This window comes from Molossus molossus, unplaced genomic scaffold, assembly GCF_014108415.1.
Source record: "Molossus molossus isolate mMolMol1 unplaced genomic scaffold, mMolMol1.p scaffold_m16_p_1, whole genome shotgun sequence".
Classification (NCBI taxonomy): domain Eukaryota; kingdom Metazoa; phylum Chordata; class Mammalia; order Chiroptera; family Molossidae; genus Molossus; species Molossus molossus.
The window spans coordinates 120,730,206-120,799,854 of record NW_023425344.1 but is presented as its reverse complement, the minus strand read 5'-3'; the positions used below and the strand labels follow the sequence as shown (position 1 = coordinate 120,799,854).

Genomic DNA, 69,649 nt, shown 5'->3' with positions numbered 1-69,649 from the left:
ATCCTCCTGGCTGCCTGAACAACCAATGAGTTATTTTGCTCTTTGCAGACAGACTCATACCCTGGAAAGCAGCCAGGAGCCTGGAGCAGGGTCAGCATTCATAAGCTTGAGCTCCATCACTCACTGGCTATATGATCTTAGCCAAGTCCCTTAATCTATCTGAGTCTCACTTTCCTTATTTGTAGATGTGGATGATGGCTACCTGGCTGGGGTTAGGTAGAGGTGTGAAGGTTAAGTGCCTGGCACACAGAGGGTGCTGCTTTCTCTCCCCCACTCCTCCTCCCCAGGTGTTCAGAAGCCCCAAGGGCCTTCACCCCCACAGCAAAATCTATTGCCTTCCAACTCTTTTTCTGCCTGGGCCTGACTTGTATTGGATGAGCGTGGGTCGGAGGACAAAAGGGGCCTGGACTGGCTCCAGAAACACAAACCTACCAGTCTCCGGAAAACTGGGCTATCCCTCCTCACCAAGCCCTAGTCCTAGGCAGGCTCCAGTTAATTGTGAAAGAATGAATGAACAAATGGTCTAACCAAGCTCTCCATGAGTCTTAGGAGCTGAGAGTCATGGCTCCCGAAGTGAGGCAAAGGAGTCCAGAGCCTGGGGCCCAGGGACCCAGATGTGCCTTGAAGCCCCATCTCCTAAACTTACCTTGGGCAGCTGGTATTTGTCACGGAAGTGGCTCCGCAGCGTGGCCCGCTCTGCCTTCCTCTGTGTGAATTGTGCGTCCCGCTCCATCCTGCGGGGGCACCAGGGTGGAGTCATTGCTCATAGTACTAAGGGGCTGGGCACCTGTGGGCCTGTGTGTTAGGAGGGAGCTTGGACCTGGCAGCTGCTGTTGGTCTTTGCGGCCTGTCCCCCCCATCACAGTGCCCTTTCTAGTCTCCACACCTGCCTCTGGACTGAGCTATGGGGCAGGGGGTGTCACTCTGGCTCCCTAATATATGTCCCTCTAGGTTTCCAACTCAGTCTGTCTTTTCCCTCCCTGACAGGTTGTTTCGAGTGGGGGAAAGTATCTGAAATAGACTTGGGTTTGTGTACAGCTCCATTACCACTTTTGGTATGTTTTTGGGTAAGTCATTTACTTTCCTCTTTTGTAAATGGGGATAAGATTTTGCAATTCATAAAACTGTTATCAGGGTTAAGTGGAATAATTATAGCTAACATTTAATGATTTATCATGTGCTAGGTAGGTGCTGTGCTAAGCAGTTTACTTGCATTAAGTAATTTAATCCTCATAAATATATAAGGCATATTTTATAATTACCATTCCCATTTTACAGAAAAGGAAACCAAGGCACTGAAAGGTTAAGTAACTTGCCTAAAATCACCTAGCTAAAAAGAAGCAAAGCAGGATCTGACCCAAGCAGCTCTGGAGTCCAGCCTCTAACTCTACTCTAGCTGTCTTAGCATTGTCTGCACACCAGTGGATTTAATATCTATGAATGCCCCCATTTCAGGATCTGTCGCCTTGACTGAGCTCCTCTCAACTGCATCGCTGTTCTCAGAGCCTCAGGCTCAGAGGAGTTCCACTTGGAAGTCACAGATGCTGGAACTAGATCGGATTAAAGGATTACTTGTTTGGTCTGAAATGCACGTGCCCCACCTGGTCCCAGATCCCTACCGCTCCTGCCCCCACTTCCTCTGGGTTGAATGCGAAGCTGGGGCAGGGTCCTGGGTTTGAAATGTGACTGGGGGTGGCAGAGAGCAGCCTAGAGGTGCACATCCCAGCTTCTTACCAGTCTAGAAAAGTAGGGAAGGGGATTGGGGTCTGAGACTGCCCTAGGGCTTGGCCTGGCAGCTGGAAGGTGGAGTGTGGGAGAGGGTATTTGGAGCTGGGAAGGGATCCCACTCACTTTTCTTCTACCAGTTGCTTCTGATACTCCTCATACTCCTCTCGGCTCATACCCTGAGTTTCGGTCGCCGACTTGTCCCTGTCCCCCTTGTCTTCGCCACTCCCCAGGCTCCCGGTGAGGTTCTTCAGCTGGCCGCCCACCATGGTCTTCACCATGAACGCCATGGTCTTCGCTGACTCCGGTCCCGGGCGCGTCCGCACCTGCTTCAGCACTAGGACTTGCGGACAGCTCTCGCTGCAGGCCACCACCCAACTCTCTGAGCCGCCCGCTGCTGGCTCTCCAGCCCCGGCCCCACCCCCATCTCGCAAACCCCTCCTCACCAGGGGCGGGGGGTGGGGCATGCACGGGGCTGAGGCGGCTAGACCACGTGCCCGCTCTGCACTCCCTCCTCTCCCATGTGCCTCCTTCAACGCCAAGCTCTGCCGGGCACTGCTGACAACGGATTAAGGCCTTCTGGGGTGGGGTCGTTCCCGAGGGGGATGGGCTATGCTGACCCTGCTCCCTAATCCCCAGAGAGTTGCAGCCAGGGGCAAAAATCCAGCCCTGGGCCCTACCCCATGCTTCTCCCAACCTGCTGCCCCAGCAGCTGCTTAGAAAGCTTCACACTGAAAAAGGCAGAGAGACCAGAGAGCAGGGAATCCCAATTATGGCTCCATGGATTGCCTCATTGAGTTCTCCATCAGGCTCCTGCCTTTCTGACCCCTGGAGCTGAAGGGAGTTGGGAGAGAGAGTTGTTCATGGTGATGCTAGCTGGGTTGATACAGGAAGGGCACCTGAAAACACTTCTCCTCGTTCTGGTGAATCTGGGGAAAGAATTATACACAGTTGTGACTTCCTTTCCCTCCTAGGGCTCAAGGTCTGTGGGGTATACAGTCTTTTGGTGGTCATGCCAGACCTTGGCCTCCTTGCCTGCTTGAAGCCCACTCCCAGCTACCTCTCCAAAGGAGGTAGAAAAGCCTTCAGAGAGATAAAGGCAAACCTGGAAGGTAAATGAGCATATCAAAGCATGGGGAGGGTCACTTTTAATAAGGTTGGAGCTCCCCAAAAGATAAGGTGTGCGCAGGAACTGGGCACCCAGAGGGAAGATACTGGCCTAGACCTCTGCCCCCCAGGCACCATTCACTTTCCAGTGAAAAGAACTGGATACTCCTTCAGGGCTTTGAGGGAGGTCACCCATGCATGCTAGGGGAGAGGGCCTGCCTCCTCAGAGCCCCTAGAGCCCTAAGAATGCATGGTGCAGGACTCAGGGGAAGGCTGCAGACAGTCCTGAAGGCTCTCATCCAGCTCCTGCTTACTGCCAGGGCGAGAAGGTGACTTGGGCCTCTCCCTTCCAGACTTTTGAGAGCAGGCTCCTTATACTTTATTACACTTACTTTACCACAGCCTCCCCTGATCTGGAACCTTCTGTGGCTCCTTTGGCCTGCCCTATTAAGGACCACACTGTCCCCCTGATATTCAGGGTCTATCCGGGTGGCTCATTGTACTCCTATGTAATACATAGCCTGTCATCATTCTACCTCATACTTTTGCTGTTCTCCTCACCTGGAGGTTGTCCCCTCTGCAACTCCGCTTTTAAAGCTCAGCACACTTCACTGCTCCTCCAGGGCCACTCTGGCCTACACTGATTCTTCTTGTCTTGAAATTCCAACAACAAAAACGGTCAATCGCATTTCTGAGTTCTTTAGCACACCCTACATTTCTAAATGTTTCATTCATTCAACAAACGTCCACCAAGCAGAAAGAGTAACCTGCCCCCAACATTTGTGATTCTTTTTTTTATTGTTTTTTTATCCTCACCCGAGGATATTTTTGCATTTATCTTCAGATAAAACAGAGGGAGAGAGGGAGGAAGAGAGAGAGAAACATCGGTGTGAGAGAAACACATCGATTGGCTGCCACCCACACAACCCCAACCAGGCTGGGGACAAACTGCAACTGAGGTACATGCCCTTAGTGGGAACCGAACCCAGGTCTCTCTGGACCGATGCTCTAACCACTGAGCAAAATTGGCCAGGGCCCTTTGTGATTCTTTATGCCCATTTTCACAAACTGGTCCCAACCTTTGCTCTGGCAGTACTGAACTTGCCACTTTTTCTTCACAATATTGTGTTTCCTTTATGCTTCCATGCCTTTTCTTTTTAAAAAAAATTTTTTTTTTTATCCTCACCGAGGACATTTTTCCATTTTTGTTCAGCTAGAGTGGGAGAGGGAGAGAGAGAGAAACATCAACGTGAAAGGGACACATTGAGTGGCTGCCACCCACACAACCCAACCAGGGCCGGGGACAAAGTGCAACCGAGGTACATGCCCTTAGCGGGAACCGAACCCGGGTCTCTCTGGACCACAGGCCGATGCTCTAACCGCTGAGCCAAACCTGCCAGGGCTTCCATGCCTTTTCTCATGCTGTTTCCTCTGTATTGATGACTTTACTTATCAGGTTGGAAAACTAGTTGCCTTGATGACCCATATCAAATATCCCTTCTTGGCTGATTCCCTGATCTCCCCAAACTGAGTCAGATGCTTTTTCTTGTACTGTTATAGCCCCCAAGCTTCCTGCCATCATGGCACTGACCACATAGGGTGTGACTATCAGGTACTTGTTGGTTTCACACAGTAGAGAGTAATTATTGTGAGGGCAGGATCTAGATGAGATCAGTGGCTGAACATGTGATTAGTATAGTGCCTCTTGAAAGAATAGGCACTGTTCATTGCCAGCTGGTAGACCAGGCAGGTGGACCTGGACCTTAATGCTCTCTCTCTCAAAGCAAATGACTGTGCCCCAGACCCAAGCCAGGTAGTATGGAAGGTCCTGCCTATAGGTTGGCCCACCTGAGTGCAGGTAGAAGGAGAAAACTACAGTTTGAATAAGGAGGAAGAACAGGAAGGTGCTGGGCTGCAGGCATGAGGATGCCCCTGGGGGCTGGTCATGTAGGCAGGGGTCCTTGCCTCCTGCTTTCTGAAAGGGGAAGTTCTAAGGTCCCGGATCAGTTTTTTACCCAGGAGGGGAGGGGTCCTGGAATTTGGGCCATTGTGGCCTCTGTTTCTCTCTCAGGCTTGGGTGCTCTGGTTTTTACCCAGGGCACTGGAGAGGGGCCAGAATGCAAAGCTGCCTCCTCCTCCCCAGTTGCCATTTGTGGGAACAGCTGGGAAGGCCTGGAGCCTGGGATCATCAGGGGACCAAAGGTTCTTGAGAGAGAGAAATACCAAAAGACAGGGTGATAGCAAAGACGAGGGAAAGAGCAAGATGGGGCAGGGGTATGGGGAAGAGCATGCTTCTCTGAGTGATCATGGGCACAGCCCACTCCCATTTCTCTTCTAGTCACTGAGGGAGTTGGACCAAGTGGTCTCCAGGGCCTTGCTAGCACTAAGAGTCTGTGGGACTCTCCAGAGAGCAGAGAGGGCACAGAGAAGATGAGCTATGTTCCTTGTGTGCACGTGTACATGTACACACACATACAGACACAGGTTTGCCTTCCAGGGGACCCAGGAGGGGAGAGCTAAGACAAGAGGGCCTGGGGCTACAGAAGTATTGGAAGAAGGGGCTGAGCCCAGATTTCAGGGATAGAACCCCCATTATTCCCCTTCCTTCCCCCTCACTGCTGGGCCCAAAGGTCCTTCTGTAGGAGGCTCAGGATCTGGGCCCACTCTGAGAAATGATGCTTGATGCCCACAGGCAGGTAGAAGACCTGGGCTCTTGAAGCCATGTGAGTTGCTGTGTCCTGGTGGGGAGTGGACACCAAGAAGAGGACTCATTATCCCTTCTGGTCACACATTTCTTATAATTCCCAGAGGCAGCATCTAGGTGGGAAACAGGCACCATCTATAGGGCCCCTTCTTGGGGACTGTTCTTACCCCAAACCTCCTTCCTGGATCCTGAGACAGCTTTAGCTCAGCGAAGGATCTCCCTAAAGTTATCTGTCTCAACTGCAGGCTTCTTGAGCCTCTACCTTTCATCCCCAGTCCCCAGGGGATGTAGTTCTTCTCCCTTGTCCCATCTTCCCACTCCCAGTCTAGATGGGGGGACAGGGGTTGGGCTGTAGCCACAGTATCCAGCCTGAAACCCAGCATCAAAATGACCCCCTGTCCCCCAAGCTGTATGGATATCTCCAGAAACCTGTCTTAGAGTGGGATGCTGGAAGATTGGAAGGGGCAAAAGAAAGTCAGGGACCTACCACCACTAGGCCTTATCTTGGTTGTGCTCCCTCCAAGAATCCCATCAAAATGCCTTCCAGGAGGCATTTTCAGATTTACTATAACTCCCTGGGGTGGGAATGTTGGGTGGGAAGTTGGTAGAATGGGGTTTCTCTTCCCTCTACCCTCATGATCCCTTCTACTCCTATGCCTTTACTTAATCTCTTACAGGTCCTGGAGCAGAGTCCACTGTCCACTGAGCAGGGTGCTGACCTTGGCAGAGTCCTGTAGGAAAGCAAGCCTTTTTGTTGTTGTTGTTGTTAATCTTTACCCAGGAATATTTCCCCATTAATGTTTAGATAGAGTGGAAGGGAAGGAGGGGAAGAGTGAGAGAGAGAGAAATCGAGATGAGAGAGACACATCAATTGGTTGCCTCCTGCATGACCCTAAACAGGGCCAGGGATTGAACCTGCAATGCAGGTACGTGCCCTTAAGTGGGAATCGAACCTGAAACCCTTTGGTCCGTGACGTTCTAACCACTGAGCAAAACAGCCAGGGCACAGCCCCTCTGTTCTCAGAGTCTACCTTCCCTAGGGCACTGAAGTCCTTTTTCTTCTAGAGGCTGCACTTGATTACCTGGCTCTCCTTATGGACACTTTGAGTTCATATGACCCCTGTTCATCTTGGCTTCTGGATTATGCCTCCTCTCAAACTCCTTTCCCTGAGGGTGGTCCTTCCCTCCTCCCCCAGACAGTGGCCACTCCTGGGGTTTCTCAGAATCCCTCCACTTTCCAGAAGTGGTTCTACCCCTGAATGAGGCAGAAGCCCCATTCAGGCCTCTCCTCCCCACGTCCCCTGGGGTACAGTCCAAGCTGTGGCCAGTGCCAGTCAAATCCTAATGCTTGAGCCCCTGTCTTGCTGAGTGACCTAGAGAAGTGGCCTCTCTGGGGTGAGTAGAATCTAGTAGGAAGGATCTTGGGCCTGGAAGTAGGATGAGAGAGGCCTAGCCTTGGAGGGTGGTGCCCCTCCTCTCTTCCCCACTCCAGCAGCCCAGCCACAGATGCTTTGGCCTGAGGACACAAGATTGAAACCTCAAGCTACTGGAGCCCAGCAAAACCCACAGGAGTCGCTGGTCTCTTCTGCCCAGCATCTAACATCTTGGCTGGTTTAATTCTCAGGCCCTAGGCTGGGCCTGCCATGGGGCATGACTCCCTAGGGAGAAGCCAGGATAGCAGTGGAGATGAACAGACTCCGGTGCATCTGAGCATTAAGTGAGCCATATGTCAATCAAGTCACATGTGGAGCTACATGCAAATTGAAGCCAGTCTATTTTTATCACTTGTCTACAGACCCATGTCCAAATACCTGGCTTCTCCTCTCTCCAGCCCCAGCTGTGTGGCTTCTTAGGCATTTGCTTATACAGAGCTACCTTCCTGCACAATCCCCTAGTAGGTCCACTCTATCAACCTTGCCCTCCTTTCCCTCCAGACCTTGGGGGATAGTAGTTCCCAAGTATAGTGCTTGCTCCTCTTTTTGGACACAAGGAGCCCACTGGTGCCATGGGATCCAGTGCCTAGGGAGCTCAGCTTCTCCAGGCCTGGATGAATGTTCTGGGGGCTACTCACCCAGGTTCCCTCAGGCCTGGCCTGACCTGGGGACCCCAGCTGCTGCTTCCATTGCCTCTCAGCCTGGGCCAAGTGCTCAGAGAGATTCTGCAGGATCTGCTTGTGTCTGTTCAATGTCTCCTCCAGGTCAAAAATTATTTCCCCTGGGGATTGGTGCAGAGCTGGGACAGCCAGCCAGCTGGGGTGGGGCAACATATCCTACCTACTGGGGGCTTCTTGGAAAAGGGAACAGAAAGTCATGGCTTCTGCCTCCAAGACTCTTCCCCTGGAAAAATGTGTCTGGGTGGTGGGGCGGGGGTAGGAGAGAACACCTAGGCCCCAGGGACTGCTTAAATATAACCTCCATTTCCCCACTGGTTAAAGGACTCCTGATTTGAAGAGAAGGGGATCCTATGATACTCAAATGGGCCCCTTCCCCACCTGCCTGCTCCCTGGGCTCCTACCCTCTTCCTAGTCTTTGGAATCATGTCTTCCCTGGTGCCCAGAGCCAGCCTTGCCCATAGCCCTTCTAGCTGCATCCCAGGTGGAGCTGCTCTACCTCCACGAAGAGCCTGGAGGAGGAAGACAAAGTCTTGGGCCTGAAACCTATGGGAGATCTGGGGACGAGGGGAGCCTTCCCACAGGGTTTCCCACAAGCCCAGTCTCTCTCTCTGACCATACATTCACCTCAGCCAGGGAAGTGCCCTTGCTCCTCAGCTCAGCCTCTAGGCCCTGCAGTTTCTGGGCCTCTGAGCCTTACAGTTCTCGCAGGCCTCAGGCCTTTGTCTATGCCACTCCACTCAGTTAACTGCTCCTTCAAGCACATATCTTTTAGGTAGCCTTTCCTGCTCCCCTGGCTGGTTAGGATTCCTCCTCTGTGCTCCCACAGCCTGGGAAGTCCCTGAGGACAAGCCCTGGCTCTGGGTCACCTCTGTCACCAGCACTGCCCAGCACAGGCCTGACCTGAGCAAGGCTCAGAAAGCAGGTCGAGATAATGATTGGAATGGCAGGTCTGATAGCATGCAGAAGCAGCTGCAAAGAGAAGGGATCCTTGAGCTGCCTCTTCCTCAGTCCTCCCCCCAAGGCCTCTGGACTTGGTTCACTCAGACTGGAGGTCAGAAAGGACAAGACATCATAGTCGCCCTGGCTGGTTTTGCTCAGCAATTAGAGCATCAGCCTGTGGTCCAGAAAGACCCGGGTTTGGTTCCCACTAAGGGCACGTTCCTCGGTTGCAGTTTTTCCCCGGCCTTGGTTGGGGTGGTGTGGGTGGCAACCAGTTGATGTGTCTCTGTCACATCGATGTTTCTCTCTCTCTCTCTTCCTCCCTCTCTCCCTCCCGCTCTATCTGAAGATAAATGCAAAAATGTCCTTGGGTGAGGATTAAAAAAAAAAAAGACATCATGGTCATCTGGATAGGGGGATAGAGAAGGAGAGGGAAGATCTCTCACTCCCAGTAGCCCACTCACTCAGTTCTCACACCTCAGGCTCCATTATATTTCAGGCAGGCAAAAGATCTGTTGACTTTAATCCTCACCCAAGGACATTTTAAATTTTTTGTTCACATAGAGCTGGAGGGAGAGGAAGAGAGAGAGAGAGAGAAACATCGACGCGAAAGGGACAAATCGAGAGGCTGCCACACGCACGACCAACCAGGGCCGGGGACAAACTGCAACCGAGGTACATGCCCTTAGCGGGAACCGAACCCGGGTCTCTCTGGGCCGCAGGCCGACGCTCTAACCGCTGAGCCAAACCGGCCAAAGCAGATCTGTTGGCTTTAGACAGCAGTGACCCTTGTCTTGCTTACTTCATAAAAAAGGTATTAGGGTCAGACAAGCAGATGGGTGGGCTGTGAGGGTTGATTTCCCCCCCAGAGGTGGGCCCCCACTGAGTAGGAAAGTTGGACAGTCCTGGGCTAGAGCCATGGAAGCAGACTGAGTGACACCCTAAGGCCCCCAGGATGCTTCTGACAAAAGCAACCACGTGGTGGCCACCTCCTCAACATGGCTCTGACCATGTCACTCTCCTCAGAAACCTTCCATGACTCACCAGTGCCCAGAGTCTAAAGACTGAAAATCTTGGCATTCACAAATTTCCACTGTCTAATTGCACCAACTGTAGGTCCCTCTATGGACTCTCCATTACATCTTTTGCTCCATTGCCCTGGCCGGTTTGGCTCAGCAGTTAGAGCATCGGCCTGCGGTCCAGAGAGACTCGGGTTCAGTTCCCGCTAAGGGCACGTACTTCGGTTGCAGTCTGTCCCCGGCCCTGGTTGGATGTGCGGGTGGCAGCCACTCGATGTGTCCCTTTCACGTCGATGTTTCTCTCTCTTTCTCTCTCTTCCTCTCTCTCCCTCCTATCTGAACAAAAAAATGGAAAAATGTCCTCGGATGAGGATAAAAAAAAATAAAAATTTAAGTACATTCTTTGCTCCATTTCCCTAAATGTCCCTCATGGCTGTCCCTCTTCCACTCGCCCCACAGCTCCCAGCTAGGGGCACTTATGAGGCCAACACTGGAATAAAAGCTTCTCGTGTTTTATCCAATTTGAGACTTTACAACTCTGCAAGGCAGACAGGAGAGGACTCAGGACTTGCCCAGGTCACACAGTGAGGAAGCGGCTGGTCCCACACCCAGTGTTCCGTAGAATGTGTTTCCAGGATGATTCATTAGGCACTGTTCCTCTGCTCTTACCTTCCAGGGTTCTGATGGCTGCTGAGACTCCAAAGAAACTTCCCAGGGTCTAAAGCAGGGATCCCACATCAAAGCAGACCAAATCCAGGTATCTGGAAGTGTTCAAGAACACCTGAGGGGCACAGAGGGAGTGAGCACCCTGTGGGTGGGACCCTCCCTCTCCCCTGCCCCAAGCGGGTGAAATTATCCCCAACTCTGAGTCTCTGGCTCCCCTAGCCCTAAAGGGGGACAGGTCACCACAGGGTTTGGTGCCAGATTGTCATGGAGAGGTTTGCACACCTGGTCTCATGTTGTTAGCCCCCACAGGTATGTGCTTTGAGCCAGTTTGGATTCTGTGTAGGAAGGAGGATCCTGTGTATGTGTTGCCCTATGTTCCAGTGACCCTGTGTGGTGTCATAGGCACTAGTTTGTTGGGGCCATGGACGACAGATCACACAGCATCTTTGTAGCTCTGAGCCCTGTAGTGTACACAACCTGCTCGATCATAGAACCTGAAAAAGCAAATCAGGCTGTGCATGTGTAGGACCTGCTTATGGGAAGACCTTGTTCCCAGTATGTGAGCTGTGCCCCGGAGGGCTATGGCCAGTTCCAGAAGTTGTGGTAACAAAGGCTGACTACATCTTTGTGGGTACTTAGAGTAGAGCAGGGCCACACAGGACCTACGTCCTGGACAGTGGGGGTGGTCCCAGAGGCCATTCTTCCCAGGCCTGCAGTGTCACGTCCCCCCAACTGGATGACCTGCTGGGACGTGCTCCCTTAGCAGAAGAGAGAGGGGCAAGAGAGCAAGCCCTTCCTGGCAGAATACAGGGACTTAGAGTTCACAGAAGAGGTCAAAGGTCTTTCTGTGACTCTTCCCTTGGGAGACAGAGGCTGGACTCTATGTGGAATTCCAACCTCAATCCCCCAGACCCACCACCTCCTCCCACTGTCCTTCCCTCTTTCCCCTTTCCTTAAACTCCAAGCCCCTACCCCGTGCCTCTGGGTAGGGCTTCTCTTTCCTGTCCCTCTGCCAATCTTGGACTGGAGCAGGACAGACAACACAAGATGTGTCCTAGTGGACAAGGACAATACGACCAGCCCGCCTGTCCTGCAGGGCTGTGCAGCAGGCTCTGGGGAGAAAGGAGAGAAGGGTGTTGAGCCTGAGAAGTCCTGAGTTTCTCTGGGCACACAGACACAGGCACAGCTCACATGTCATTGCACCTTCAGACCAGAAGGGGAGGCACAGAGTAGGGAGAAGCCAGATCTGAGCAGCCACCTGTGTTCGCTTCCTTGCTGTGACCTTGGGCAAGTTACCTTTCCAAGCTCCCACTTCCCCATCTTTTTTGTTGTTGTTGTTGTTGTTAATCCTCACCCAAGGATATTTTTTTCCATTGATTTTTAGACAGAGTGGAAGGTAGGGAGGGGAATATTGGGGGGACAGAGATAGATAGAGAGAGACAGGGACATATTGATTAGTTGCCTTCTGCACAACCCCAGGCCAGGGCTGGGGATCAAACCCGCATGCCTCGGCCAGATCAACTCCAGAGCCAAACAGGCCAAACTGGTCAGGGCCCACGTCCCCATCTTTAAATTGAGGATAATAATTGAAACTACCTCATAACAATGTGAAGTGCTTGGCGCTGTGCCTGGCACACAGTAAACTCCGCTCCAATAAATGTCAGCAATTATTCTAATTGTAATGAGCTAAGGGATGTTTGCTGAGAGACACTGATGAACTGGCCCAGCTACTGAGGAGGCTGTGAACTGGGGAGGGAGTGGAAACCACATCATCCGGAGAAAGGGAAGGGCGCTGACAGGCAGCTGGCATTAGGGTGGGTAGGGGGCACAGACCCTCCACAGGCAAGTCTGGCCTCAAAGCTCAGGTCGGTACACAGCTGTGTAACCTCGGGCAAATCACCTCACCTTTCTGGGCCTCAATATCTTCACCTGTAGTTGGGACTAACGATCCCCACTTCTCAAGAATGTTGTGCATCAGATGAGATGATATGAGAGAAAACGCTCAGCACAGGACTCACCTGCATCATTTCACTATCCCCACTGATCTGGAGCTGTTGGATTGCATGAATGGAGGACCCCCTGGGGTGGTTCCCAGGAAGAGCAAGCAAACTCTGCTCCTGGGCCTAGAGGAGGCACAGCTGGGACTGAGTGGGAGGGAGTCCCAGGGAGGCACTAGCTGAGCTATCAACTCAGATGAGCAAGGAGGGCACATCCCTAGGAGGGCTTGGCTCCTTGTCAGAGGTTGGGGCAGGGGCACGAGTGGGCAGTGTGGATACAGCCCAGGAATTGGGGCAGGAGTCAGTCAGACAGGCCTTTACTGAAGCAGCTTGTAGGGGATGTGCTGTTCACTGGCCAGCACATGGATGGCAGGGCTGTCCTAAATGAGAGGTGACAGGCAGCCTGAGCTGTGGGCACAAGGAGGAGGGTGTGGGTGTGGGCAGGGGGCAGGCAGAAGACCACTACTCACCTGGGTATCCTGAGCTGAGGAGTCAAAGAGGATCCTGATGCCATCCCTCAAGGCAGGCTCCACCAGGAAAGAGCTGACTCAGCCCCGCTCTGGGTGTATCACACAGCCTGTGGGTCCCCAGCTGCTCAGTTCCCCCGTGGGACACTGGAACCCTTGGCTCAGCACCCACCTCCCTGACTTACATCCTCTGCCAGGCCTTGATGGGGGCCACTCACCATGCCCTAGGTTCCCTGGTGCCCTGGTCCAGTCACCCTCATCTGCATGTCCACCTGCCAACCAGAGAAGAGGACAGGGGCCCCACTCTACACTGTACCACTTTAGTTCTGCATGGGTGTGGCCAGCTGCACTTTCTCCAGGCCCAGATGGTGTCTGTGGACCAGGGCAATTCAGGGCCTGAGTTCCACCTTCCCTTTCTTCCCCATTATTTTCTCTTATCCTCTCATTCTGGGAGAAGGAAGCACTAGGCCTGCCATTAAACACCAGGCTGGCTGGCCAGACACAAGAATCCACTGAAGAAGTAGGCGTCGGAGCCTGGCACCAGAGAGGGTGACGGATGCCAGGCCCATGCCGAGCACTGCCTGCCTTCTCACTGGAGCCTCACCACAAGTCTGTTTTTATCGGACCCCATTTCACAGTTGAGAAAACTAAGGCTAGGAAAAGTTAAGGAACTAAGCAGATTGGAACTCAGCTCCATCTAACTGCAAAGTACAAGCGTCTTCCACCAGGAGAGAGCTTTGTATCTAACCCTTTCTGTTTCTCAGATGAGGAAACTGAGGCCCTATGAGGGGAAAGGACATGGCGAGACCATAGAGCACAGGAGAGTACTTTGAGAGGACTCTAGTGTGCCCAAATGAGGCTGGAGTGGGGGGGGGGTGCTTTCTGGTGGAGAAATTTTATTTATTTTTTAAAATCCTCACCTGAGGATATTTTTCTATTTATCTTCAGATAGAGTGGGAGGGAGGGAGGAAGGGAGACACAGAGAGAGAGAGAAACACGAGAGGGACACATTGACTGGTTGCCTCCTGCACGACCCCGACCAGGGCCTGGGACGAACCGCAACTGAGGTACATGCCCTTGACTGGAATCAAACCTGCGACTCATTGGTCCATGGGCCTGATCTAACTGCTGAGCCAAACTGGTCAGTGCTGGTGGGGAAATTTTAGAAAGAGCAATTGAAGGTGAAGAAAGCATGAAAACAAAAGTGGAATTAGCCTTCGGGACTGAAGAAAGGGTGAGGGATGGAGTATGTGTGTGTGAGAATTACCACTAGTGGAGGTGAGGGGGACAAAGGAGCCCTATTTTGTAGGAGGGAGGAAAGTGGAGAGAAATTGAGGCAGGATTGGCAGAAACCAGGAAAAGGGAGATCAGAGATCCCACCCTAGTTGGCTCCCTACCCTGGCTGGCTCCTCACCCCTCCATCCTGCCAGACTGGAACCTGGTCCAGGGTTCAGTCCCCGCCAGGACTTTCTAGAGACTACTATTCCAGCCTGTTTTTTTTCCTCCTCACTCAAGAACATTTTTCTATTTTTTATTCAGATAGAGCGGGAGGGAGAGAGAGAAAGAGAGAGAGAAACATTGACATGAAAGGGACACATTGAGTGGCTGCCACCCGCACGGCCCAACCAGAACCAGTGGCAAACTGTAATCGAAGTACATGCCCTTAGCGGGAACCGAACCTGGGTCTCTCTGGACCGCAGGCCAACGCTCTAACCGCTGAGCCAAACCAGCCATGGCCAGCCTGTTTTCTTAGTCTAGGGCTGGGGGTAAGGAGGCTCAGAGGCTGCAAGGCCAGAAGTCCTGGAGACCCTTGGAAGCCATCACTGCCTCTGAAGTGACTTGTAGGAGGCAAGGATTGCCCACTGACTACTACACTTATGCCTTGAGATTTATGTGGATTGTTCATGGGACTGTGAGCTCCTTGAGCCTGATGCAGCCCTTTATCTTGGAGCTGGACACAGAGAGACATGGGGGAGGGAGTCCGATAAAAGGATCAATGAATGAATGAATGGACAATGGGCATACACTGGGTGGTTTACTCCTCCACATGGTCTGTGACACCCCAGGCTTGGCAAGCCCCACAGCAGTGAATGTGGCACAGGCCCTGTCAGCCTGGCCCTGAGGCAGAGCCTGGCTTGGTGCTGTGAGAAACAGCGCCTCCTTTGTTTACTTCCTTGTGCCTCTGTGAACAGGATTGGGCCAAGACCCCAAGTCAGGGCCTGTCATCTTAAAGGGATATTTGTTCTGGTCTCAGTCGGGAATAGTGCCATTTTTAAGAACTTACATCTCATAGACACAGAAATATACAATGGATCTGCTTCTCTTTGCTTTACCAGGTAGGAGGCTCTGAACCAGATCCATGGCCCAACTCAGAAGGCTTGGCATGACCTGGACAGGCCTATGTTTTGGCAACAAGCCAAGTTCCTGGACTCATTTTATGCCTCAACCCCAACCCTAAGCTTCATTCTTCTTGCTCACTCCTAATTTAAGCTCCTTTCTATTGCATAGGTCCTTGTAAATTCTCAAAAATCTTTTTGAACAAGATTTAAGTAGAAGACAGAGTCTGTATAGGTTAGGGTTTGGAAGGCCCTGAACGCAGACCTGTGGACTAAGATGCTCTCATGACTGCTCCCACCCAGCACACATACAGGGCAGAGTTGGTGTCGCTCTGGCAAAACAGCCGGCCATGAGGTGCCCCCTTCCAGGCAGCCCCCCAGTTCTCATGGACTGCCATAGGCTCAACAGCATGGAGCCAGGAGAGTAGAGGTTTGTGCTGGTCCAAGTTGCCTTGTGTCTGTGTGTCTGGGACTCAGCATGTGAACATGTGTGTGTGTGTGTGTTCATGGGTCCAAGAGGCAGGGGCGATGGGAGGGACCTCCAAGAGGAGGCAGAAGTAGAAGAGAGAAACCCTAGGGCAGAGAAGGAAAGAGGCAGAGAGGAGGAACTGAGGCCGGTGGATAGGAGTGTGATGTAGTGGGTGGAACAGGAGACAAGCCTGGGAGCGGTCCTGGGGCCCTGGCACGGCCTGCCCTAGGCCTGGACCTATCTGGGCCAGAGGCTGGTATTGGCAGGCACACCCTTCACCAAATCACAGCCACCTCGAGTGGTCAGCCGCTCTGGCACTCTAAGGAACCCTGAGCATGACTGGTCCCCACTCCACTCCTCACCTTCATGATGGCTCGAGAATGATGTTCCAGGCCCAGGCTTGGTCCCTTGAAACTGAGCTTGTACTCAAACTTTTACTGAGGAGGATGGCCCCCCTCAGTGGCTTCTGGCTGTGGGAGGCCAGGAGCAGGAGGAGGAGAAGGCAGAGCAAGGGATCAGGGCCACTGACCACAGGTATTGTAAAAAGATCTGGTGTCTGGGCCCAGGGTGGATCCCTAGCAGGGAGGCCAGGGAGGGGCTCCGGAAGGAGCTGGGTACTGGCTTTTGGCACTGCACTCTCCCTCCCTCCTGACACAGACATCCTGCTCCTTCTGGGCCTGCCCTCAGGCCCTGCCCCTCCCCCACTGGGCCAGCCTGAGCTCTGCTCCTGCACCTCGGTTCAGACCATCTTTCCATCTTCCCTCAGCTCCCCCACCTGAGGGACCTCAGGGATCACATGGATAAGCCCACCTGTCAGTAGCTCTGGTCTCTCCTGTTGGCTCAGGAAGGGCCTCCACATGCTGCCGGCTGCCTCTGTCCTGCAGGTGGATGTCCTGACTGTGCCCAGCATCCACCCCATCCGTCCCTGTCCTGCTCTCTCTACTGTCATGCTCAGCTCTCTACCAATGGCTCATGCCTCCAAGCAGCCTGGTTTCTTCAACAAATAAACTACATGAAAAACAGAGCAAACAAATGCAGTGTGTGAACCTTGTTTGAAGCCTAATTTTAACCAACTAGAGGGAAAAATGAGACAATTGGGGAAATTTGAACAATGGATATTTGATTAAATTAAGGAATTGTTAAGATTTTTTGGAGTAATGACAATATTGTGGTTATATTTTTACAAAGTCTTTTGGAGAAATGTATTACAGCTTTCTGGAGGAATCAATATGGTGTCTAGGATCTGCTTCCAAATATCCCAGAGCTTGGCGGGTGTGGATGGCACAGCATTTGGCCTTGAATTTATTTATTTATTTATTTATTATTTTTATCCTCACCCGAGGACATTTTTCCATTTTTTGTACAGATAGAGTGGGAGGGAGAGAGAGGAAGGGAGAGAGAGAGAGAAACATCGACGTGAAGGGACACATCGAGTGGCTGCCACCCGCATGACCAACCAGGGCCAGGGACAAAACTGCAGCCGAAGTACGTGCCCTTAGCAGGAACCGAACCCGGGTCTCTCCGGACCGCAGGCCGACGCTCTAACCGCTGAGCCAAACTGGCCAGGGCTGGCCTTGAATTTAACTTTTCAGGTTGGATGGTGGGTTCATTATATTCTTCTCTCCACTTTTATATGTTTGATAATTTCCATAATAAGCATATTTTTAAAAAGTTAGCAATCCTGGCCCTGGCCGGTTTGGCTCAGCGGTTAGAGCATCGGCCTGAGGTCCAGAGAGACCCGGGTTCGGTTCCCACTAAGGGCACGTACCTCGGTTGCAGTCTGTCCCTGGCCCTGGTTGGTCGTGCAGGTGGCAACCACTCGATGTGTCCCTTTCATGTCGATGTTTCTCTCTCTCTCTCTCTCTCTCTTCCTCTCCCTCCCTCCCACTCTGTCTAAACAAAAAATGGAAAAATGTCCTTGGGTGAGGATTAAAAAAAAAAAAAAGTAAGTAATCCTGTACTTCAAGTATTTTTATCTGAATAAATGTTGGTTTTCTAGTGTCTCGTTAGCCAAGAATTCTGGATAGCTGAAGTTTACTGTACTTTGTAAGTTCCCAGTAGGATTCAATTACTGAAGCTCTGCAAATTAATTAGAAAAAAGCCTGTAGCCCTGGCCAGTTTGGCTCAGCGGTTAGAGCGTTGGACCAATGAGTCGCGGGTTCGACCTCAGTTGCGATTCATCCTGGCCCTGGTTGGGTTTTGCGGGAGGCAACCAGTTGATGTATCTCTCTCACATCGATATTTCTTTCTTTCTCTCCCTCTCCTTCTGTCCCTCTCACTCTATCTGATGATAAACAGAAAAATATCCTCAGGTGAGGATTTTAAAAAATAATAAAACAAGCCTGTAAATGGAAAATTTTACGACATACTAAAGAAAAACTTCATTTTTCAACACTGAACTTTCAGCCACCTTTACCCACTTTCTCCTGCACCTTTACAGCCACGCTGTGGAAAGGTGGGCCCCGCCCCGGCCCTACTTCTTCACCTCCCACTGATCTCTCCAGCTCCTGCCTCTGCCACCCACTGAGTGAAAACTGCTCCAGCAAGGCCTGGCGGTGGCCCCCGTTCTCTGTGCCTAGTGGACACTTCTTTAACCCAGTCTCTACCATGTGAAATGTTATGGATATCAATTCCCCACGCCCAGCCCTGCCCCGTGTTCTGAAAACCCCCTAAGGCCCTGCCTCTCCCCAGCTTCCTGGCTGCCCTGGAGCCCCTTGGCCACTGCTCTGCCTCCCCAGCCCTTCCTCTGGGGCCTCTCTCCTCACTCACCACATGCTCCCTGGCCAAGCTGGCCCATGCCCATGGCTTCAAGCACTGCCGCTGTGCCATGATCCTCAATTCTCTACTTTCAGCTCTTCTCCCTGGAGCCTCAGGCCCAAATAAATATCCAACTCTGCAGGGGACAACTCAGCTTGATGTCACATAGGCCCCCAGATGACATGTCAAAACCAAACTCCTCTTCTCCAACCCTCAGCCCACCCTCTTCCATGGCTGGGGTCTCATGGGTGACTCATAGGGAGCCAGAGACTGGAGCTCCCAGATCCATCTGCTTTCTCCTGTCATCAGCCAGCAGCAAGTTCTTCAGTCTGCTCTTGCCCTCTCCCACCGTCGTCCCTGAGTCTCTCCAAGCCTCAGTTCCTTGCTTGTAAAATGTGCATATCTAGTGTATATCTCCAAGAGTTGTTTGGAGGGTTGCATGAGGTAATATGCCTACTGATTGTGCTTAGAACAGGGCCTGGCAGACAGAGTGCTCAGGTCAGTAAAACATCAGCTGTGTTCATCTTCCTCTCCACCTCCTACTGGCTTCCCCAGCCCAGGACACAATCAATCACCTGCCTGGCTGACCGCAACCTCCCTACCGTCTCCACTTCGTACACAGCCCCTGCTCAAAAGGCTAGATTGTAGTCAGAAGGATCTTACTAAAACACAGACCTGACCATGTCTTCCTCTGTCCTAAACCCTTTAATTGCTCCTGGTCATCTCTGCATAAACCTAAACTCCCTGTGGGACCTGCAAATCCAGGTTTGTGTGACCTGTGCCTTCTCTTCAACCTTACTTGCTCCCAAAACACACCCCAGGCACCTTTGGCCCAGCCACACTTCAGCGCCTCCCCACCTTTGCTTAGGCAGTGCCTGTTCTTTGTTCTGTTCCTGCTTGTTCTCCAAGTGTCTGAGAAGCTGCCCCACACCTCCCACCTACTCTGTCTCATGAGCTTCTCATGGGCTGTAAGAAACTCCCACCAGATTCTGGGCACTAAGCCGAGTCTTGAGCAGGGTCCCCACCAGTCCATGAGCTCCTGGAAGGTAAGAATTATGTCTTGCTCATCTACAATGAGCCAGTGGCCAGCCCAGATCAGAGAGAAGGATGAGAGAAAAGAAAAGGGAAAACAAAAACACTATAAACCAAGTGACAGAAAGGGGGGAGTAATGCAGCTCACATGCCGGCAGGTGGGAAGAATAGGCACACCCAGGCTATCTGGGCCTGCATTCCCGCAAGAGCCCCATCAGCTGGATCCTGTCCCTCACACCCGATTGTCACACCTGGTCCCACTGTATTATGGTGCTGGCCTTCCCCCTCATGACCCATGGCCACTGGCACCATTGCCTGTTTCTGACCTAAGCTGGGTTGGACCAGCTAGTGAGAGCCAATTGTCAAAGTCCCCACGGTATCAACTATAGATCAGAGCTCCCTGCCTACTACTGCCCCAGCTGCTGCCCCAGCTGCGTGACTCCCTCTGCAGGACAGTCTCTCTCCCCTCGAAGGTCCATTCCCTGTTCACCCCTTGCTCTAAGCTCAACCTTCCATCACTATCATCCCCCCTATTTTTTGCCTGCCTCTCAGTATGCAGACTTAAAGGTAAATACCCTTCCCTTTGTGGACCGCAGGCCGATGCTCTAACTGCTGAGCCAAACTGGCCAGGGCCTATTTTTTTTTATCCTCACCTGGGGACATTTTTCCATTTTTTTGTTCAGACAGAGTGGGAGGGAGAGAGAGGAAGAGGGAGAGAAACATGTATGTGAAAGGGACACATCGAATGGCTGCCACCCACGACCAACCAGGGCCGAATACCCTTCCCTTTGGCAGTCAGATTTACTCAAGCCTCTGCCATCTTAAAAATCCTCTACCTCCCACCCTCTCCACTATGAGCTAAATTTCTCAGGATTGTCGACTTTCTCCCATGGCCGGCACCCTCCACCAGCCATTGTAATCTAGAATCTGCCCCCACCAAACTCAGGTCTAGCTGAAGTGAGGAGTGACCTCCAAGAGGCACTGTCTCCTTCTGTGTCTTCTGGGAAGTGGGGAACAAGCTGGCTCCTCCTCGTGGACTCTTCCCTTGGCCCCTATGACAGGGCACTCCCGTCTCCTCTACACCTGCCTGGTGGGCCTTCTCTTCTGCATGTCCTCCTAAAGGGATCTTCTGCACACCTTCCGGTTTGAGCCATATGCCAACAACTCACATCTCCCTATCCAGCCTCTGAATCCCAACTTACTCAATACCTCTTGGTTGTTTCAAAGGCACACTCAAAACTCAACATGCCCTTCACAGAACTTAAGATGTTCCCTCACACAGAGGGTGCCCTTGCCCCTGCCTCCCACGGCCACGCTGCTGGGACCAGGCACTGCCATGGCTCCGCTCTTCACCTTCATGCCGAGCCCATGACCGAGTTTGGGCAGTTCTCTCTCACATCCCTCTGGAATCGGCCCACTCCCACTGTCCTCTCCCACAGGCCAGTCCACACCGTGCTTCCTGCAGACCTCCACCGGCAGCCCGGGCGGTTGCTTCAAACACATCACCATCCTGCTCAGAGCCTGCTGCTGACTTCCCATGGCTCTAGGTGTGGTGAAAGCCAAGCCCTCACTGCTCCAGCCCACTTCACACCTTTCAGGCTTGTTGTACACTTTCACCCACCTTCTCAGAGACCCTGGAGCAAGCTGCCCAGTCTCAGCATCTCTCCCTGCAATGCGTCCTGCCCTCTGTACCTCCTGTTCATCCGTGTGTTCACATGCTGTCTTCCTGGAAGCACTCTCCAATCTACAGACAAGATCTGATCCCCGTGATGTATGTTTCTTTCATAGCACATGTGTCTGTCTTTGTTTAGTAATAACTGTCTTTGTGATTGGCTTCCTGTGAACTCCACAGGGTCTACTTTGCTTACTACTGAATCCCAGTCCTAGCACACAGCAGGTTTTCAAATATTTGTTGTTGAATGGTCTCGTTTTAGAAAAATGAGTCTGGCAAGTGTGCAGAGAGGACAGATTGGCGGGAAGGGGGGGAGGTTAGGAAGCTGCTGTGCTGGACCACGGCTGGGGTGGGAGATGATGTGGGCTAAACGACAGTGCACAAGGCACACTGCAGCCAGACTGCCTGGAGCCCTGGCGGGCGTGGCTCGGTTGACTGGAGCATAGTCCCATGCACCAGAAGGTGGTGGGTTTGATCCCTTATTGGGCCTGTATGGGAGGCAGCCAATCAATGTTTCCCTCTCACACTGATCTTTCTCTCTCTGTTCCTCTCTCTAAAACCAATTAAAAAAACAAAAACAAACTGCCTGGATTTCAGGCCCTGCTGACTGGTCCAGGAAGGGTCAGAGCCCCAACTAGACAAGGGGACCCCGAGCTGCCTGTCTCAGTGAATGAAATGAGCCTCCTCCCGACCCTCAGAGGTTCTGCACTGACTATTGCCCTGGGAACCCGCGGGGAGAAAATGCCATGGCTGGTCCTCATTCTCCATCTCTACCCCCCAGAAGCCCCTCACATGTTCATACTCAGGCACAGGCCTGGGAAGTGCTCCTGTATCTCAGGTGAACTGTGAGAATCACCAGCAGCCCAGAGCCTCCCTTCCCTTTCCCTCCAGGGTCAACATCTCTGAGATATTTATTTTGTGCCTCCTACCAGGGAGACCCCATCTCCATCTGGTCAGGCCTGGCTCCTTACCTCCCCCGCCCAATGCTTGGCTCCAGCCCTCCCTGTGCTGATGGCTTGAACAACACAGCAGGAGAGGCAGCCAGGACCCCAGAGCCCAGACAGTCCCAGGGCTAAGCCTGGGCTACAGCAATGTGGTGGGGGAGGGCAGGTGGTGACAGCTCCCATGGCAGACACAGGACACTCGCGGGTGCGCTGACACAAAGCGGTGGCCACCTCCGCCAGCCGTGCTCCCCACCCGCTCCCTTCACAGGGCAAGCACAGCCCCACTCACAGAGACAGGGGGATGGACAAGATGACACAGGGATAGGGGATGGGGGCAGGCAGGCTCCACGAAGTGAGCGCCAAGGCTGGGCAGCGGTGTCCTCATGGAGTGGTTTATTAGGGTTCCAGGTGGCAGCAGCACCCACGAGCTCCAAGCCCCTGACAGCTGTCTGCCTCGGGCGCATGCAAACAGTGCAACATGGTCAAGCGCAAACACAGGGCGACCGAGGCAACACAGAACATGGAACACAGAATGGGGACAAGGCTGGGGCAATGGATCTCTGCAGAGGGGCCTGGTTTCCCCAACCCTGATGGGCAGGACAGGAAAAATAAGATTCGTACTTCTTGTAAAATGCCCATTTGCTGGGTACTTTCTTTCTCCTTATCTTGAAAAACAATAAAAAATAAGCACATGGAAAAGAACCTCAAAAAAGGAAAGAAATAAAACTCTAGGAAGGTGAGATGGGAGGCCAGGGAAAGCTGACCATGCCAGGGCATCTGCCTCCTGCTCCTCAGCCTCCTCCCTTCTTGGCCTTCAGTGGGGCACTCCGAACCCCACAGATGCGTCCATGAGAGAAGGTGCCAGGCCTAGGTAGGGTCCCTGGGGTGGCCGAAGGGGGCAAAGGCTGGGACAGAGAAAAAAGGTCCACTGGGCTCAGTTCAGGCTTGGGCCCAGCGAGTGGGGGCACAAGGTCCAGTATTTCTAGGTTCAGTCCCCAGAGGCCCATGACCTGGGCAAGCCCGGATGTCACAGGCGCAGCTCGTGGGTTCTGATGTGCTCAAGCTGCTCTCGGAGCTGCAGGAAGGAGGGCCGCGCGGTGGTGTCCAGCTGCCAGCAGTTCTTCATCACCTCATAGACTGCAGGCGGGCAGCCGTCAGGGGCATCCATCTTGTAGCCCTTCTCCACCCGAGGGACAACGTCCTTCAGGGGCTGGAGGCAGATGAGTGGTATGAGTCTGTGCAGAGCTGCTCAACATCCCTCTTTAGGGGTCCCCTTCAACTCCGCCTCACACACAGGCCCAAGAAGTGGCCTGGAAGGTCCTGAGGGTGAAGCTGCAGCTTCTAGTCCTCAGACAAGGGAGGCAGGGCCCAGGGAGGCCCCACCCCTCCCATAGCCCAGCCACGTCCCATGCCAGCGCCCACACTCACAATTCTTGGATAAGGCACTCGCCCGAAGGAATAGATTTCCCAGAGGAGGATTCCAAAGCTCCACACGTCAGACTTGGTAGAGAATTTCTGCCATGTGGATGGAAAAAACTGTATCAGATCCTGGGAACTTGGGGGTAGGATGACCCAGGACCCCTGTCCACCACTGCTCAGGACCTGGGGGAGGCCCACTAACCTTCTCTCTCAGGGCCTCGGGGGCTGTCCACTTGACTGGCAGCTTGCCTGTGTCCTGGGTGCTGGAGGCCTCCTTGGTAAGGCCAAAGTCGCTGACCTTGGCTACGTTGTCCTCAGACACCAACACATTTCGGGCAGCCAGGTCCCGGTGCACAAAGTTGTTGCCCTCTAGGTATTCCATAGCCTCACAGACGTCTCTGGGAGTGAGTCAGCCCCATGTCCCCTCAGATAGGCCTCCCATACCAGGGTGGGCCCCACCCTCCCCTAGGGGCTGCTTCACTCACAGTGAGAACTTGAGGAGACAGTCTCCACCCAGCACCGACCGACCCCGTGACCGAAGATAGTCCACCAGGCTCCCCTGGGACAGGAGAGACAGACCATGGCCCACAGGTCAGACTTGCCCTCCAGCCCTTGGGAACAGTAGACCTGGGGCTAGGTAAAGAGCAGCATCCAAGGGAGGTGTGAGGAAAGGGGAGGAGCATGGGAGAAGCCGGCATGAATGTTAAGATTCTACAGCTGGACACTGCTCAGCCACTTTTATGCATTATCTCTTCTCATCAATCTCTGAAGTAAACTTTGTTAGTATCTCCATTTCACAAATGAGGAAACTGAGGCTTAGAGAGGTGATACAACTTATCCAAGGTCAAAGTAAATAAATGATGAGCCAGGACAAAAGTTGAGCCCTGGGGACCTGAAAGCTAAGTTGGAAGGAGGGGACTGAGCAGGGCCCAAGGATGCAGCTGGAAAGCCCCAGTGTTCAGCTCCAGCACAGGGACAGATCTCGGGCTGGCGCACACCTTGGCCATGTATTCGGTGACGATGTAGAGCCCGCCCTTCTCTTCCACGATCACACCCAGAAGCTGTACCAAGTTGCTATGCCGAAGTTGCCTGGGGCAGAATGGAGTGATCAGAGCCCACCAAACCTCCTCATCCCTCCACCTCTCATGAGGGGCAACCTCCCCACCCACCCCCTGCCCAACTCACGTCATGACCGAGGCTTCAGCCAGGAAGGCCTGCGCAGTGGCATCATTCTTAATGCACTTGACAGCCACTTTGTTCCCTCGGTAATCACCCAGCATCACATCTGGGGGCAGAGAGATGGGAGTTGTACCTGGATGCCCCACAGTCCCTCAGCCCCTCGAAGGGCTCCCAGCTCCTTCTTCTGCTCACCTCCAAACTCCCCCTTCCCTATGGTCTGTAGCAGCTTCAGGTCCTTCATATTCAACGCCCAGCCACCTGGTGGAAGGAAAGGGGGTCCAATGAGGGGTGTTGAAGCTGGAGCAGAGTTCATAGCAGGAGAGACAGAAGTAAAGTGGGGTTTCCTGGAAGTCTCCAGAGCCTCTGGGATGGGCAGTGCCAAGTAGCCTGGGTAGCAGGAGGTAAGTAGGCAAGTGAGGATTGGGGGTGGGGGAGGCACTCACTGCGGAAAAACTCATCCTGGGCTGCTACTGTGCCCTCCATGACCTTTGGCTTGATGAGCCGAGTGCAGAGTCCATCTGCATCCGAGGTGTAGTGCTGCAGGAACAGGGCAGGCGATCCTCACATGCATTGCCCAGGTCTGACCACCAGAGGGTGGCAGAGGTTTGTCCCACACAGCCCCAAGTTGTATTAGTTGGGGGGAGCTCCCTATTTCTGGTAAGGCTTCTGTTAGGGAGGCCTCAGACTCAGACACATGGCCCACTGCCCATGTCACCCCACACCCCGTTGCTGGCACATCCCCCATTGTTACTATCACGCTGGTCCTCACCAGCATTTCCAGGCAGAGGGCAAACCCCGACTCAGTCCAGATACCAGCCTGTAGCCAAGATGCTCCACTGCCAGAGGCCAAGCCAGACTGGCAGGGGGAATAAGCTGAGAATGAATTCTGGAGGTATCTGGGAGGCTTCCTGTGGCTACAGGTGTGACCTGGCCAGGGCTGGGAGAGCTGGCCTCAGGAGCTACAGGGACGCATGGGCACAATCCTTGCAGGTGCATGAGCCCAGGGGACGCTGGTCATTAAGGTGTAGTTCATGAGGACACCCTTATATACAAACACTTGGACATGTACTTCTGTAACTGGCTAGAAGGAAGCTAGTTCCAGGATCAGACAGACTCAGATTCAAGTCCCGGCACCTCTCATTTATAGCTATGTGACCTCAGGCAAGTCTCTTAACTGCTCTAAACCTTCATTCCCTGGCCTTTGAAATGGGAATAGTGCCCTGGCCAGTGTGGCTCAGTTGGTTGAGCATCACCCCATGCACCAAAAGGTTGCTGGTTTGATTCCTGGTCAGGGAACATGCCCAGTTTGCAGGCTTAATCCTGGGTAGAGGGTGTGCAGGAGGCAGCTGATCCAAGTTTCTGTCTGACATTGATGTTTCTCTTTCCCTTTCTCTCTCCCTCTGCCTTCCCCTCTCTCTAAATATCAGTACAATTTTTTTTTTTTAATCCTCACCCAAGGATGTTTTTTGATATTTTGTTCATATAGAGTGGGAGGGAGAGAGAGAGAGAGAGAAACATCAATGTGAAAGGGACACATCGAGTGGCTGCCACCCACACAACCCACCCAGGGCCGGGGACAAACTGCAACCGAGGTACATGCCCTTAGTGGGAACCGAACCCGGGTCTCTCCAGACCTCAGGCCAATGCTCTAACTGCTGAGCCAAATCGGCCAGGGCAGTACAAATAGTTTTTAAAAACACACAAAACTGGTACTTAAAAAAAAGGGGGGGGGATAGTGTCACCCTCCCTGTGATGGCATTGTAGGATCAGAGATCCACCCTGGCACACAGCAGGTGCCGTTGAGTTTGCATGAGTCTGCATGACAGTCCCAAGGTCAAACAGCGAGAAGCAGTGGGACTGGAGCCAGCACCCAGGCCTGTGGGTGCTGCAGCTCACCTCCACCAGCTGCATGAGGTTCTCGAAGTACACCTCCTCGTCAATGCTGAGCTTGCTGGCATGATACATGATACGGTAGTGCTCCACCTTGCCATCACAGCTCACACACAGCGTGTAGTCGCCAGGGTAGTTGGTGCTCTCCCGCACCAGAAACAGACCCGTTTCTGGTGGGCACAGAAGCCGCTCTGCCTGTTCCCGTGTGATCTTGCCATGGAACCAGCTGGAGGACACCAGGCCAGAGGTCATGGTGGCCCAAGGTTATGGAGCCTGGTGCCCTGCCAGCCTTCTCCTGCATCTGCAAGGATCCACTTACTGAAGGCCCCCCTTCTGTTCCCACTATTCTCTTCAGTCCTAGACCCATCCTCCCCATTTGAGGTCCTGCACCCATACCCTTCCCCTCACCTCAAAAAGCCCTTAGGACATTTCGGCCCTTTCCTCTGGCCTTCCTATTTTCCTGATTCTCTCCTGCGGAAATCAGGGCTCTTCATCTTCCCTCCTCCCCAGAATGGGAGCCGCATCCCGCATAGTGGTACTCACGGCATGAGGCTAAGTTTGGTGCCGGCCTTCACGCCCTCCCGCTTTTGGACATAGTTGGCTGGAATGATACCCTCACGGCCCACCTTGTTCTTGGCTTTGTACCAGTTGGGGTCCTGCAGGAAGGGCAGCCCAGACACACTCTCAGGCCCACTCTCCCTGCAGGGAACCAGGACCCAGAGGGAATGCCCAGAGGTGGGAGAGGGTGGGGGTAGACGTGTGAGGTCCTTGATTACCTTGGTGACAGCAACAATGGTGAGCACATCTCCCTTGCAGAAGGGAAGGTCCTGCTCAGCAGTGCCATGGAAATTGTACTTGGCAATACATTCTGTACCAGATGGCCAAGCGGCCTGCAGGACAGGCAACAAGTGGGCAAGTGCAGCCTCGGGCCCCTCTCTACCCACCTGCCCACAAACCCTCGAGGTCAGAGCTCTTAACTGGCCTCCATGAGCCAGGTGAGGTACCACCTCCCACAAGAACTTTGGGTTCCTTCCAGCTGACATTCCCCCACTGCCCTGGACCTGCCTCCCATTTTGAAGCCCCTGTGTGTGACAGGGCTCCCTGAAATTCCACTTTGTTGAAAGCCAAGGCTGGGACAGAGGGCTGGGGAAAAGGGGAGTGAATTGATCTGAGCCCTTTTTTCTGCTCAGCACCCTCATAGGGGTGGTGGGGGTGCTCAACTGCCCCAGACCCCATCCCCCTGGTACCTGTATTGCTGACATCTTCTCAAAAGGTCTGGCGTCCCCGTGTCACAGGAAAGCCAACCTACCACTTGGTACCATGAGAGCTGTGGGGAGAAAAGAAAGATTAAGGAGGGGTGTGAAATGGTTCACCCCAAGTCACTGAGATCCTACTCCTTCCCCACAGCACTATCAACAGGTGCCAGAGGCGGCCAGAACCGGGACTGGGCTGAGGGCAGTCCTTACAGTCTCGGCAGGCTAAGGGCACTGAAGCGGGGAGGAGGCAGGAGCGTGAGGGCTGAGGACTGACCGCTAGGGACAGACGGAGCCACCAAACCTAAGCCCATAGTAGACTGTCCAGACTGACAGAACAGACAACAGGCAAAGGAAGTTTGGGAACTAAGTAGCACCAGTGCCACCTGCCCACCAGCCCCACCAGCCCCAAACCCGATGCTAGCTAACTGGTCTGTGGGGGAACGAGGTGCAGGGCAGTTACGTGAACCTGGGGAAGGTGCTATGTGACTAGAGAAAGTCACCTGTCCTCTGTGGGCCTCTTAGTTTCTTTGTCTATAAAAACTTGCCCAGGCACACCGACCTTATGGCCAGTAATCCCACTTCTGGGTGCACACCCAGGAGAAGACAGGGCAGATGTCCACTGAGGCAGGCACAAGAGAACCCACTGCAGCAGATCTGTAGTGAGCCTCACACTGGGAGCTGCCAAGATGCCTCTAAAAAGTCAGATGGATAAACTGTGGTATATTCACAGAATGGAACAGTGCACCACAGCAAACATCAATAAGCTACAGCTATGAAATAACTGGTAAACCTCTAAACATAATGTTAACCAAGAAGCCAGACACAGACTGAGCACATGCCATGTGATGCCATTTGTATAAATTTCAAAACTGGGCCTAATCCACAGTACAGGATGGCGAATGCCCTTGGGAGGAGGCAGTGACTGGAAGGGGCATGAAGGGGGCTTCTGGGTGCTGGTTATGGGACTGTCTGAGCTCAGTCAGGGGGTGGGTTCACTCTGTGGCATTCACCGAGCTGAGCCTGGCATAAACCTTGCAGGGTGCAGGGACTGCAAATGCCACTATGAGGAAGCAGAGTTTACTTCTGAGGGTCATGGGGCCTGGGTCCTGGGGCCTGAGCAGCAGTGTGTGGTCTTGGAGACCAGGAGGTGAAAGGGAGGATAGAGTCAGGAGAATCACCACCACTTCCAGGTCTCACTCCTGGTTCTAGAGTCAGGCAGACCTGGCTCTATCGAGTGTGCAACTCAGTGAATGCCTCAACCCTCTGAGCCTCAGATCCCTCACCCTGAAAGGTAGGGACTGGGCTCCCCTGCAAGCAGGCTGTGGGAAGAGTGGAATGAGGCCCTAGACTTGGAAATATTTGGCACAAAACCCCTGTGCCTCTCTTCCCTTTCCCAAAGGCCAGCCTATCAACCTTTGCCATCTGCTAGGAAGACTGAGGTCCAAGGATGATGACCCCTGCACTATCCCCGCCACTCCACAGTCATATGATTGAGCCACCTAGAGTACAGAAACCACCCCCCGGACTCTTGTGGCCCACATACTGTGGGAGCTATGAGCTCCTTACCTCCTTTATGGAAGCAGAAACTAAGGCTCACAAGGGCTGAACAACGTGCCCGAAGCCACGCACCTAGTGAGGGTGACAGCCCAGACTTTGATTTAGGGCCCCCAATCTCAGGCCCTTCTAAATAGGAGCTCTGCTTGCTCTCCACATCCCCCCCCCCCCCCAAATAAAAGCCATTGCAGGAGGGCTTGGAGGCTATGGCACCATTAGTCACCCTCCCAGCTGTCAGTTTGCAAACACTCCTTTCTCAGCCTGCAGCTGCTGCCGCCTCCCCACTGACTTGATGATAATAATAAAAATAATAACAGGCCCTGTTTTCTGAGCACTTATTCTGTGCCAGGCTCTGTCTTTGGCACATTATGGCTTGTCAAGTTGTCTAACAACTGAGAGAGAGGCTACCCCATTTTATAGATGGGGACCTTGAGCAAAGCCAATAGGCAAGGTGGATTTGCCTGAGCTTATACCCCCAGTGAACATTTGCCACATTGACATGAACCCTCAGGTGTCACCCACCTCTGTGCCTCCCTTGACCATACCATGCCAGGACCACACTGGTCTAGGAGAGAGAGAGTGTAAGGGAGGAGAGAGAAGCAAGCTATGCTCAGAGGAAGGGGCAAGCCCAGGTGGCAGTAATCTGTCTGGGTAGGCTTCCTCGAGGGGCTGGGCTTGGAGAGGGAGGAGCTAAGTTCTCTTTGCTCTACTAGTTGCAACTTGGGGACCCAGTGCCTCCATCAGTACAATGGGTTGGTGATAATCCTGCAGCTCCAGGGCTGCTCTGGGACTTGCTGGCTCTCTAGTACCTTAGCTACACCTGTTTTCTACCTGCTGTTCCCACATCCTGCCTTAGCATTTTCTTCCCATTCCCTCCCCTTGCTCTACCCAAGAAAATTCCACTCAACTTTCAAGGCGCAGCAGAGGAAATGCTTCTGTTGGATGTGTGCCTAAAAGATGTAGTGTGACAGTCCAGACAGCACTGTTTGTAGTAGCAAGAGATCTTTTTATGTTCATTAGTAGATAAATGATCAAATACCCCTAAAAGGGAATAACATATTCCAGCTGACTGGGCCAGAACAAATCTCTAGCTGCTGACACACAACACTCCTCATGACAGGCTAAGTAAAATGGCAAAAGCCAGCCCAAGTCATTGAAGGAAAAGCTGCTGGACACAGCTTCCAAGTACCAGTCCACAGATTAATCAAAAGAAAAAAAGCACCTTCATAATAGAGATCTGGCAGACACCTGTTAACCAAATGGTCAAATTAAGCATCAACAATAATGAGAGAAGCTATACTGAGTGCCTCCTGCACTCATGATGCCCCAAGGAGGACAGATTCCAGTGTGGATCTACAGGGCTGCTGAACCCCACTCACTCAGGAAGATGTTATCAGATGGAGCCCAAACAACTGGCCTGGACTCTTATAAGTCGATGTCATAAAAAGACAAACAAACAAAGGCTGGGGAATGCTCCGATTAAATAAGACACTAGAAAAACATGACACAACAACAACAACAAAAAAACAATTACGTAAGGTGAAGGATAGGTTAACTAACCATATAGTGGTAACTTTTTGCAATATATGCAAGTATCCAACCATTACATTGTACACCTTAAACTTACAATGTTATATGTTAATAAAGCTAGGGGAAAAAAAAGAAATGTGACAAGATTTCATGAGTGATTTTAAATTGGATTCTGAATCAGAGGGAAAAAAATAGCCATTAAAAATCATTTGGGGCCCTGGCTAGTTTGGCTCAGCGGCTGGAGCATTGGCCACGGACCAGAGAGTCCCAGGTTCGGTTCCCACTAAGGGCACGTACCTTGGCTGCAGTTTGTTCCCAGTCCCGGTTGGGGTTGTGTGGGTGGCAACCCCTTGATGTGTCTCTCTCACATCAATGTTTCTCTCTCTCTCTTCCTCCCTCTCTATCTAGTGAAAAAAAAAAAAAAAAAAAAAAAAAAAGCCCTCAGGTGAGGATAAAAAAAAATCATTTGGGGACAATTAGGAAAAAGAAACGTTAGACTACACACACACACACACACACACACACACACACACACACGTGTGTGTATATATATATATTTTTTAATCCTCTCCCGAGGACATTTTTCCATTTTTTTTTTGTTTTTTTTGTTCAGACAGAGTGGGAGGGAGAGAGAGGAAGAGAGAGAGAGAGAGAAACATCAACATGAAAGGGACACATCGAGTGGCTGCCTCCCGCGCAACTCAACCAGGGCTGGGGACAAACTGCAACCGAGGTACATGCCCCCAGTGGGAACCGAACCCGGGTCTCTCTGGACCGCAGGCCGATGCTCCAACCGCTGAGCCAAACTGGCCAGGGCATGTTAGACAATATTAAGTGTGACCTGTAATTATGTAAGAAACCCACACGAAAATACTTGGGAGTAAGCCCTGGTCAGATAGCCCAGTTGGTTAGAGTGTCATCCAGTGAAGCTTGGAAGTAGGCAATGGCCAAGGTTTCGGGTTTGATCACCGGTCAGGGCACATACTAGAATCCAATGAGCCCTGGCTGGTGTGGCTCAGTTGGCTGGAGCGTAGACCTGTACACCAGAGGGTGACAGGTTCGATTCCCTGTCAGGGCATATACCCGGGTTGCAGGTTTGATCCCTGGTTGGTGCACGTACAGAAGGCAACTTATGTTTCTCTCATATCGATGTTTCTTTCTCTCTTACCCTCTCTCTAAATATCAATAAAATAAAAGAAAAAAAAATCAACCAATGACTGTATAAATAAATGGAACAACAAATGGATGTTTTGCTCTCTAAAAATCAATGAATAAAAAATAAACTACTTGGGAGTAAAAGGTATGATGCCTGCAACTAACACTCAAATATAGCAGCAATAAATATATATACATATACACATGTCTATGTATATAAAAGAAGAGGTAAAGTAAATGTGGCAAAATGTTTACATATTGTGAATCTGGGTAAAGGATACATGGGTTTTCATTATAGTATTATTTCAGCTTTTTGGTAGGTTTGAACTATTCAAAAGGTCATAAAAAAGAGCAAGGTGCAGGATGTCATCCACAGTATATTACAAGTTGTGTTTTTCTTTCTTTCTTTTTTTTTTTTTGGTTAATCTTCACCAGAGGATATTTTTTCCATTGATTTTTAGAGAGAGTGAAGGGGGGAAGGGGGAAGGGGGGAGGGGAGAGGAGAGGGAGAGAGATGTGAGACACATTGATTGGTTGCCCAGTGCATGACCCTGACCAGGGCCAGGATCAAACCAGCAAACCAGGACCTGCCCCCCACCCCCATCCCCTACGGTCAGGGTATGGTCAGGGTATGACGCTCTGTAACAGGCCAGGGCAAGTTGTGTTTTACTTTCTTTCTTTTTTTTTTATCCTCACCCGAGGACATTTTTCCACTTTTTGTTGCAGATAGAGTGGGAGGAAGAGAGAGAGAGAGAAACATAGACGTGAAAGGGACACATCAAGTGGCTGCCTCCCACACGACCCAACCAGGGCCGGGGACAAACTGCAACCGAGGGACATGCCCCCAGTGGGAACCGAACCCGGGTCTCTCTGGACCACAGGTTGACACTCCAACCGCTGAGCCAAACCGGCCAGGGCCAAGTTGTGTTTTTCAAAGTGACATACAATTCCTCCCTAAACTCAGATATCCACAGATTATCTTTGAAAGATAGAGGAAACTGATAAGAGAGGTTGCCTCTGAGATGGAAAGAGGGAATGAGTATTAAATTCAAAGGAAACTTACTTTTCACTGTATATTTGCTATTTTTTCCTTGACTTAAAAATAATAATGCTTTATTGACTTTTTGAGAGAGAGGGAGAGAGAGAGAGAGAGAAACATCGATTGGCTGCCTCCTGCACACCCCTTACTGGGAATCAAGCCGAAACCTGGGCATGGGCTCTGACCGGAACTGAACCAGAGATCTCCAGGTACATGGGATGACACTCAACCAACTGAGCCACACTGGCCAGGCCTTGACTTTTTTTTTTAAACAACATGCATCTATTACCTTCCCCCTAAAAATAAGACTGCAAATAAATACCTTTTTGAAAGCCACCTCTGCCAGGAGCTTTCTGTGATCCCCTAGCTATACTGACTGCTCTGAGCCTCCACAGCCTCTTACACATCCCTGTGCTCCAGGAAGAACCTCACTGGTCCTGGCCTGAGATCTCTTAGGGGAAAAGCTGGGGGCTGACTCATGTTCCCAGCAGTGGCTGGGCCCAGAGTGCTGAGTGAAAGAATGAACCAACGAAAGAAAGGGGGAAGCTAGGGTGGCTATACCACACTGAGGTCCCATAACCAACAGGACTATATTTAACCCCAAAGGACAGCAGCTGTTACTCCACCCCTAGAGGACTAGGGGACCAGGAACTTTGTAACTTTGTGAAGTCAGTGCTTCACTGACTTCCTGCCCCAAACCCTGCTCCTAGCAGTCCTTGTGCTGGGGTCCTGGGAACAGGATGGGCATTGTGCCCAAGTACTGAGGTCAGTGGCCTCAGCCTCAGGCGAGCCTTTCTTGGGAGCTCAGACTGGTGGGGGCAGGAGCCCAGAAACTCCTGGGCTGCCATTTCCCTGCTTTGAGGGCAGTTTTAGACCCCCACAGCCAAGCACGTGCTGAGGGCCAGGGTAGGTCAAGGGGCCCCTGCCCTGCCCCCTCACCAAAACTCCACTGCCTAATGGGGCATGAGAGCCTTCAGTAACTGTTTATACTCAGCTAAAAATACCCACTGAAAGGGGAAGTGCACAAGAGACCTGGGGAAACTTGGGGCCATGGCCCCCAGAGACAGGGCCCCCCTCAAGTCTAGGGGGTGGGGCATGGGCAGCCACTGGAGGCAACAGGCAGGTCCACTTTGCCTTCTCTTTCTTTAAGCCAATTTTTCAGCAGCCTCCCTGTGCATCCAGCCCCATGATTGTTGGGCCAGGATGGGCAGGAAGAGAAAAGGGCCCAGGAGGTCCTGCCCTTAGGTCCCCAAGAACTCCACTCAATGCTCCAACGAAATGCAAACCTGCCCCTGTGCTCCTGATGGTCAATCATGAGCAGGTGTGCTCAGAGCCTCACCAGACAGGACAAATATGGGCAATCTGGGAAGGCTTTCAGGAAGAAGGGCAGGGAAGCTGGAACTGGGAGGATTTTAGGTGGAAGCAACAGGAAGGGGGTATGCTAGGTCATGCCAGGCTTAAGATTCCAAACTGTGGTACAGAGAGAATTAAGGCTCAGGGTGGGGTGCACAGAGGCTTTGAAGCCAGCCCAGAGGTTTCTGACAGGTCACAGGACAGACACAAGCAGAACCGAATCCCCAAATTCCTGATTTGGGCACACCCCTCCAAAAGGCAGTGCACCTAAGAAGGGTGGGGCACTACCAGCAGTTGGGCTGGTTTGGCAACAGTAAAATCAGCCCCACCTCTGCAAAGGACACCCAGACTGTGGGCACTGGAGTGCCCCTGGCCACACACTGGGCATGGGGGTGAAAGGTTCTGGCTGACCCACCGCACAGATGTCTCAGGGTTGGTCAGAATTGGGCACCAGATCCTTGGAGATGCCTAAACTTCTTTGGGGATCGGGGAAGAGCTGGAAGGATGCTCTACTTTGGCTCTAGTGTATGCTGCCCGACCTCCACCCCCAGACCTCCCTCAGCCTTCAGCACCCCTGCCCTAAACGGAGGTGCCAATTTAATGGCTGAAAAATGTTAAAAAACAAAATTACAGCAACTCACTAGCTTTTTTCCTGTCCACACTGGCTGGCTCAGTGGAACTGGATGTCCCATCTAACGGTTTGGGAGAAGAGGCCAATGGGAATCTCCTCCCCCAGGCCTCCCTGTAGCTGGAGGCTGATACTCCTGGCCCAGAAAAGGTTTCTAATTACCATTCAGGGGCCTAATTACCTACATGCACCAGGCAGCAGGGACTGGGGCCTCCCCAGGGCCCTCCTCAGTGCTGAGCTTAGGCTGTGGTGTTTGCATCATCATTTGCCTGCATTTACATATAGCCTCTCAGCACTGACCTCCAATGAGTCCTTAGAAATCACAGAGTGCCCTTGTCCCTTATCTGAAGTCTCTGTCATGTTACAGATGAGGAGACTAAGGCCCAGAGGCCCATGTGCTGTCTAGAACTTTGGCCCCAGATTCCTGGTCTCCCTATCTCAGAATGGGACCCACAGAATACATAGCTCAGAAGAGAAAGCAATGGGGGCCCAACACGGGACATACAGCCTTGCTGCCTATGTGAGGAGAAGGGGGGGGATTCAACACCCTCCCCCAGCAGGATGGGCTGTAAAAATTAAAGCACTGAGCCCTGGCCGGTTTGGCTCAGCGGTTAGAGCGTCGGCCTGCGGTCCTGAGAGACCCGGGTTCGGTTCCCGCTAAGGGCATGTACCTCGGTTGCAGTTTGTCCCCGGCCCTGGTCGGTTGTGCGGGTGGCAGCCACTCGATGTGTTCCTTTCACATCGATGTTTCTCTCTCTCAGAGTTCCTCTCTCTCCCTCCCACTCTACCTGAACAAAAAATGGAAAGATGTCCTCTGGTGAGGATAAAAACAAAAAACAAAAACAAAAAAATTAAAGCACTGAAAGAGAGCCTACTGACCCACCCTGAGTTAGTTACTTAATCCTCCAAAAACCCTATGAGATTTTATCGCTGATCTCTGTCTGACAGAGGAGGAAATAGGGTGAGCAGGGTTACACAGCTTCCAGGAGGTAGAGCAAGGAGTTGAGCTCAGATCTGTCTGAATTTGGTCAGAGAAAAAACCTCCAACCTTTCCTTGGGCAGGACAAATAACGCCCTGAAAATGAACAGATAGGTTAGAAGGATGGCTTAGAGGAAGCCTGCCCAGAGCTTGGCCCTCCTGCTCTGGAAAGCACAAGTTACACTTGTGCCCACTCCTTGCTTGTCTGCCATACCCCTCTAGTTGCTGGGGCCACGGCAACTGGAGAAGCCAGCAGCCCTAGGGAGGGTAGAAGCCCCAAGCAAAGAACTCTGCCCCAACCCTGCCTCTTCCATAAATGCTTCTTGATTTTCATGGCCCTTCCCCTCCAGGAAGCCCCCTGCTGTTACAGCTTACACAGATCCCCAGCTTCTGAGCTCCCACCAGATCTGCCAGGAAGTTGGAACCAGAGGCCTCCCCTAATTGACTCCTCTCTGAGTCTGGTCTCTCCTACTGGCAAGCAGGGGAGCTCTCAGGGTTCCTTCTTCATTTTCCTCTCCAGTCTCCCTGAAGTATGGACAGCACAGGCCACAGATGCCTGGGTCTGGGTGAGGACCAGGTGCTGGGCAGGACTGAGAAGCAACAGCCAGGGTGAGCAGGTGTCAGAATGACAACCAGGTTTTCACCCACCCACAAAGCTTCCAACTGTGTGGAGAGCAGGACAGGCAGAGGGGGCATCAGGCAGCCTTTCTTCTGCTTGCTCCTACAACTCTGGGCCCAGACCACGGAAGGGTGGGGGTGGGTAGAGGTGGAGGGAAGCTGCGGTTGGAGGCCCAGCCCCACCAGGATGTACACAGCTAGTGTGTGATGAGAAGCTGCTCTCATCATAGTACCTCAAAACCAGGAAGAGAAACTGAGCAGGCAGAAAGGGTGAAATGGGCTGTGTGTAGCCCTCAGGTCCCTGGGGGCCTGCCCAGGGGAGCTCCCGGAAAGTAACTGGACAGACCACTTCTCCCTCCTGGGCCTCAGCTTTCCCAAGGGAAGAATGGGATTCTCTCCCAGGTCCCACTAGTCTGCCGAATTGGTTCAGGCTGCATCCTACTGGATAAGAGACCTCACAATTGCTGGAGCAGTCCTGATATCCCAGTGGGCTTTGGCCTCTACTAGGAAGCAAAGGTTTGGTGCTCCAAAGCCAGCCTTGCCTTGCTTTCTTCTCTCCTCAGCCATGCAGGGAGCACACTAGCTCTCCTTTCACCAGCTCTTTATTTTTAGGGTTGAATTGACTTTAATCATTACTTAGCAGATTCTATTTCCAGCCCTTGGATGAAGAGACCCAGAGGAGAAGAGGAAGGGAGGCAGTGCTCCCTGCCTGGTTTGGGAGGGGTGGCCTGCTCCTCCACCCATCCTGCCTAACCAAGGAGTGAGGGCTGATTAACATCCATCGGGCTTACCCTAGCTGGTCCAGCATCTTGTAGAAGACCCCACCCTGTGACCTCATCTTAGCCCAAGCTGTGCTACAGGAGGGCAGCTATAATACCCACTTCCCCTGCACCAAGTGCAGGGAGGAGGGAGACACTGCACAGCCAGAGTATGGCAGCCAGAGTCCAAGGTCACATGCGTGGGGGACCTCTGCAATGAATGGGCCATTTTGGGAGGATCCTCTGCCTAGGTTAGTCCTGGGCCATCCTAGGATCATCTGGGACAATGGTCTCCTAGGCTCGGGAGTGACGAGCTGAGACTGGTGTCCTCCTACTGTCCACGGGGTGGCTCCAAGAAGGCACTCTCAATTCTCTGGTCTCCAAAGAAGCAGAAGAGGAAGCAAGCAGTATCACAGCAGTACACACTCAAGTTAGACCTGGGGAATACCTGTGGAAGGGGAGGGTGCTAACACCTAAGACTTCCCCAGGGATTTGTAGACCATCTATGTTCTCTTTCAACTCCCTGCAGGGAGGCTCTAAAACCCCCGCCTCCCCCACAGCCTTCTTCCCTCCCCTGGCCACTAGGAAGATGATGTTGGCATGGCTGTCCCTGGGTTGGGGCTCAGAATGCCTGGGTTCCTTGCTCAAGTCTCAGTTTTGCCAGGGAAAGCAGGCCTCTATGTCTCCACTGAAGAAATGCAAGGCTGGCCTAGGAAGTAGCTGAAGCTAGGGGACAGGAGGCAGCTGAGCTATTAGAGAAGAGGCCTTGCCCTGGCCGGTCTGACTCAGCGGTTAGAGCGTTGGCCCTCGGACCAAAGAATCTCGGGTTCGGTTCCGGTCAAGGGCATGTACCTCGGTTGCAGTTCTGTCCCCGGCGCTGGTCAGGGTTGTGCAGGAGGCAACCAATTGATGTCTCTCTCTCTCTCTCTCTCTCTCTCTCTTTCTCTCTCTCTCTCTCTCTCTCTTCCTCTCCCTCCCACTCTATCTGAAGATAAATGGAAAAACATCTTTGGGCAAGGATTTAAAAAAAAAAAGAAGAGGTCTCATCCACTCAGCTCTGATGCTGGGAGAAGAAAAGAATGGGTAGGGTCAGGTTCCAGAAACCAGCCAATAGCCCATCTTCCTAGAGCCAGGCCTGTGATGGGGGCTGGCTAACCACAGGGTGAGGGGGAGGCAGGGAGGCAGGCCAGGTCATTGGCCAGAGTAGCCCAGCACCTCAAGGTTAGAGGGTTTCAGAGGGCCCCTAGGCAGAGACCAGCCCTTGGCTGGGTGAGCCATCAGCCAAGCCTGTCCCAGGTGTCTTCCCCACATACTGAGGCAGCCTATGGTGGGCACTCCATCAACAGTGCCAACCCCTCCTGACAAAGTGCCTGTGGTTAGTTCACACTGTCCACACACTTCCCCCTGAAGCAGGTATCACTATGCCTGGGGTGTATATAAAGGAACTCTGGCTCAGAGGGTGACCTGTTCAAGGTCCCTCCACTGGTCCTAAATGGCATGGGTGAGCCTGGAAACTATGTTGATTGGGAGCCAAATTGCCAGCTCTCTCCAATATTCTTGGCTGCTTTGGGGTCCTGTAGCAACCACCACTGCAGCAACAGGTGGGTAACAACAGTGCACACACTTAGTAAGAAGGTCTGGGTGAGGTTTCTGTGGCAGCTATTTGGAAAATTCTATAGCTTTTCAGAGACAAAGATATACAGACCGTGTGCCAATATGAGAAAATGCCCACAGACACAGTATTGAGTGAAGAAAGGTGTCATGGCATGTACACTCAAATGACAACAATGACAAAGGAAAAAATAAAACCCAGGAAAGACTGGCAGAGAACTCCAAAATGCTACAGTCATTGTATCAGTAAAGTTATAGTGAGTGATTTTTGTTTTGTTTTCTAAATTTCCTATAGTGCTATTTTACTACTTTCTAAACTAATACATACATACATAAATAGTTTTCTCATGAGCTCAAATTTGCTTTCCAGCTACCCCTAGCTCTGGCCCTTGTGTCTGGTACATCTTTTACCATGGAACAACCTTTCCATTAAAGGGCAGACATGTTAAGGTCTTTCCCTACTGTGTCATCTCCAGACCAAACACCTCTTCCTTGGGGACTATGTATCAAGGCTTTGAAATTCCTCAAAAGATGAAACCCACACTGGACACAGGTTGTCCTGCCGGATCAGGCCACCTGGAGGCTTGTTAGGGCAGCTGCATCCCACTGTGGATCGTTGGCCAACCTCTTGGGGCCTGGTTTCCCTGCAGTGGTGCTGGGGACCATTTTCTGGTCTGTCCTTGCCCCTAACCCAACTCAGAGAGAAAAGGAACCACTTCTGAGAGGGAAGAAGGCACTAAGCTCTCCAGATAAAAAACACATCCCTGTACACATGTTAGCCTGAAGCCAGACTCTTTTCTATAAAGGCCTCAGGACCCCGGCCACACCAGTACAGGTCACAGTTGATTGGTATAAAAGTGCCCAACCATGTCAGGCCTCAGCTCCAGCCTGTCAGGCTGGAAAGGAAGTTAGGGCTGGGTAACATGAGTCCTCACAGGCCCACCACAAATGGGTCCGCTCCATTGTGCATGTCAGGATGACCAGGAAAAAAAAAACTTTACATCAAAAGTGGAGAGGCCTGAGCAAGGCCCCAGACATGGCTCAGCATCCTCCAGGGAACCTCCCACCCTTTTCAGGAGCAAGAGGATCCTGCCACATTTCCAATCTCCCTCCTGCCGCCTTCCTGCAGAGGTCCTACCAAGAAAGACACTGAAACCCCCATGGTATGAGGAGCCTGGAACAGGCCCTTGTGTACCCCTGACAATGCTCCCAAGCCAAAGCTGTAGGGTGCTCCCTGTGGAAACAGGGCTCTCATCTTCCCCATCTGGATCCGATTCACATTCTGAACTTGGTTGCTCCTATGCTAGCTAGGACAAAGGCGTGGGAGGGCTAGGTGGGGACTGACCATCAAGTTGTTTCAGCTCAGCTCTAGGGCCACACCAGACAGGTGCCCCCACACACTCACCAAATCCCCATCAGTGGGACTCAGCCTCAGGTACCAGGGGGGAAATCCCATGGGCAATGCAGAGTTGTCTCAGCCCATACCCAGCAGAGCTGGGGCCGGAAGTCCTCTCCCTCCTCTCCAGCCCTCTGTAGGGGAGCACATGCTCACTTCACAGGGTCCCATGAGCCAGGCTAGGAGTCTATGTCCCTGGTGGATGAAGGTGCCTTTTTGGTTGCCCTCCACCAACAGAAACCCACCACCTGAAAAGTGGGGGATGCAAAGATAGATGGCAAAACTCTGCCAGAGGCCTGGGACAGCAACTTCCCACTTTGAGCCTCAGTTCCCAGGTCTACAAAACGGGGGAGAGGTCAACCCCTAGTTAAGCTCCAAGAATCTAGTGGCTGGACACGCCCCTTCCTGACACCTGGCCTTGGCCCTGAGAAGCCTAAGAGACTGGGCTGACCAAACTGTTAGCAGGTGGGGACATGGTCCTAATTGCCCAGTGTTACCTCCAACTAGGACAGAGGCCCTGCCCAGTGTCCCCACCCAAAGGACAGAGGTCCCTTGGCTTAGCCCTGATCTGGGAGGCCAAGGGTGACAGGCTCGACCTCTGGGCCCTGGGCTTCCTGTATCCGGCAGGGCCTCTGTGAGGGAGTGAGGGAGGGGTCAGAACCAGGCAGGCCAGGGAACTTGCAGGGAGGCCCAGGACAGGGAATAGCAAACTGCCTTTTCTCCAGGGCCCCTCCCTCCGGGCTCCAGCCAGCTCCCAGAGGATGCTGAAACAGGGGGACAGAATTGGACTGGCCTGAGACAAGTCTGTGGGGCTCATAAGACAGTATCTCCCTTCTGTGCTCCCCTCCCAGTCGGGCTGACAGTGACTCCCGGGAGAATTCGAACCCAGGAAGGAAGGGGTAAGGGAGGTGGGGGATGGGAGTGGACGCGACGGCAGCTGCAACAGAAGCCGACTGGGAGACCTCTACCCTCTTCCCCCAGGGTACTCGTGCGCCCACCTCCTCCGGGCCTGCCAGGCACTCACCTCTCTCGCGAAACTGTGGTCCGAGCCACCTCGCCACGGGCAGCATCAGCGGCCTGCGGGGCGGTCCATGCGGCCAAGGGAGAGGGGAGGGGAGCAGGAGGTCCCCGAGGGGTGAGGTACAAAGAGGTATAGGTGCGGGGAGAGAGTAAGGAGGGGCGGCCAGATGGAGGCAGGGGGCCGACCGCGCAGCCGGGGTCGGGAAGGGAAGAAAGACCAGGGAAGGGGGCGGGAGGGAATCGGGGAAGGAAACAATGTAGCCGGCGCGGCCCCGGCAGAGTTCCGCTTCCGAACGCCGCCACCAAGGTTCGATTTTGGAGCGTCGCGCCGGGGGCCGCCCCGGACGTTGGATCGGGGGCCGTGGGGGCTCCCCGCGCTCCACGCCGTGGAGGCTCCGGCGGCCACGGGCTGGCTGGCGCGAAGGAACTACTGGCCGGGGGACGGCCCCGACGGCGGCGTGGCCGGGCGGTCGCCCCGCTGGGACCCCACCCCGGCAGGACCCTCGGGCAGGGTGCAGGGTGAGGAGGGCGCGGGAAGGCGGTGGCAGGCGCGGTGGCAGGCCCGGCGGCGGCGGCCAAACTCGGCTCGCCCAAGGCTTTGCTGGGAGGAAGCTCGCAGGCCTTGCTAGAGGAAGCGCGGCCCGGATCCTCCGCCCGCGGCAGCGCGCCTGCGCGAGGGAGCCCGCCGGGCGTGCGGCGGGGCGTGGGCCGGCGGGGCTGCGCCCCCTGTGGGGCGCCGGGGGCATTGCGGGAGGTGTGTCCGCGCTCACGCCCTGCCCCCACCTGCCAGCCTGAGGTGAGGGCTTCTCGCAGTGGGCCGACCAGGCCGCCTTGGAGCCACCTATAGCCTTTGGGCGAAGCTCCCCCAGTGTAGAAGCGACTGGGCCAGGCCTAGCCCCTCCCCTCTGATCTGCTTGTGGAGCCTGGGCCTCACTCTTAGGACTAAGCATTTATTCATTCATTCCCAGACATTTAATGGCGCCGACGCCGTGACAGGCCCAGTTCTGGAGTCTACTAGTGAGACCACTTCATGAATGTCAAGTTCTCAGTAGTAAAACTGGCCAACCGACAAGCTCAAAGAAATAGTTGATAGAAGTGGAGAGGTGGTGTACCAGGTCCACAGAAAGCAGAAAAGAGGGAGAGGGCTAATAGGGAGACTTCATAGAGCTGGAACTCCAGGCAGAGGGAACGGCATGGACAGAGGCAAGGAGAGATGAGAGAGCTTGTTGGTTTTGGGAACTGTAAATAGCTCAGTATGGCTTCGGTTTGCAGTGTGGGCCCAGGAGAGTGGTGGGAGCTGGGGATCTCTGGAAGCCACAGGGACTAGAGAGATCCAAAGAGCCTTGTGGGAACTATTTTTTAGCTGTTTTTAGCCTGGAGGTAATGAAGAAGTTGTCGATAGTTGTGTGACTTTGGGAAAGTTCCTTAACCTCTCTGTGCTTTAGATCCCCATTTGGTAAAATGAGGTAAATACTAGCACCAACGTTTTAAGATTATGTAGGGTAGGAAGTGAGTAAATACATTTAAAATGCTTAGTGTGCTGTGGTGGCACATGACCAGCCCTCAATATTGCCTGTTATTATATGTCATTATTAACAAGGAATACAGAGGTGATCTGCTTTGAGCTAAAGGAGCAGGGTGTGTGTGTGGGACACAGAGTGAGGGGGCAGTGATAAGGGAGAGACCAGAGACTCCAGTGTAGGTAGGAGGTGTCAAGGCACTTCCTAGGAACTGGGTCCTGACGGAAGGGTCAGAGTTGGGTGGGCAGAGAGTAGAGGCATTCTCAAGTGGGGGAAATGAGGTGTATTGACAGTCTTGAAATTCAAAATTAATGAGGGACTGAGGGAGTGAGGTGAATAGTAAAGGGCCCTGTGGGAGAGTGAGCTGGGGGGACAGTGTGGCTGCAGATTGTAAAAAGTCTTATATGCCAGGAGCAGGAATTGGGTGTGCCTCCCCAGACAAACCACAGGTTGGCCCTTTGACCCAATGCATCCCTGGGCTAGCTTCCCAGTAAGGGGCTAGCCCTTCAAAGGGGGAAGAAGTAGTCACACCCCTGCTCTTTGAGGGCCATCCAGTAAATCTCAGAGATAGCTATGGAGGGTGTAGAGAAGAAAAGCATGAATTTGGGGTTCAAATCTTTTTTTTTATTTTTTATCCTCACCCGAGGATATTTTTCCATTTTTTGTACAGATAGAGTGGGAGGGAGAGAGACAGAGAAACATCGACGTGAAGGGACACATCGAGTGGCTGCCACCCACACGACCAACCAGGGCCGGGGACAAACTGCAACCGAAGTACGTGCCCTTAGCGGGAACCGAACCCGGGTCTCTCTGGACCGCAGGCCGACACTCTAACCGCTGAGCCAAACTGGCCAGGGCTGGGGTTCAAATCTTAAAGTTAAATCTCAGCTGTTCCATTTACTAGCTGTTCTACCTTGGGCTAATTACTTAAGGTTCTGAGGTTAGTTTCCTCTTGTATAAAATCCTGCTCAAAATATACCTCTCTCATGAGAGACAGTGCAGATTTAGCAAGATAACAGCCTGAGGGTGAGGGGAGTAGAGAGGGTGCTCAGCTCCTTTGGTTTCCCTTTCTTTCCTCTGAGGTCAAGATGGAATGATAAAGTGGGGGCTGATGGGGCCACCTCTCAGCTTAAAGGAAAGCATTTCATCAGCTGCAAGGGAGAAGTTGACATTTCTCCTACCTGGCTGAATCAGCTAGTAAAACAGGAAAGGACTGTGGGAATTTGGGGAAAATGGTCTTATCCTTGTTCTAATTTTGTTACCAACCCATCTATCCTTCACCTCAAATACATTTGACTGCTGCCTTGAGTTTATGTGGCCCAGAATATGAACTTTGGAGTCAAATAGACTTGTATTTGCATACTGGCTCTACCACTTCACAGCAGAGTGAAATAAATTTTAAACTTCCCTGAACCCCAGGCACAGAGGACAAACCAATAAAGGGCCCTGTCCCACAGAACTATCCTTTAGTAGAAGAGCCAATTAACTTCCAACCTCCACATTCATTTGCTCATTCAACAAATACTTTCTGAGCACCTACTAAGTGTTAGGCACTGTTTTGGATGCTGGAGATTAAGAAGTGAGCAAAGAGTGAGCATGGGTCTTGCTTAAAAGGATAAATCAATAAATAGGGCAATTAGAAACTGTGGTATGAAGATGATGAGTATGTGATGGAGGAGAGTGGACTGGGGAGACATAAACAGAGGGCTTAACACCCTGAGGGACAATCAGAAGGCTAGGATGACAAGACCAGCAAGTGCGGGGAGTACTATGAGAGGAAGGGACCAGATTATGTAGAGTGCTATGGACCAGGGATTTTATTACATGAGTGGGTTTTATTATATGAGCAATGGGGAGCCATTGAAGGATTTTAAGCAGGGAAATGACATGACTGAGTGAAGGTCAAGAGACCAGTGGGGATGCTTTGCATAAACCCACCAGTGGTAATGAGAGTGGGCTCCAGTGGACAAAGGGGAGCTATGTGACTGTTCTTGGTGAGGGGCTGTTTGTGGGGAGTGAGCCCACAGGAGAAAGCAGGCCTGGTCCTCAGGTGTGGCTGGGGTACTGAGAGGAAGTATGGTGCTCTTTGCTGATGTGAGAGGGCCCGGGAGAGGTGCAAGCTGGGAGCAGTGCTCAGGAACTGGATTTTAGACAAGCTGAGTTGAAGATGCCTACCAGACATGGAGATGTCAAGTTAGTGTTTGGAGCCATCTTTTATAGGCCAAGCTTAGAATAGAAAGAACTTTCCTAGAGTTCACTCCCAGGACTAAGGTTTAGATCTCAGGACCTCCAAAGCCTGGAGCATTGTTTTCCCCATGCAATGGACTTTAGGGAAAGAAATCATTACAGTAGGGGCCTTGGGTTTTAGGACTTGGGAGGATATTAAACAGGAGCCCCTTCCAGCCAGGTAGGCTCAAGCACTAGCTTTCTCAAGTTGGGCTACCTGTCTGGCATGAGGGAAAGAAGAAAAGAGAGGCTGGAGACCCCTGGATGTGGGGAACAGAGCTCAGGACGTTGGGCTACATTTTGATGATATGATTCAACAGGGCTAGCTGGATGCAAAGTTGGGTTGGTTGTTGATGGTCAGAGGTCCCGAGCTTAAGCACCTTTATGGGTGGGCTGTGCTCTGCTCCTAGTGTCTCCTGGAAAGGGAAAGGCCTCTCTAACCCCCTTCCTACCTCCTCCCCTCCCCCAGCCTCTTGGCTTTGAGATGACAGTTTAGAGAAGCTGGTGTGTGAAATAGTTTGAAACTCAGTCCCGTCTGGGCGTCCCCCAGGGCAGAAAACAGGAAGCCAAGATTAAAGGCAGATTTCCAGCAAAGTCCCCTCGACTTCCTGCAGAGCAGGTGCCCAGGCTGAGCTGACTGTGAGAAGCTTCCCTTGCTGACAGCACCTGGGGTGCCCTGCACGGCCGGCCCTCCTGCTATGGGAGCTATTCTTTGACCCTATCACCTCCCCCATCAGGGAGCTCTACCAAGCCCTTGGGGAATGAGCCTCCTGTAGAAAAAGACAGTGGGAGGTAGAAGGAGTAGTCACTGGGAAAGAGGCCTAGTGGTGGCACCCACCGGAAACAGCTCTGGGGACACCTGGGGACAGAGAGACCAAGCAGAAAGGACATGGACTTTGAGGTCACTCAGACTCAGTGTGAATGCCAGTTCCCTGCTTCAGGGTCTCACTGACCTGTGGGTCAAGGGGCAGAAGCAGCACAAACAGGGGCTTAAGGAAAGTGGCCAGGGAAACTGGACCAATGCCCAGGGTTGAGTGTCCCTAGGGAAGGCCAGAAACCAGGAGACAGCAATTGCTCATAGTGGCCTTTGCCATCTGAATGCCAGGGGCTGCTTGGCTGGACCCATGGATGGATCTACAGCTGCTAAAGGCTCAGGGAACCAACAGCGGGGTGGGGGTGGGGGGCAGGCCTTGTCTACCCTGTGGCCTCTTCCCCTTCCTGATCTGCAGGAGAGCAGGCTTCCATGAGCTGCATCGAGTCAAGAAGCTGAGCCTGCCTTAGGCAGAGGCATCATTCTCACTCCATTTGTCTTAATAGCTTCTGGGTTAGAGTCTCGACTTCCCACCTGCCCACTGTGTGACCTTAAGCAAAAGTCACTTAACCTTTCTGAACTTCAGTTTCCTCATTTCTAAAATTAGAGCGAGAGGCCCACCTCACAGGGTACTTATAATGCTAAAATGAGATTAAACTAGTGAATCACTGGCATAGTGCTTTGGCACAAAGCACACTTTCTTTTTTTTTTATCCTCACCCGAGGACATTTTTTGCATTTATCTTCAGGTAGAATGGGAGGGAGAGAGGGAGGAAGAGAGAGAGAGAAACATCAATCTGAAAGAGACACATCAAGTGGTTGCCACCCACACAACCCCAACCAGGGCCGGGGACAAACTGCAACCGAGGTACGTGCCCTTAGTGGGAACCGAACCCGGGACTCTTTGGTCCACAGGCTGACGCTCTAACCGCTGAGCAAAACCGGCCAGGGTACAAGGCACACTTTCACTCATTGACACGAATAGTTTTTCTGACTCCTGAAACAGGCTGTGTAGTCCCAGCTCTCCCCTGCTGTCCTCTGAGTGTTCAAGTCTAGCTCCCTGAGGCTTTTGTCTGTTCCCAAGCCTTCAGTTTCACAGTGGCTGATGAATGGGAACCCTCTGTCATCCATTCACCCAATACTGAGGGCATGTTTACTACTTTCCAGGACCAGAGCCACTGGGATTGGGCAGGTCCAGAAGCTTTGGTTTTTAACTGTAGTCCTGGGCTTGCAAAACCTCAGAACTTCTCAGAGACCTTCACCTGCCAGGGGTCATCTCTGAGCTGGACCAACCCACCCAGAAGTCTCTAGGCTCTGCCTTGTGGATTGGAAACCCCAGTTGGTGCTGTTCTGGCTTCTTCATGGGAACTCTTTGGGGGAAAGCAAAAAAAGGGTCCTGGGGTTCTCTGCAGTGCAAAGGTTAGAAACTTGGCCCCGGGTGGGGGAATGAGGAGCAGGAGCAGGAAGTTTGTCTGGCTTGAGCCTCAGGCCAAGCTTTTGCAAATCATGCAAATCCTCTTTGCCAGGTATTGTACCTATGAATAAACCTGGTGCCAACATTTGTTCCTGTCAAAGATCAGGTCAGCTTTCGAAAGTTCCCTCCCTTGATTGGGAGTTGGGTGGAGATGGATAGGAAGGGGACCTTCCCTGAGCCAGAGGAAGTTTCCGAATCTACCTGTGAGTCAGGAGTGGGGCCTGGAGGGCCCTTCTCTAGTGGGCTCCAGGGACCGGGTGGGATGTGTTGTATAGCCTTTGGTTGTATAGCCATTCAGAGTTCAGTTCTAAACAGTGGTATCTGCCCTGGCCAGTTTGGCTCAGCAGTTGAAGCATCGGTCCCTGGACCAGAGAGACCGGTGTTCAGTTCCCGCTAAGGGCACGTACCTCGGTTTCAGTTTGTCCTTGGCCCTGGTTGGTGTCGTGCGGGTGGCAACCAGTCAATGTGTCTCTTTCACATCGATGTTTCAATGTTTCTCTCCCTCTTTTTCTCCCTCTATCCCTCCTGCTCTATCTGAAGATAAATGCAAAAAATGTCCTTAGGTGAGGATAAAAAAATAAAATAAAATAAAATAAAATAAACAGTGGTATCTGAGTGGAGGGAGCTCTCTGAGGACAGGGACTGGCTCCTTTTCCTCTGTCTCTTCATTGGTGACACTGAGCCTGTAGCAGTAAATATGTGTTGAATGAATAAGTGAGTGACTGAATTCTCTTTGGGGGTCTCTGATGTCACTCCTGCCACAATTCTCAGGGTTCCCATACCGAGGAGATGGCCGTTGTCTGCTACCCTATTGTCCTTCTCCACAGCCTATGTTCTTGGACCCTACTCTTCACCTCTGGGTCTCCAGGGGCACGCTCCTGACATATAGGTAGCCTCCTAGAGGTCCATGTTCTGGATAGAGAGGTGGCCCTCATCCCTCTGGGCTTACCCGCCCCCTTGCAGCTTTAATTCCTCAGCCTGTAGTAGTGCCACCGGCCCTCTGCCACCCCTCCCCCCAGCTCCACCATGTGGCCAATCAGTAGTCAGCTGCCTTAGAGAGAATGCAGGTGTGCCTGAGCCTGCAAACCCAGTCCAAGGTGTTTGATGTCCACCAGACCTAGCTAGCATTGGTTGAATGAGTGAAGGATTAAGGTTGGGGTGACAGGACCAAAGCTTAGGAGAAGCTTTGTTTCCATGAGCTTGTGGTGCAGAAGTAGCAGGAGGTTTCAAGTCAGCTAGGATGACGTGTGTGACAGAGGAAGTGGTGCCACAAACACTAGGGACACTTGGAGATTATCTTCAGTGGCAGCTGAAGGCCAAGAGTCCAGGGGCAAAATACTGTCCATATCGCTCCGGAGGCCCAATAGTAGCTGTCTCCTTGTTGCTTGAGTACTCTTTTCTGCTTTTGTGGGCAGTGTGTTTATTTTTTGCTTATTTTAACTGGAGGTCGGTTTCTTTTGTGACTTAGAATCCTGTCTGTTGACCCCTGACCCCACCCCCATCATGGCAGTGGGAGAATGAGGTAAAGTCCTGTGTGGAAGTTCGAGATTCATAGCAGCGATTATACAAAGGCCATTGTCTTCCCCTTGCACTCCCTGTGATGACCTGCCTTCTGCCCTCTTTATGTAATGGAGATGGTGCTAGCCTGTGGTCTGGTCAGGTCTGAGAGGGAACAGTGCCTCCTGGTGGCCAGAGCTCAGATTCCAAGGGGAAGGGAAAACAATGGGGTTGGAGGCCCAGCAAAGTCACAGGGCTCGAGCCAGCAGCTCCAGAGAACAGGCAAAAGGTTGGCTGCTAGGAGACTGGGGAAGACCCTGTCTCAGACTCAACTAGGGCCAGAGGCAGAGGTGACTCTCCCCAACTGGGAGTGTCAGGGCTGGCCCTGGTAGATGAGGACAGGGAAACAAGGGCAGCTAGAAGGGAAGAGATATGGCCACTTCCTGAAAGCATATGGATTGGTTCTTTCTTCACACAGAAGCAGTAAACCAGCATTTCTAGAAACCCCCATGGCCCCTCTCTGGCTCTGCAAGGGCTTTTCCAGATGAGGTGCTGGTAGTAGACAGCCAGCTCAGCACCTGGCTGCCAGGATTCCTCAGGATTCCCCACCTTGACCTGCTCTACGATTCCAAGGCTGCCAGCACACTGGCCTCCCAGTATCTGGCCTAGCCTCAGCATTGCTGACACTCCTGGGATTTCCCTGAATAACAAGAGCAAGGTGAGGACGAGAAGGAAGGCACACTCCAGTGAACTGTGGTCTGAGTGTTTGTACAATTGATCTCATTTGGTCATTATCCTTAAAGGAACACAGTAGCATCTAGATCTTATCTGTATGGCAAGGAGGCCCACAGATGGTGATTTGCAGCACCACCCCAGAGTCTGAGCTCTCTATTCTGTCCCATGACAGGGGCTCTCAGACAGCAGTTCCAGAGGCCCCAGGCCCCAGGTCCTGGATTTGCTTGGCAGTGAAGGGGCTGTGAGCTGGGGGAGATGTTTCCATCTAGGCACAGAGAGCTGCTGGTGCAGAGCAGGAGGGTCTGGGTGGAATGGTCCTGGACCCCAAGGTGGGAGGCAGTACTGGGATGGAGGGGCATGAGGGGCAGGCTGGGTACAAACTGGCTCCACAGTCTGCTCTGAACCTTCATGGTAGGCCTGACTTGGGCCCAGGTGTCATATGTGGGTTCAGGGAAGTCAGAGTTTCAGGAGCTATCGGCAAGCCTGAGGTCAAGCTCAACTCTGCAGATTCCTAGTAGTGTCATCCTAGGTGAGTGACTCCCCTCTGTACCCCTGACCCAATCTACCTGAGTAGAGCAGAGTGTTATGAGGAATAACAGGTCAAAACACCAGGAAGGGCCTGGGAGAGCAAGTGCTCAGGGAATAATGGCTGATTCTCAAGCAGAATCAAAGGGACAGCTGAGCTCCAGACATCTCCAAGATTCTAGAACTCAATTCCTTTGAATATAAGAGCCCTGAGAAGAGGTAGGTTGGGGTGTATGTGCTTGTAGAATTGGCTACTGCATCTCTGTGCCTGTCAGTGAACTTGTAACCCTTGTTTGCTCACCTGTTGCTCCAGGTAAGTGAGCAGTGTGAGAGTCCCAGGAGGTCAGTGCTCCCATGTCCCCAGCATAGAAAAGGTGATGGGTCAACATTGGGGATAGAGAGCTCCCTGTCCCTGGAAGTAAGAGAAAAGAAGTTGGACTCTTGGCAGGAAATTGGACCAGGAATTTCTATTCAGGTGTGTCTATAATGACCAGGCCAGGGAAGGATGGAGAGGGGGTGGGGAGAGTGCTTTGACTATGGGTTTTTTGTTGTTGTTGTTGTTAATCCTCACCAGAGGATATTTTTTCTTTTTCTTTTATTTAGTTAGAGTGGGAGGGAGGGATGGATGGAGAGAGAGAGATACATCGATGTGAGAGAGACACATCAATTGGTTGCCTCCCGCATGACCCCAGCCTGGGCCTGGTATCGAACCTGCAATCCAGGCACATGCCCTTGACGGGAAATTGAACCTGAGACGCTCAGGTCTGAGGGCCAATGCTCTAACCTCTAAACGCTGAGCAAAACTGGCCAGGGCTGGCTGATTTTAGTAGATTCTCCAGAATTTCTGAGTAGAAAGGACTGGAGACTTGTCTTGAAGCTGCATTTGCAAAGTAAATTCACTTTTCCTTAGATTGTCTATTTGGAACGAAGTACCCAAGCCTGTGGTGACTGTCACTGGCGGTGGGAAGCATGTGCTTCTCTGAGTGGCCACGAGGGGGCAGCCCAGACCACTCTCAGGGCTCCAGCTCCAAGCTGGGAGCAGATCCTGGCCTGAGAATGTGGTTGACTGCAGGAAGAGAGGCGCAGAACTGGGCAGCCGCAGGGGTCGGGAGAGGAAGGGCCACACTCATCCCTGCAGATCACAGTGAGACAACATATGGACCTGGCCAGTACCCGAAGCAGCGTGACTTTTGTTTTGGGGTTTTTTTTTTCTTTAAAAAAATTTTTTTTTTCTTTATTGATTTTAGAGAGGAAGGGAGATGGAGAGAGACATAGAAGCATCAATGAGAGAGAACATTGATTGGCTGCCTCCTGCATGCCCCCCACTGGGGATTTAGCCCACAACCTGGGCCTGTGCCCTGTCCAGGAATTGAACCCGCAACCTTTTGATGCATGGGTTGACACCTAACCACTGAGCCACATGGGCCAAGTGAAGCCTGACATTTGTTTTTGGAGAGAGGGCAAGGTGGCAAGGTTTCTTTTGAACGATGGGTCCTGATACTGGAAAAAATTTGCCAACTTTGAAGACTGCAGTTGTAGTGAGTGCCTATGAAACCTTCCAGCTTGGCATTTAGGGACAACTCCCCCTTCTCTAGGGCCAGGAGAATGTGAGATTATGGCTGCTTAGCAGGAAGAAGACACCCCTCCCCTCCCCTCCCAGACCCTACTACCCCCCTGCCTGTCGAAGGTGGGGCTTTCAACACAGGGATGGACCTTCCTGGAGTCCTTGTGGACTCCTGGGTGTGCAGACCATGGTGCTGGCTTTTCAGTATCCTGGGCTTGCACACCCCTCCAGGGCAACAGACCTTGCAGAGAAGGGAGACTCACAGGGGGCACTGGTATGTGGGAGGCAGGTCTGAGTGTAGGGTATGCTCACTTCCTAGTTTGAGGCTCTGCACTGGTCTAGCACAGGCCCCAGTGCAAGAAGGTGGGCTCAAGAACTTCCACCCCTCACAGGAGACCCTTGGGGAGAGGTAGTCCCTTGTCAGACTCCTCAGGTGCATCTCAGGGGTGCAGGGTGATGGCCAGAGAGATCAGCCAAACGCTGGGATGGCAAAGAGGAGATCCTGCTCAGTCACACCTACTGTCTGCTTGCCAGGCTGTGTGGTAGCCTGGAAAACTCAGATAGGACCCTGCAGCCCTAGGGTGGTGGTGGTGGCTGGGAGGGGGCCTGGGCAGGCAGAATAAAGGCTGGGTTTTGTGCCTTGCCCATACGCCAGCTTCCTAGGTGCCTCTCTAGACCTCAGTTTTCCCATCTGTGCCGTGAGGTTCACTTATTATTCACTTATTTATTGCACATTTATCTAGTGCTCAGCTAATGGCAGGGGCTATGCCATCCCACAGCCCTGGGTTTGAGTCCTTCCTCTGCAGCTTATTTGCTGGTCAATGTATGTGACATCTCTGGGCCTCTGTTTCCGTATCTGTAAAAAGGGGTAAATAATAGTGTGCACTCCATTACATTGTTGTGAGGATTAAATTAACATGATGCAACAAGGAAACTAGGAACTTGTTGCTGTCCTCAGGGAACGCTCAGTATGAACACACAGAGAATGCTATACTCATGAACTTGCAGGTACACAAGGACACACATACTTGCATGCACTGAAAGTTTGTGCACAAAAGAAGCAGCATTTTAAGAGAGGTACCTTTCAAAGCCTGGGGCAAAGTAGATGGGGTCTGGCTCTGGGCCCAAGGTGATCATGATAAGTTAGCCGCTCAGCTTTCTGCGCTGTGGTCAGTGCTCATGGCATGTGTGTACATGCTTGTACATGCATGAAGCCTCTGATATTCTTCCCTCCCTCAGTCCCTGAGTTGACAGGGGAGGGAGGGCAGAGCTAGGGAAACGGCTAACTTCTTCTCCTCTTAATTCCACTTCTGGTCTCTCTAATCCTGCAAGAGGTTCCCAAATGCACAGCTAGAATGACTCCATGGACTCAGAAGGCCTAAGTGACAGTTCTGGTTCATCCACTTTCCTGGTAAAGCCATCTCCCCTCTCTCAGCCTCTTTCTCTCCATCTCTAAAATGGTGTTATTTCACAGGTGAGTTCATGCCTTTCCTGAGAGGAGTGGTAATTTGCCCATGGGCACACAGTAAGCCCTTTTCTGCCTCGGGACCCTCACACATATTGAGCTCTCTGCCTAGAACTCTTTTTCCTCTGCTTTTCCTATTTATTTCTACCTCTTCTGAAGCTTGCCTCGATCAACCTATCTAAAGTCATTATCCCTATTTGTCTCCTCATAGCCCCCTTGATTCTTCTTCATAGCACCCATTACAATTTGTAACTGGGTATTTATTTGTATGTTTACTTTTTTAGTGTCTGTCTCTTTACCAGACCATATGCTCCCTGAGAGCAGAAGATAAGCCGGCTAACCTTGTTCATGGCCATGTCTTCAGCACCTGGTGCATGATAGATGTTCAATCAATATTACATAAATCCTTTTAAAAAAAAAAAAGAAATCTATACCTGTGGTACAAAATCCAGAAGTTACCAAAGTATGAAATCTGTCTCAAAGACATCTATTACCTTCTCTGGAGAAGAAATTTGCTTTTTCTTACACATTCTTGCAGGATAGTAACTACAGATATTACTATACTGAGGTTAAAAATATACATGGTGCTCGGCCAGTGTGGCTCAGTGGATTGAGTGTCGTCCCATGGACTGAGAGGTCCCGGTTCGATTCCCATTCAAGGCACATACTTGGGTTTTGGGCTTGTCCCAGTAGCGGGTGTGCAGGAGGCAGCAAATCAATGTTTCTCTCTCACATCGATGTTTCTATCTCTTTCTCCCTAAAAAATTAATTAAAACATTAAAAAACAAAAATCACAAAAAAACCCTACATGGTAACAAAACTAGATATCCTGATCTTCCATATTATGCATATTATTAGAAATCTATCATTATTTAGTCATTTCAAGATAATTGGAATTAATGGAATGCTTCAGCAAAAGTCCTTGAACGGCCCTGGCCAGTTTGGCTCAGCGGTTGAGCATCGGCCTGTGGACCAGAGTCCTGGGTTCGGTTCCTGCTAGGGGCACGTACCACAAAAAATAAAATAAATAAAACTATATACTTTGCCCTGGCCGGTTTGGCTCAGCAGTTAGAGCGTCGGTCTGCGGTCCCAAGAGACCCGGGTTCGGTTCCCGCTAAGGGCATGTACCTCGGTTGCAGTTTGTCCCCGGCTCTGCTTAGGTCGTGCGGGTGGCAGCCACTCGATGTGTCCCTTTCACATCGATGTTTCTCTCTCTCCCTCCCTCCCACTCTATCTGAATAAAAAATGGAAAAATGTCCTCGGATGAGGATAAAAAAAGTCCTTGAACATGCTGTCATTTGTGTAAGCTTAACTGAAATATGATTTTCTAGAAGTAAAATTGCTGGTTCAAAGGGTATGTACTTTAAAAATTTTGACAAATATTGTCAATTCACTTTTTAGAGGTAATAATGAATGTGAATGCCTATTTTTCGGCACCCTTGCTGACACAATGTGTTATCAGACATTTTATCTTTGTCAACCTGGTGAAAAATTACATATCAATTTTAAGTTGTATTTCTCTTATTATACATGAGGTCAAGCACCTCTTTATATTCTAAAATTCATTTGTATTTCCTTTTCTGTTAACAGTTCATTTTCTTTGTCTATTTTTATTGGATTTTTTTGAAGGGGCACTTTGCATATTAAGAAAGTAACCTTTTATCTGTGTATCATGCGGGATCCCAGCAGGAAACAGATGGCATGCCCAAATCCGTTTAATTTGAGGAAGATTAATACAGAGATATTTACAAGTGTGTAGGCAGGGAATAGGGGAGTGTGAGCCATAGTCGGTTGCCTGAAGGGTGCCACTGGAGGGAGCAGCCACTTGATCCCCAGGGAGAGCTGCATGAAGAGCCAGAGAGTATACGTCTCCCACAGCTGTTGTTGAGCTTCCATTTCATGAATTCAATTAGAAACCAGAGGGAAGGGAGCCTGTGGATGAGCCCCTGCAGGTCAGCTTCTTATCACAGAGAGCAAGGTGGTGGAGAGGGCCTCTGGAGGGGCAAGACGGACGATATCCAGCACACACTGACTGTATGTCTTCGGAGTTGGTTTGTGCTTCTTGTTTTTTGATACGTGCCCCTGGCGGGAACCGAACCTGGGACTCTCTGGTCCGCAGGCCAACGCTCCAACTGCTGAGCCAAATTGGCCAGAGCTGGGCTTCTTTTAAATGCAGAAATGATTTATTTTTATTTAATAGAAGCCATTGTTTCTTTTATAGCTTTTGGACTTGTGTGAAATTTATTTATTTTTAAAATATATTTTTTATTGATTTTTTTAGAGAGAGAGAAAGGGAAAGAGATAGAAACGTTGATGTGAGAGAAAAACATCGATTGGCTGCCTCCTGCATGCCCCTTACTGGGGATCGAGCTTGCAACCTGGGTATGTGCCTTGACCGGGAATAGAACCGGGACCTTTAAGTCCGTGAGATGACGTTCAATCCACTGAGCCACACCGGCCAGGAGACTTGTGTGAAATTTAGAAAGTCCTTTTTCATCCTCAGATATTTAAAAATATTAATTTCATGTTTACTTTTGGCCTTTTATGGTTTTATTACTAACATTAAAATTTTAGATCCATTTGACTTTATTTTGGTGTTAGGAGGGAGGGAGGTATCCAATTTTTTTCAATATTGTTTATTCAATAAGATATCTTTTCCCCACTGATTGGAAATGTTGCCTATTAACAAATGCTTGTATGAATGGATGAATGAATTGTAGTATTGCTGGGAGCAAAAACTCACTGCTATACCATCTACTACACAGCACTAGACCTCACTTTTACCCTGGGCCATGTCTGGGGTCCCCACAGCCTGTTCACATTCGTAGTGTCCTCTGACTCTCTAAGGTGGAGGTGGTGTGGGGTCCACAAGATGATGTAGTTCCTGAGATGGTACAAATAAGCTGGTGGGGAGCAGGGGTACGAGTGGGCATGCATATCAAATGCTAGTCCTGGGTGTGTGTGTACAAAGTGCAGAAATGGGGACACCACTCTCTGGGTGCATGTACATGGCAAGTGTGGGCCTAGGTCAAGTGCATACATGTGTGTGAATTTGTGGGTATTATGTTCAGTGGATCAGCACACCAGCCAGGTATGTGCGTGCTTGTGGCCAGGTGAGTGTTTTCAGGTGAGCCTGCCACATCCTGTGCCCTTAGGGCCAAAGGAGCCGATTTCAAGCCTGAGAGTCCTTGTCCTGAAATTCAAGGAATCTGAGTTCCTGGAGAGGAGGTGGATACGGGGAGGTGCCTGGCAGGGTAATCAGTCAGGTTTACAAAGCATGTTTCTGCTGGCTCATTGGCAGTGGTCACACCTGAGAATCTGGAGTCCTGGACCTGGTGACACCACCTCTCTGGATGGGGGATCAGAGACCCTGCCCAGAGCTTTGCGGGCCGTGGTATAAAAGATGAGTAGCTGGTCAAGATCCAGGCAGAACTCAGCTTCTACCCACACATCAAACAAGGTGATGCTCGGGGCTGGAGTGTCCACTTCACACCCAGGTCAGGAGATCCCAGCTGCAGGGAAGGTCTCATTCAGTCCACTCCCCACACACAGATTCCAGAAGGAGAAACAGGTGCCCAGAGGGGTGTCTTGTCCAGAGCCTCTGGGCAGCAGCTCACCTGGTGTGAACCCTCTGAGTTGGGTGTGGATAAGCATAGTGGGAGAGCAGCTTGCCACTGCCACCTCCCCACCCCCACCTCAGAGGACCCCTACTCTGATGGTGGAGGCACTGGACCCCCTAGAGTGAGGGTGATTGTGTGTGTGTGTGTGTGTGTGTGTGTGTGTGTGAGGGGGAGGTGGTTAGGTGGGGATCTAGGCGAAGGTGCTGCTACACAAATGAAACTGCTGGAAGGGCATTTCAGAGACAGCATCCTTGGCCCCCCAGCAGTGTGCCCTGTGCTTACTGGAGGGATTTCTGGGCCCCTGATCTCATTCTTATCAGTGGTGTAGGAATTTTGGCTGAGCCCTGAGATGGATCCTTCTCTCTCATCTTTCCTGGTCCAGCCCCTGGGCCTCTGCCTGTCTCTGGACTGGCTCCCTGCATTCAGTCACTCACTCATTGGGTCAGCACTCATGAAGACTGCTCTAGTCAGGCCACTCACTGGGGCACTGGGGACGCAAATGAAAGAGGACAGGACCCTGGATCTTGCAGGAGGACACAGCCCAGAGCCTAGGGAGGTCAGCGATGCCTCTGAAAAAGGGGGTAGGGGAAGCCAGACCGGGGGGTGGGGACAGAATGTACTAAGAATGAGAGGCTCTCCTTTTGAGCAGCTCAGGGTGGGGGGCTCTCAAGGCTTCCCTGGGGCAGGCGTCAGGGGGGCGGTGGCCTGTTCCACTGGGAGTTAAGTTTCCTTCTGGCAGCTCCTTCTCACGCAATGGGCCGGAAGGGGTTGGGGACCCATTGTTCCATGGCACGCCAACACTCTCCAGCTTCTGGGTGGGGGGAGCAGTGGAAGGAAGTGGGCTGAGTCCAGGCTCTGGCAAGACCCCAATAGTAAGAGGGTCCAGGGTCCTGGGAATGCTGACTTACACATGTGTGCCTGGTGTAGGCACAGCAGCACATGCCAAACATGTCATGGGTTGGGTTCTGTCCTGAAACTACCCTTCCTGGCACTTTCCACACTTTATCTCATCAAGCTTCCCACCAGGCCTGTGGGGTAGGATTACCACGCACAGTGGCAAGATAAGAAAATCTAGACTTGGAAAGGTGCACCTGGACCAGGGTTAGTCGGGGAGCTAGGATTTAGACCTCTCTCTGGGAGCCAGCCTCCTGCCTTACCCCGTTTCCTTTTTCAGGCCACACTGGGGATTGGAGTCTTGTTAATTACCAGCCCAGGATGGAGTAGGGGGTGCAGAAGTGAAGGGGTGGCCTTGGGAAGCCTACTAAGTGTCACCATGTTATCCTAAAATCAGAAAACTCCACTGGCACATGGGGCCCTCAGGGAGAGTGCAGGTGGCCTCAGTGGAGACCAGAGGCTGCCTCCTTCATTAGAGCCAGGTCATGCGCACCTACCCTAGAGTACCCCCTCCCTTGCGCAGCCTGAAAGCCTACCACCACAGCTGCACATCTTTGAATTACAGTCCCAACTCCTGGGGTATCCTGGAACCTGGTGTTATGTCATGGTGGAGGAGTAACCAGAGTGCAGGGTCTTGGGAGGCTAATTTTGAAGGGGGGATCACTGAGGGATGGGGGTGGGTTCAGGGTGTGACTACCTCGGGAAAGGAGCCAATGACAAGGATAAGGTGGAGGGCAGACTCATGCACTGACTTTTTTGTAACCATATAAACTTTGGAGTAGGAAGACACAGCTTCTGCTTGACCCCCCATACCCCCCACTAAACAGTGCCTTCACCACCCTTCTTTCAGATAGTTGCCTCCCTCAGATTTGTCAATTGGAAATTCTTTTTTGGGGAGCAAGTTGCCTTAAGACTGAAATTTGGGTAGATCTGGAGGGTCCTCAGGGACTGGGTACATTTGCATAGGGACCCAGGGGATCCTGGGAGAGAGGTCATCCGGAGGGAAAAAGGAGCCAAGCAGGACCACCTGGCCCAGTGTCACAGCCCCCTTCAGTGAAGGGGTGAGCTGGTTTGGAGTAAGAACAGTGGTGGTTCTTGCTCTAATTTGTCAGGAGACCCAGTTTTAGAGGTAAGGGAGGGCTGAGGGCAAGGGCAAGGTTACTTGGCACTGAGGGTGTGAGGAGGGGTGGGCAGGACAGGAAAACGACAAATAGAGGCTCTTGTGTGGCTAGATTTCTCCTGTGCCACTGTCTCTCTTGGGCCTGGTGTTTGGGGCCCACCTGCTCAAGTCACAGAGTGGTGGACATGACTCCACGGGGACTCAATCACTGACATGTGACCTCTGACCTATGTGGCCTGGCTCAGAAAGATGGCTTGAGCTCATCAAGAGCCTCTCTTGACAACTTAAACCAAGTTATATAAAGGGTGGGAGTGGACAGTTGAGAGAAAAGGATCTTCAGACTGGAGCCCTAGTTAGGGCTGTGTCCCCTCAGTTTGTGATGTACAGGACAGGGTCATGTCCTTTAAACTGGACATGCTGGGAGGCTTAGAGAAGTCATTTAATTTTCCCTGTGAGGCAGAGGTGGGATTCCCACCCAGGGCTTTTCCCATCATTCCATCTTCACCAAGTTTATCCTAACCCAGTAGACCACATATCAGTTTGCCAGACCCTCACAGAATTTTGCCTATAGCCTTAGGTGAGGCTGGCAGAACAGGGGTCATTGTTTGTGGCCCAGTCCTCAGGTTTACAGTGCTGGAGAAGACCTCAGACATGGCTGAAGGTGGGAATCTGAGGTCCAGAGATGGAGAGGGATTTGGTCAATTTCACCCACACATAGAACTTCAGCTGAGGGCTCCTAACCCTTCCAGCCAATTGCCCTTTCCAACTCTCCACATGGTTCATTGATCATGTTACATTTCTAGCTACCCTGTTCTATCCAGGCAGTCCTGACTGAGGGCGTGAGGCAAGGCACAAGGTGTAGAGGACATAGCCCTGAATGTCTCCTCCACCAATTCCCTGATCATGCTTTCTGAGCTTTGGGTTCCTTATCTCTAATGGGGGGTGGTATAATGGCTCCCACCTCCTAGGGTTGTTGTGAGAACAGCCTGGGTTGATGAGTGTCCAGGACTTGCCCAGGAAGGGGCAGGACAGAACTGCTCAAGCCTGCCTGCAGCCTGCTCTGGAACAGGATTGGTGAGGGCGGAACGGGGAGCAAAGTCTCCATGTCCAATTCCTCCTACTTTGGCTCTGGTCAGAGAGAAGTCCTAGGCCAGCCTGAGTGAGTTAAATATTGGCCAGGTGTGCGTGAGAAGTGCGGGTGAACTCCTGACTCAGGGAGCCAGGTGGGGGCAGTGACTGTTGGGTAACCACTGGGCATGCAACTCCCCAGGGGGTCTTGGCTGAGTCTTGGATTGACAGTCTGGCAATATCTGTTTTATTGCTTGTTGGGGCCTTTGCATGTGCCACTAGAGTGCATCAGTGAGTTTTCCACTAGTTAGGGGCTCTGAAGGATAGGACTATGTCCTCTCAGAGTGCAGCTCCCAGAGCAAGGCCACATCTCCTTCCTCAGACAAGGCCATGTTTCCTGAGATTCCCAGGATTGAGCTGAAGTCTCCTCATCAGATTGGGACTCTCAGAGAAGGCTCATTTCCCCTTCAGACTGGAGCCCCAGTTAGGGCTGTGTCTCCTCAGTTTGTGATGTCCAGGACAGGGTCATGTCCTACTCAGCCTCAGGTTCCCAAGGTAGGACTCAGTCTTCTCCCTCAGATTAGGGTCCCCTAGGGCAGAGCTGTTCCTCCTCTGACTGACAGGTGAGCTGAGTCTTCTTTCAGATGGAGGTTTCCTGAAGAGTTGGCTTTGGGTTTGAGGACAGGCATGGACACAGACAGATGGAGCTCAGGTGAGGTGCTTCCTCCCTCCAAGATTTCAGCACAGAGTCTAGCTAATTTTACTTATTAAATTTATTATTTTCTTCAAAGCCACAGACAGCCATGATTGCTTCCAGAATGTTGGGGTAATTATGCTACTGAATGAACACATTGGGAATGAAGATCTGGCTCATTTTTATCTCACCTCAGAGAATCATAATTTGTAGGACAAATAAAGCTCAGTCTTGATAAAACAAAAATAAAGCTGATACTCTGCGGGTTGTAAAAGGAAGGATCTCTTACCTTCACAACAGCATGGATAGACCTGGAGACTATTATACTAAGTGAAACAAGCCAGTTAGAGAAAGATAAATATCTCATGATCTCACTTATATGTGGAATCGAATGAACAAAATAAACGGACAAACAAAATAGTTCCAGACTGACAGATCTCAGAAGGGAGGAGGGTGGGGGAAGGACAGGAAGAGATTAACCAAAGGACATATATGCATAATATGCATAGCCCATGGACACAGACAATAGTGTGGGAAAGACCTGGGGTGGGGTGGGGGCGTGTGGAGGAGGGCAAAGGTAGGGGAAATGGGGGACATCTGTAATGCTGTCAACAATAAATAAAAGAAATAATAATAAACTGAAGGAAGGCTTCAGCAAGAGTGCAGATGGCATATAGTAGATAACACCTCTTGCTGGTCAAAGGTGGCATTACAGCTTACCCCCGTTAGTCTTTGTGGTTTCTACTCAGAGAAGTGGTAGACAGTGAGGTACAACAGTTCTATAATGGGTAACTTGGAAAGGGGTGCTGGCAGAGTCAACACTTTGTAAACTCATTCCTAGACTTTAACACCTAGGGGTTGGTCACCATTTGGACTACCTTCTTACAAAATTTTCAATTTGAATTATTAGTGGCTATATTTTTTCTATAGAACACATCTCTAATACAGTAATAAAAGTCAATAGGAAAACAGTACCAACTTTTCAGAGATCCACTTGGCTGCCCATGTGGCTAGATGAGTCTATTCCAGAAGGCAGGGGTCATGATAGATGGGTGGACACAGCCATTTTTTCTGTGTCATTCTCTCCTACCTCCTTCTAAGACCCTCCCGGAGTATTCCTCCATCATTTTCCTTTCTTCATTTCTCACACCTGGGTGAGCACTAGAACCACTTGGTCCCTCCAAGGATAAATGGGTGTCTTTGGAAAGAGCCTTGGGCTGGAGGGGCATAAAGGAGACTAGTGGTCAATTGAGGTGTGTGGGGGGAAGGAAGAAGCCCATCATCCTCAACTTCTGTTTTTCTGTCTCTCTTTTGCAGTGGGGAGGAGCCTTGCTCATGCACAGGAGATAAAACATAATGAACAGCTGTCTCATTTTATAAAGAACAAAGCAAACTTACACACTTAGAACTTAGATTTCTTATGAGATCAACGAATCCAACTCTGCCTCCATTTTGCGGGTGGACACACTGGAGGTGAAATTAGGGAGCCTCAGAGTGGGAAAGGCGGGGCTCTGCCGCTGTGGAAGGGAGCACTGTGAGTGCTCCAGCCCCAAGGCTTTGTGGCTGAGAGGGGAAGTTGAAGGCCTTAAAAAAATGTTTCGGCAATATTTTATTGTTGCTAACCTTTTTGGTTATGTAATTGCTAGATGTTATTTTTAAATTCCCATCCCCCACTTCCCTCCCCTTTGGCAGCCATCATCTAGTTCTGTATATTTATGGGTCTGTTTCTGCTTTGTTTTATTCATTAGTTTTGTTTTGTTTTTAGATTCCACATATAAGTGAAATCATTCAGTATTTGTCTTTCTCTGTATGACTTATTTCATTTATCATAATTCCCTCTTAGTCCGTCCATGCTGTCACAGGTAGCAAGATTACATTATTTTTTATTGCTGAATAATATATACACCATATCTTTTATTGATTGACATTTAGGTTGCTTTCCTATCTTGTCTGTTACTAGTAATGCTGCAATGAACATAGGGATGCATATTATCTTTTTAAATTAGTGTTTTTGTTTTCTTTGGATAAATACCCAGAAGTAGCGTTGGGTCATATGGCAGTTCTATTTTTTATTTTTTGAGGAAACTCCATACTGATTTCACAGTGGCTGCACCAGTCTGCATTCCCACCAACAGTGTATTATAGTTCTCTTTTCTCAAACATCCTCACCAGCACCTGTTTTTTGATTTACTGATGATAGCCATTCTGACAGGTGTAAGGTGATAGTTTATTGAGGTTTTCAATTTACATTTCCCTGATAATATGGGATGTTGAGCATCTTTTCTTGTCTGTTGGCCATCTGTCCTCTTTGGAGAAATTCCTATTCAGGTCCTCTGCCCATTTTTAATTTAGATTTGATGTTGTTATTAAGTTGTATGAGTTCCTTATGTGTTTTGAATATTAACCCCTTATTATATGTATCATTTGCGAATATCTTCTGCCATTCAGCAACTGCCTTTTTGTTTTGTTGATGGTTTCCTTCCCTGGCAAAACCACAGTTTATTCCCCTCTCCATGGATTATTTTATTGATGTCATGTTTTAGATCTCTTTGTGTTGTGTATCTCCTAACTACTTATTATAGTTTGAGTTTGATACATTTTTCTTTTGACCTATGTAGTAGCCTTTTAAATGTCTGATTCACTGTATTTATTAAATATTTGGCTTCACCTATGAGATTTTTTTCTCCTTTCTCATATTTTCTTATTTCTGGTTATGGTCTTTTCTTTTCTGCTTAAAGAAGATCCTTTAATATTTCCTGTAAAGCTGGTTTAATGGTGATGAACTTGTTTTGTTACTGCTTCTGTGGGAAACTCTTTATCTCTTCCTGGCACTGGAACCCTGAGCGGGGCACCTGGTGTGATACAGGGACCCTTCTGTCCTTAGGGAGGACCTTCCCTGCCAAGGTGTCCTCCTGATTTTTATCCGCCACACGTGGGTGTGGGACCAGCCCGTCCGCCTCCGCCCCTCCTACCAGTCTCCATGCAGCTGATTCTTTAATTCCGTAGTTGTAGGACTTCCATTCAGCTTGATTTCAGGAGGTTTTGAATGATGGTTGTTCTGTAGTTTAGTTGTAACTTTGATGTGGTTGTGGGAGGACGCAATACCGTGTTTACCTACCCGCCATCTTGACCGGAAGTCCTGCTGAGAGTTTTTATAAAAAATGGGTGCTGGATTTTGTCAAATGCTTTTTCAGCGTCTATTCATATGATTATATTATTATTATTATTATTATTTTCTTTATTGATTTTAGAGAGAGAGGAAAGGAAAAATAGGGAGAGGTAGAAACATTGATGAGAGAGACCATCGATTGGCCACTTCTTGTATGCCCCCCATTGGGGATTGGGCCCACAACCTGGGCATGTGTCCTGACTGGTAATCGAACTGGCAATCTCTTGGTGCATGGGTCGAAGCTCAACCACTGAGCCACTCCGGCTGGGCATGATCATATTCTTTTTCTCTCCTTCTATTCTGAATGATAAGCTTGCCAGGTAAATTATTCTGAGTTGTAGGTTCCTTTCTTTCAGCACTTTAAAGATGCCCTGCCACTCCCTCCTGGCCTATAAAGTCGCTGCTAAGAAATCAGCTGATAGCCTTATGGGGTTTCCTTGGTATGTAACTCATTGTTTTCCTCTTTCTTCTTTCCACTGTCTCTTTAGCTTTAACTTTTACCATTTTAATTAGTGTGTCTTGGTGTGGGTCTCTTTGAGTTCTCTTTTCTTTCATTTTGTTTATGTGGTGCATCCCATTTATTGATTTATAAATATTGTACCAGCCTTGCATCCCTGGAATAAATCCCACTTGGTCATGGTGTATAATTTTAAATATATATTGCTGGATCCTATTTGCTAAGATTTTGTTGAGGATTTTTGGCTAGGCCCTTTATTTTTGGATCATCACCAAAGGGGATTTCAGGCACATTGTGAAATGTCAGAGGAAAAGTGGGTTGGTACAAGGCAGGAGAAAGGCTACATGCAGTGCTGACCATTTTCTTAAGAGGAAGAGAATCAGCCACAGAGCAGAATACCATGGTTTTGCTGTGTTATGTAAAGAAAAGGAAGGTCTGGTCAGCACAAAACCCGGGGGTGATTCTGCACATCAAATTGTGATGGCACCAGTGTCAGCCACAGCCTCTGTGCCTTCCTCAATGACCTCCACAAAAGACAGAAACAGTTCTCTCCCGGCTGACATTCCAGAAAAGTACCCCCGTCCCACTCAAAGGCATCAGTCATGCCCAGAGAGCACAGTGCCTCAACATTGTAATTCTCCTCCATTTAAATCCAGGGAGGAGCACGTCCACCTCTTCTTCGTCCATCATATCTGGCCTCATCCATTCTATGACTTTCTTATAAGTAAGTTCTTTTTCCACCGTTTCCAAATTGACATTTTCATCGGGAAGCAAGATGATCATCTTCAGCTCTTTGCTGACATAAGGCAGTCCCAGAATTTTGGTGAATATTTCTCCTATGTAGGTCGTATTAAAGGTAGATTTCTTAAACATCATTTGCACAGGTTTCTCCTCATTCTTGCTAAGTTTAAATGGTTTTTCCTTGGTCTGCTGTTTGTTAAACTGATTATCCCACTTTCCTTTGAAGAACATGGCATTTATGAGAACCAGTCAAGTAACTTGATTAACTGAATTTGGAGACATCAACTCTATAACTTTTCTTTCTGTCTTGCTAGCTGCCCATGTGTTCATATGTTTTCTAGCCTCCTCTGTAGCTTTGAAGAAGTTGAGTTCTTCCATCTCTGCCTCATAGAATTTGTGGCAGGAATCTTTGAAAGATGAGTTGAAATCATAAGACTGTTTTCCAATGAGTCTGTTGGCAGTTCTAAGCAAGTACTGCCTGTCAGTCCTGTTAACTTTGGTGAGAAGTGATCAGACATCTTCACTTCCACTACCACTTTTCCTTAAAGAAAGTGCCTAGACCATGTGGGTTGTGGTGTTTCCCTTTGCCTCCATGAAGAACATGGCCAGGGCAGAGGAGATTCTCAAGGAGATTCTCAAGAAAAACACATTTTTTGAGTGGTCTTCACCCAGCTTTTTCAAAACGTTTAAAGCAAAAGTACCATTTGCTTCCAACAGTATCCATGATGGTGAGTCCTCAAGTATCAGCAATGCAGTTGGAGTGAGTGGAGCTGTGTCCAAGTTCATCTTTTTTTCTTAATACTCACCTGAGGATATTTTTTCCTTTATATTCAGATAGAGAGGGAGAGAGGGAGAAAGGAAGAAAGGAAGGGGGGGGGGAGAGAGAGAGAGAGAGAGAGAGAGAGAAACATCTGTAAGAGAGACACATCGATTGGTTGCCTCCCACATGACCCCAAGGGGATGAACCGCAACCAAGGTATGTGCCCTTGGCCAGGATTGAACCTGGGACTCTTTGATCTGTGGACTGACGCTCTAACTGCTGAGCCAAACTGGCCAGGGCTCCAAGTTCATCTTGTTTGAAACTCTCTGTGTTTCCTGGACTTGGGTGTCTGTTTCCTTAACCAAGTTAGGAAAGTTTTCAGTCATTATTACTTTAAATACAGTTTCTGTTTCTTTCTCCCTTTATTCTACTATTGGGAATCCCTAAATGTGAATGTTTGAGTGTTTGATGTTGTTCCAGAGGTCCCCTAAACTATCCTCATTTTTTTTTATCCTCACCTGAGGACATTTTTGATTTATCCTCAGATAGAGCGAGCGGGAAGATGGAGGACGAGAGAGAGAAACATTGATGTGAGAGAGACACACCAAGTGGCTGCCACCCACATGACCCCAACTGGGGCTGGGGACAAACTGCAACTGAGGTACATGCCCTTAGCGGGAACCGAACCCGGGCCTCCCTGGTCTGCAGGCCAATGCTCTAACCACTGAGCCAAACTGACCAGGGCTATCTTCATTTTTTAAAATTTATTTTTCTTTTTGCTGCTCTGATTGGTTGATTTCCACTAGTCTGTCTTCCAGGTCACTGAGCCATTCTTCTATATTAGCTAATCTGTTGTTGATTCTTTCAAATGTATTTTTTATTTTGGATATTGTATTTTTCAGGTAGGCTTGGTTCTTTTTTTTTTAATCCTCACCCGAGGACATTTTTTTCCATTTTTTGTTCAGATAGAGTGGGAGGGAGAAAGAGGAAGAGAGAGAGAGAGAGAAAGAGAGAGAGAAACATTGACGTGAAAGGGACACACTGAGGGGCTGCCACCTGCACAACCAACCAGGGCCGGGGACAAACTGCAATCGAGGTATGTGCCCTTAGCAGGAACCGAACCCGGGTCTCTCTGGACCACAGGCCGACACTCTTACCGCTGAGCCAAACCTGCCAGGGCTAGGCTTGGTTCTTTATGTACTTTCTGATTCTGTTGAAGTTCTCCCTAAGTTCCTCAATTCCACACTCATGAGCATCCTTATGATAATTTCTTTGAATTCTTTATCAGGCAAATTTCTTTTCTTTCCTTTTTTTAAAAAAGTCCTCACCCGAGGATATTGTTTCACTTATTTTCAGACAGAGTGGGAGAGAGAGATAGAGAGAAACATCGATGTGAGAGAGACACATTGATTGGTTGCCTCCCGCATGACCCCAACCAGGGTCAGGGACTGAACTGCAACCAAGGTACGTGCCCTTGACTGGAATCAAACCTGAGACTCTTTGGTCTGTGGGCCAATACTCTAACTGCTGAGCCAAACCAGCCAGGGCATCAGGCAAATTTCTTATCTCCACTTCCCTAGGCTTTCTTTTCCCTGGAGATTTTTCTTGTTCCTTTATTTGAGAGATATTCTTCTGTCTTTTCATTTTGTTTAACTTTCTATGTTTGTTTCTATAAATTAGACAAAATACCTGTCTCTTCCAGTCTTAAAAGTGGTCTTATGTAGAAGCAGTCTCAGTATCAGCTATCTGTGCCACATGGTTTTGGAAGGCTGGTTGGGGTTGAGCAGGTGCCTATGGCATCCAGAGCACTGGCCCACAGAACCAGAGAGGCTGCAGATGGGGAGACCAGGTACATATAGCAATGCCCTGTGATCCTGCTTGCTGTCTTTGTTCAGGGACAGAATGGGCTCGGGATCATGCTGCAGTGACCTTGCAGGTAGGTCAAAGCCTCTGGATAGAGCCCATGCCCACCCTATGGAGGTGAAAGGGGACATAAACAATGGTGCTCACAGGCACCTCTGACCCTGGAGAATTCCTGCAGTTCCTGGAGAGCTCTGGTGGTTCTCTAACATTCTCTATACAGTCTCTCTCTTGTTTGATGTACAGAAAATGGTCTTGTGAAGAAGCAGACTTAATTTTTTTAGGTTATAGAAAAATGAGGGGAAAATAGAGCATTCCAATATATCTGCTCTCCCTGCTCCCAGTTCCCCCCTATTATTAACCTCTTGCATTAGTAGGTACATATTTTACATAAAACAGTATTGGTACATTTTTATTAACTAAAGTCCATAGTTTACAGTTAGGTTCACTCTTTGTGTTGTACATTCTGTGGGTTTTGGCCAATGCATAATGTCGTATTCACCATTGTAGTATCATATAGAGTGGTTTCATTGCCCTAAAAATCCTCTGTGTTCCACCTGTTCATTACTTCTTCCTCCTACCCCACCCCCTCACTTGTACCCTATACTACTGGTAACCACTGATGTTTTAACTGTCTCCATAGTTTTGTGTTTTCCAGGATGTCATAAAGTTGGAATCATAAAGTAGGTAACCTTTTCAGATTGGCTTCTTTCACTTAGCAATATTCATTTAAAGTTGGTCCAGAGGAACCCACAATTTGCTGAGGAGGTTGTGCAATCTCTGAAGGATACAGTTACTGTAGGGAAACCTATAGCCCCTCTTCAAAAAGAAAGAAAGAGAGAGAGAGAGAGAGAAACAGATTTGTTTTTTTTACTTATTTATGCATTCATTGGTTAATTCTTTTATGTGTCCTGACCAGGGATTGAACCCACAACCTTGCCTTGATGTATTGAGACAATGCTCTAACCAATTGAACTACCAGGGCATGTTACTTGCCTTTTAAAAAAATTGTGGTAAAATACACATAACAAAATTTACTATTTTAACCTTTTTATTGTTATTTTAATCTTCATCCAAGGATATTTTTTTGTTTATCATCAGATAGAGTGGGAGGGAGAAAGAGAGAGAAACATCGATGTGAGAGAGACACATCGACTTGTTGCCTCCCACGTAACCTGACCAAAGCCAGGACGAATCGCAACTGAGGTACGTGCCCTTGAATGGTATCGAACCCGCAACTCATCGATCTGTGGACTGATGCTCTAACTGCTGAGCCAAATCGGCCAGGGCACCATTTTAACCATTTAAAATGTATAATTTTAAAGTGTATAATTTTAAAGTGTATAATTCAGTAACATTAGGTATATTTATAGTGTTATGCAACTATCATTACTATTCATTTCCAGAACTTTTTCATCATCCCACACAGAAACTTTGTACTCATTAAACAGTTCTCCATTCTACACTCCCCCACAGCTCCTGATAACCTCTATAATACTTTCTCTATGAATTTGCCTATTTTAGGTACCTTATATAAGTGCATCATACAATATTTGTCCCTTTTGCATCTGCCTATCTCATCTAGTGTAATGTTTTTATGGTTTATTAGTGTTGTAGCATGCATCAGAATGTTTCTTTCTGGTGGGTGAATAATATTCTATTGTGTGCCTGTACCACATTTTGTTTATCCATTCATCTATTGTTGGACATTTGGGTTATTTACACATTTTATTTATCCTTACCTGAGGACATTTTTTCCATTTTTGTTCATATAGAGTGGGAGGGAGAGAGAGAGAAACATCGACGTGAAAGGGACACATTGAGTGACTGCCTCCCACACAACCCCAACCAGGGCCAGGGACGAATTGCAACCAAGGCATGTGCCCTTGGCCGGAATCAAACCTATAACTCATTGGTCCGCGGGCCCTCACTCTAACTGCTGAGCCAAACTGGCCAGGGCTATTTACACATTTAACTTTTGAGAATAATGCTGCTATGAATTTCCTGTACAAATTTTTGTTTGAATATCTGTTTTTAATTCTTTTGGGTATGTACCTAGAAGTGGAATTGCTGGGTCATATGAATTCTATGTTCAACTTTTTGAGGAACCACCAAACT

At 50.6% G+C, this 69,649-nt stretch overlaps 3 protein-coding genes and 1 pseudogene across 4 annotated transcripts in view; all 4 read right to left on the bottom strand.

The window, feature by feature from the left end:
- The window catches only part of CPLX3 (complexin 3), a 5,317-nt gene extending 1,902 nt beyond the window's left edge, over positions 1-3,415 (bottom strand). Inside the window, exons 1-3 of the mRNA XM_036265181.1 lie at positions 3,394-3,415; positions 1,852-2,051; positions 647-734 (exon numbers count right to left, since the gene is read on the bottom strand). Coding sequence (XP_036121074.1) covers positions 647-734; positions 1,852-2,015 — 252 coding nt within the window. The 5' untranslated portion in view covers positions 2,016-2,051; positions 3,394-3,415. The remainder of the gene's footprint in view (positions 1-646; positions 735-1,851; positions 2,052-3,393) is intronic.
- On the bottom strand, positions 3,021-16,578 carry LMAN1L (lectin, mannose binding 1 like). Its single transcript, XM_036272799.1, is given in 17 exon segments — positions 3,021-3,108; positions 3,110-3,145; positions 3,225-3,276; positions 4,681-4,807; positions 5,449-5,459; positions 5,462-5,570; positions 5,855-5,861; positions 6,212-6,267; positions 7,473-7,750; positions 8,032-8,192; positions 12,592-12,650; positions 12,741-12,829; positions 12,832-12,847; positions 12,956-13,109; positions 15,386-15,405; positions 15,905-16,024; positions 16,027-16,578. Coding segments are annotated over 17 exon segments (1,560 nt in total). The 5' UTR covers positions 16,204-16,578.
- Positions 16,579-20,013: 3,435 nt separating this feature from the next.
- On the bottom strand, positions 20,014-41,669 carry CSK (C-terminal Src kinase). 2 transcript variants are annotated; one of them, XM_036259876.1, is made up of 13 exons: positions 41,337-41,669; positions 27,683-27,762; positions 27,212-27,325; positions 26,979-27,091; positions 26,442-26,661; positions 24,989-25,082; positions 24,738-24,803; positions 24,552-24,651; positions 24,365-24,455; positions 23,852-23,925; positions 23,569-23,764; positions 23,376-23,462; positions 20,014-23,157 (listed from the first exon to the last, which is right to left on the bottom strand). In XM_036259876.1, exons 2-13 carry the CDS (start codon positions 27,695-27,697, stop codon positions 22,975-22,977), a joined length of 1,353 nt encoding a protein of 450 aa, XP_036115769.1. In that variant the 5' UTR covers positions 27,698-27,762; positions 41,337-41,669; the 3' UTR covers positions 20,014-22,974. The 2 variants fall into 2 exon arrangements, with proteins under 2 accessions (XP_036115769.1, XP_036115776.1); XM_036259883.1 differs by lacking the exon at positions 41,337-41,669 and adding an exon at positions 40,322-41,229.
- Positions 41,670-45,980: 4,311 nt separating this feature from the next.
- LOC118637291 lies at positions 45,981-65,697 on the bottom strand (annotated as a pseudogene).
- Between the last annotated feature and the right edge of the window lie 3,952 nt (positions 65,698-69,649).

Coding starts and splice junctions, on each gene's coding strand:
- CSK (XM_036259876.1), bottom strand. Junction 24,652..24,737: donor AGGGAAGGGGGAGTTTGGAG/GTGAGCAGAAGA, acceptor CTCTGCCCCCAG/ATGTGATGCTGGGTGATTAC. Junction 23,765..23,851: donor TGTCTCCTCAAGTTCTCACT/GTGAGTGAAGCA, acceptor ACTCACTCCCAG/AGACGTCTGTGAGGCTATGG.